The sequence below is a fragment of the Equus asinus genome, chromosome 24 (assembly GCF_041296235.1).
Source record: "Equus asinus isolate D_3611 breed Donkey chromosome 24, EquAss-T2T_v2, whole genome shotgun sequence".
Taxonomy (NCBI): domain Eukaryota; kingdom Metazoa; phylum Chordata; class Mammalia; order Perissodactyla; family Equidae; genus Equus; species Equus asinus.
Genome location: NC_091813.1, coordinates 24,512,576 through 24,584,664, shown reverse-complemented (window position 1 = coordinate 24,584,664; position 72,089 = coordinate 24,512,576).

Genomic DNA, 72,089 nt, shown 5'->3' with positions numbered 1-72,089 from the left:
AGAATGGTTTGGCTATATGAAGCCTCATAAATGGGAGCTGGAAATTTTGTCCAAGAGAGTGGTCAGTCAGTTAGGTTGGCTTAAACACACACTCTGAATCGTTGTCTTACTGATAGGGAGAACAGGTAGATGGAAGGCAGCAAGAAGCAGCCAATAGAGTTTTAAAGTTCACAATTTTGTAAAGATTTTGACACAAATTAATTCAGAGCTGCAGTGAGTTTCTGCATAGAGAGATATCAGCTTGATATTTGTAAATGAAAATATTGTTAAAAGTTTTGGATAGCTTTGGCTGTGGTGGCAGTGCCAGTGAGGAGATGGAGCAGAGTGTGGGGAGAGATTGAGAGGGGAAGAGAAAGAGATTGAAGATAAAGACCATCCAACAAAAACATCAAAATAACATTAAGTAAACCTCTCCATGGCAGACACTACTGGCTACCTACCTACGTTATTACTTCCTAATAGAACCTTGTGTTTATTCAGGTATCCTTACTTCTTTCATGAGAAGAAGGAGGAGGCCAGCCCCTTCAGTAAACCCAGAGAATGAACTAAAACTGGCCTAAGCCAATCATGGTGCTACTCTTTCCTCTCCGCTAACATTAGAATGTGTCACAATTCTGGCCAATGAGGAGAGGGTGCTTGGAGGAATTCTTGGAAAAGTTTTCTTTAATCTTAAAAAGATCTCAATGTTGTCACAAGGAAGTGACATCTGGAGCTGCAGTCACTCTGTGACTAGTCTGGAGCTAGCCTGAGGATAAGCTTTCTATGCTGAACATGTCAGAGTCGAAAGATAAAAATAATTAGCCCACTGAGGAATGTCTTAGTTTCTCCCTCATTTTCGAAAGATAGTTTTGCTGGATATCAAATTTTTTTTTATCTATATCTTTTTTTTTATTGAGTTATTGATAGGTTACAATTTTGTGAAATTTCAATTGTACATTAATGTTTGTCAGTCATGTTGTAGGTGCACCACTTCACCCTTTGTGCCGACCCCCCACCCCACCTTTCCCCTGGTATCCACTAAACTGTTCTTGGTCCATAATTTTAAATTCCTCATATGAGTGGAGTCATACACAGTTATCTTTCTCTCGCCGGCTTATTTCACTTAACATAATTCTTTCAAGGTCCATCCATGTTATTGCAAATGGAATGATTTTGTTCTGTTTTGCAGCTGAGTAGTATTCCATTGTATATATGTACCACATCTTCTTTATCCATTCGTCTGTTGCTGGACACTTAGGTTGCTTTCACATCTTGGCTATTGTAAACAGTGCTGCAATAAACATTGGGGTGCACAGGACTTTTGGGATTGCTGACTTCAAGCTCTTTGGATAAATACCCAGTAGTGGGATGGCTGGATCATATGGTAGTTCTATTTTTAGTTTTCTGAGGAATCTCCATACTGTTTTCCATAGTGGCTGCACCAGTTTGCATTCCCACCAGCAGTGTATGAGGGTTCCTTTTTCTCCGCAACCTCTCCAACATTTGTTGCTATTAGTTTTAGATATTTTTGTCATTCTAACAGGTGTAAGGTGATATCTTAGTGTAGTTTTGATTTGCATTTCCCTGATGATCAGCGATGATGAGCATCTTTTCATGTGCCTATTGGCCATCAGTATATCTTCTTTGGAGAAATGTCTGTTCATGTCTCCAGCCCATTTTTTGATTGGGTTGTTTGATGTTTTGTGGTTGAGTTGCGAGAGTTCTTTATATATTATGGATATTAAGCCTTTGTCAGATATATGACTTGCAAATATTTTTTGTCAGTTAGTGGGTTGTTTTTTTGTTTCAATCCTGTTTTCATTTGCCTTGAAGAAGCTCTTTAATCTGATGAAGTCCCATTTGTTTATTCTTTCTATTGTTTCCCTTCTCTGAGAAGGCATGGTGTCCGAAAAGGTCCTTTTAATACTGATGTCAAAGAGTGTACTGCCTACGTTTTCTTCCAGAAGCCTTATGGTTTCAGGTCTCACTTTTAGGTCTTTGATCCATTTTGAGTTTATTTTGGTGAATGGTGAAAAAGAATGGTCAATTTTCATTCTTTTACATGTGGCTTTCCAGTTTTCCCAGCACTGTTTGTTGAAAAGACTTTCTTTTCTCCATTGTATGCCCTCAGCTCCTTTGTCAAAGATAAGCTGTCCATAGATGTGTGGTTTTATTTCTGGGCTTTCAATTCTGTTCCATTGATCTGTGCACCTGTTTTTGTACCAGTACCATGCTGTTTTGATTACTGTAGCTTTGTAGTATGTTTTGAAGTCAGGGATTGTGATGCCTCCCGTTTTGTTCTTTTTTCTCAGGATTGCTTTAGAAATTCGGGGTCTTTTCTTGCCCCATATGAATTTTAGGATCCTTTGTTCTAATTCTGTAAAGAATGTCATTGGGATTCTGATTGGGATGGCATTGAATCTGTAGATTGCTTTAGGTAGAATGGACATTTTAACTATGTTTATTCTTCCAATCAGTGTACATGGAGTGTCTTTCCATCTCCTTATGTCGTCATCCAATTCTCTCAGAAAGGCCTTGTAATTTTCATTATATAGGTCCTTCACTTCCTTAGTTAAATTTACCCCAAGGTATTTTATTCTTTTTCTTGCGATTGTGAATGGTATTGTATTCTTGAGTTCTTTTTCTGTTGGTTCATTACTGGAGTATAGAAATGCTACTGATTTATGCAAATTGATTTTATACCCTGCAACTTTGCTGTAGTTGTTGATTACTTCTAACAGTTTTCCAATGGATTCTTTGGGGTTTTCTATATATAAGATCATGTCATCTGCAAACAGCGAGAGTTTCACTTCTTCCCTCCCTATTTGGATTCCTTTTTCTTGCCTGATTGCTCTGGCCAGGACCTCCAGTACTATGTTAAATAAGAGTGGTGATAGAGGGCATCCTTGTCTCGTTCCTGTTTTCAGGGGGATGGGGTTCAGTTTTTGCCCATTGAGTATGATGTTGGCTATGGGTTTGTCGTATATGGCGTTTATTATGTTGAGATAGTTTCCTTCTATGCCCATTTTGTTCAGAGTTTTTATAATAAATGGCTGTTGGATCTTGTCAAATGCCTTCTCTGCATCTATTGAGATGATCATGTGGTTTTTATTCCTCAGTTTGTTGATGTGGTGCATCACATTGATTGATTTGCAGATGTTGAACCATCCCTGTGTCCCTGGTATGAATCCCACCTGATCCTGGTGTATGATTCTTTTGATGAATTGCTGAATTCTGGTTGCCAAAATTTTGTTTAGAATTTTTGCATCTATGTTCATCAGTGATATTGGCCTGTAGTTCTCTTTTTTCGTGGTGTCCTTGTCAGGTTTTGGTATCAGCGTGATGTTGGCCTCATAGAATGTGTTAGGAAGTGTTCCATCTTCCCTAATTTTTTGGAATAGCTTGAAAAGGATAGGTATTAAATCCTCTCTGAAAGTTTGGTAGAATTCCCCAGGAAAGCCATCTGGTCCTGGGGTTTTATTCTTTGGGATGTTTTTGATTGCTGTTTCAATCTCTTTCCTTGTGATTGGTTTGTTCAAATTGTCTGCCTCTTCTTGAGTGAGCTTTGGGAGATTGTAGGAGTCCAAGAATTTATCCATTTCCTCTAGGTTATCCATTCTGTTGGCATATAGTTTTTTGTAGTATTCTCTTATAATCTGTTGTATTTCTGCAGAGTCTGTTGTTATTTCTCCTCACTCATTTCTGATTTTGTTTATTTGAGCTTTCTCCCTTTTTTTCTTTGTAAGTCTGGCTAGTGGTTTGTCAATTTTATTTATCTTCTCAAAGAACCAGCTCTTTGTCTCGTTGATCCTTTCTACTGCCTTTTTCATTTCAATAGACAAAAATAACCAGGTTTTTATTTACCACAATTGGTATTGCAGTCTTTGTCAGATGGAATGCTAAACAATTGAATCTGATTGTTTTTATCCGTGCCCAGGGGACAAGACTTTTCCTGTGGAGCTGAGCTCTGAGTCAGTCAAATAAACAACACTCTGTGAATGCAGCTATTCCAGGGAGCTCCAAGTCAGGTCAAATAGCGACCACAGGGATAGGGCTTTTTGAGGATCTCCAAAGCCTCTTTGACCCTCAAGGGGCTCCAAGGCTGATGACCCTCAAGGGGCTGATGGCTGATGGCTAAGGCCATGGAGTTGGGGAAGGAGGTAAATAGGAGTAACCAGAGTTAAATGTCACAGTCCCTGGTCTTCTTACCAAGATTCAGTAGTTCCCCTTGAATAAACTCTCTTCAGTTTGTTGTAAGCCTTTGGCTAATTTCCAGAGTTCCAAAAAAGTTAATTTTGATAATTTTGCCAGTATTTTCATGGCTTTTATGGAGGATTGGATTTATAGAGATCCTGCTTCTGCTATTCCAGAAGTCCTGTGTCCCCCACAGTAGTTTCATTTTATGTTCTGATTGTTTCACTCTTCCTGGGCAAAATGACCAAGAAGCATCATTTCTGATTCCAATAAATTTAGATAAGAATCCATATGTAACTCTGGCCAAATACTCTGTTTGTTTGCATTAAAATTATTATAATTCCATGGAAGAAAAAAAAATTATATCCGTAGCACATATCCTTGGATTTAGAGGTCTTTTGTTTTCTATGTCTGAGAATGTAGGAGTGGGGTAAACATTCCAAACATTCTGGATACTATTCAGCAATATCAGGTCAAACAGAAAGAATTTAAAACAAATACTGGATGAAGGGATCTAGCACTTATTGAGCACTTAGTATACATCATTTCATTAGAAAAATATTATCTTAGGTATCCAATGCATAGCATTTAAGCAGAGAATTCTTCTATTGGATTTTTACACCAGAGATAAGGGAGAATTAGTAGGTGAAAAGTGCTTAAAAGTCACTTTAAGACACTACCTCCCCTTCAGTATAATTCTTGCTTATTTCTATGTGTAACTGAGAATGTTGTGTGTTTACACAGGGCAAGTAATATATGTTGAATGAATATGTTAATTAATACATGCATCTAAGTTTTGCACATTTTTCTTTTGCAGATGTTGATGAATTTTCTTTTGATCCCTATTCTCTATTAGATTCTAAGTCATTTGCCTATTACTTTGTATTTCATAAATATTGCTAGTACAGGCTCATCTCAGTGCACAACACATGTTCAGAAAGTGGGTGACTTACTGACTGCTTTGAAACCCACTCTGAGACTGAGATTTGCCATGGGTGTTCCCTTGAAAAAATTCCATCCTACTTCACAAAAAGTGAAATTTCTATAATTATTATCTACAAAAATTGGCTTTACATTATAAGCTGAGACATCAGTGCCTGAAATATGTCAAAAATAAAGTAAAGATGAAGGAAAGATTTTTGTTCTTCTTTGCTATTTATAATAACCAAAATTATATGTAAAAACTTAAGGATACGTGGTTACGCAGAGGGAGGAAAAACTTCTACTGTAGATTGAACACTACCTTTTCTCTCTCTTTCTCATCCCCTTGAGTTATCTCTCATCCCACTTCACCCTAGCATGTTGAAACTAGACAACACAGAGAAGGAGGTGGGTGGGAAAATGAAGAGGGTTGGGGACACAGCACATTGAGACAGACTAGAGCCTGAATGAGGCAGAGAAAGCAAAAAGTTCCAGGGTTATTTACTTTCTCAAATATTCCCAAAGTCTCTGACAGTCTTTACTATCTATCTTATCAATGCAGTGAAACTTTGAACAAATTGCGGAGAGAAGTCACTTTTAGATCAAGTTCCTGGGCGTGCTCTTTCTGTCCTTCTTACTGTCATATCTCAGGGTAACTTCAGGGATGGCAGTGAGATTTCTCTCTCTGAACATGAATATTTGACTGGTAGATTGCTGCTGAGTAAGCTAAAGGTGAGTATCAGATTTCAAGTCCTGGGAGCTATGTCCAAGTTCAAAAGAGAGCCTCATGTTCTAGAAGGCTTTGGAATTTCTTTGGATGACCCTGGTCATAGCGACCTTCTCTGGGCTGGAGGGTGGAGGGCAAACTCTACTCTGGAACTATTGCAGATGTGCTCTGCATCTGTACACCCGTTGTGCAATCTACTTTAATTGTAGTCATCCTTAGTAATTGTCCGTCAACCTAGGTGATAGTATATAACTTATTAAGTCAAATTGAAACCCAAAGTGAATATTGCTTTTAAAATTTTAACTGGTAAAACTAGAAACAGGGGATTAAAATGTCCTCTCAGAATCTTTGGGTGACAGCTTATCTCTCATGTATATAAGGTATAAATATTAGGTTAAATGCAGAACTGTATTAGATGTTTCAAAACTGTTTATAGGAGTAATAAATGTTAGAATCCAGGTTGTTTCCAAATGTGTGCTTGTAACACCTCATCTCTCCTTCCTGCATTATGTGGAAAATGAGTGAGATATGAAGGCATAGACTAGGAACTCAAGGATAAACCAAAATCTTATAGATAGACTAAAAACCATAGATTTGACTTCATAATTTAGGGTCTTACTTCATTAGCTCCTGAACCCTCTCCCACCCCAAGCCCTTTGAATTCTGCAAACACTATATTCCCACCATACAAAATCTAACCTTGAGATCATGGGTCCTTTGACCAAGTCTGGAGTGGAAGAGGCTAAGACCTGTTGCTTCATGAACAGGTTTCTCTCTCCTAAGTTTATTCTTGTCTTCTTGTACTTACCAGAAGTTCTCTGTTTTCCTTTATCTTGGCTTAGACTTCTCTCTGTGAAGGTGTGCTATCGTGAGCTGGTCAAGATTTGCTGACTATGAATAGAGATTATTCTTTTAGCACCTTCAGTGCCAAAGTTCTACTTCAGAATTTCTTTTTTGATGCACTTTTTCTCAAGGTGAAGTGTCTAAATCTAGGAACTGGGGAAAATGGTGGAGACTCATTCATTGTTGTCCTAAGACCTCCCCTCTCCTGGTCCTACTGTGGTGGCGTTGGGAGCCTCTCATCCACGGCTTTCATGAAGCTGTTTAGTCTAGAGTGGTGGGGATGCAGAAGGACCCTCCTGCTGTTTCCATCATCTCTTGGAGAGCTGGTTGGTACCTTTTCTGGGTAATTATTCATCCTAGGAGGGAGCACTTCAGGGACATGTAGTGTTCTGGACTTAAGGGAACTCACCAAGCCATGCGGCGTCTTTGGGAGATCTAGAGGAAGCCTGGTCATCGGCTCCCCTGAACTCTTTCCAATCGAAGTTTGAAGGCAGTGACAGGAGACCTGTTCTCCATTTTAACAAACAAGATAAAGTAATGTCTGGTCACAAGGACGTATAACAAAGAAGACTTACTAAGCAGAAGAGGATAAATGATTGGGTTTGTCTGACTTCACACATGCACAAAGCAAAGTGGAGAACTGAGTCAAGAACTAGACTCTGTTTTTTTCTTTAATTGCCTGATGTTTCTCATTATATTTCCCAGATCATCTTGGTAGGCACAGCAAGAAAATAAACATACATCATTGTTCATTCTTTATTTACTAAGCTCTATGTTTGTGATATGTGAAAGAAATTTTAACATAACAGTTGGTGTTTTGGGAAATATAGCTTGTAAGTCTAATGGATTGAGACATCAAATAGTCTTGTGCTAAATAAAACTTTTCTTGTGTGTATGTTCAATATCTTCCAGTTCAATTTGTTTACAATTTCAGTTAGTGAGTGGTTTTTAACATAGGAGCTATAAACTGAAGAAAAAACAAGGTTTTACTTGATAGACAACTCAAGAGACCTCAGGAAGAGTGGACAAATTCATTTGCATCACTTGAAGCCCATGGAAATTGAAGCTCATACTTAGGGTCTAGGGCAGCTTTCTGTCATGTAGAAAATATGAAAATGAAAATGAGCTGGAAACTTAATGTGAATCTTCTGTCCTGAAAAAATCATAGTTTTGACTATTTGTGATTTAGTCTCATGACCTCTGCTAATCCCTGTCGATGGATACGTCTTTTCTCTTTGCTCCCTTAGCGTGTTTTACCATCTCTGTAATATTACTTACCACACTTTAGGGCAACTCATCTGCCTGCGTGTTGTTCTCCCATCACATTTTTGGCCTCCCCAAAGGAGAGCCTGGGACTCAGCCAGCCCTTAACACAGAACTGGGCCTCAGGAAGTGTGTGGAGTCAAGCAGTGGCCGCCTACATGTAAATAAATCCCATCCCTTCTCTCTCTTGGTTTTATAGTCTTCATTCCTCCTGCTGGCTTGCTACCTGCCTGCCCTACAATGCCTTTTTTTTTGCTGAGGAAGATTAGCCCTGGGCTAACATCCATGCCCATCCTTCTCTACTTTATATGTGGGATGCCTGCCACAGCATGGCTTGATAAGTGGTGTCATGTCCGCACCCGGGATCTGAATCACCGAACCCCAGGCGGCTGAAGCAGAGCATGTGAACTTAATCGCTGCACCACTGGGCTGGCCCCATACGATGCCTTTTGTTTTAATTATTCTATCAAAATAACTACAATCATCATTTTCCTTTCTGATCTTTACCTATTGTTTTCATTCCCACTGAAATGTCAGAATTAGATCTGAAGGGGAAGTCTAAGTGTCTAGATATTTATCCTTTTGCTAATCAATGATTAGAATCTTCTTTGGACTTTAGATGTTATTGGAACCATATTCTCATTGTACTTTCTGTCCAATCAGAGCCAAGCATAGTATACCACAAGACTGTATCTTCAGAATTCCCTTGGAAGGAGTATGTGGATTTTAAAGTCTTATTACAGATGCCAGGGTGCACAGATAGTAAGTAGCCACTCTAACCTCTAAAGCCTGTTCATAGCAAAGCCTGTGAAACCAGCAGACTTTCTAATTCCCAGGTTAGCGTATTATCTGGGGCCCTAAATATCCCCCTAACTATCCTTTAAAAACTACTAGAAAGAAAGAAAAAAGAAAGAAAGAAGAAAGGAAGAAGGCAAGAAGGGAAGAAAGAAAGGAAGAAAGGAAAAGGAAGAAAGGAAGGAAGCAAGGAAGGAAAGAAGGAAGGAAGGAATGAAGCAAGAAGAAAGAAAGGAAGGAAGAAAGAAAGAAAGAGAGAGAGGGAAAGAAAGAGAGAAAGAAAGAAAGAGAGGAAGAAAGAAAGAGAGGAAGAAAGAAAGAAGGAAAGAAAGAAAGGAAGGAAGGAAGGAGGGAGGGAGGGAGGGAGAGAGGGAGGAGGGAGGGAGAAAGGAAGGGAGGAAGGGAGGAAGGAAGGAAGGAAGAAAGAAAGAGAAAGAAAAAGAAAAAGAAAGAAAGAAAGAAAGGAAGGAAGGAAGGAAGGAAGGAAGAAAGAAAGAAAGGGAGAGAGAGAGAGAGAGAGAGAGAGAGAGAGAAAGAAAGAGAAAGAAAGGAGAAAAAGAAATCAAGCCCGACCTGTATTCAGTAACTTGGTTTTCTAAAGTAATATCAATTTCATCGTCTTGTAGGATGTCTCCCAAACCTGGGGTTTGTGCAGGGGGAAAGATGTTATCGCACTGCTTCTTGAGGATGACAATCTAGATGCTTCATTTTTGCAAAGACCTGGAACTTTTGCTTCTGGAATCATATCCTTCATCTCATCATGTTTTACAATTGTATTCTTTTTCTGTAAACATTAAGTCATTATTTGTGAAATCATTAAAATACAATGCTATATTTTATATTTTGTAGCTGACTTAGAAAAAAAGGCTGTTAGTTGATTCTCAGTTTCTTATTTTTTCATTCTTAAAAGAAGCCTTAGCTGTAATTCTTATTTTGATGCTGCTAGCTGGATGAAATATTTTAGTAGCCAACTTCACGTTTGAACAACATTTTTTCAAAAGCAAATTTATTCACTGGGCTCTCTACAGACAGTCAAATTACACATTACAATAAAATAATTTTCTCCACATTTAGGAAAAAAAGTGTCAGTGTTGACTGCCTAGATCTTTAACCATCAGATCGTTTGGGTATTTACAATGTCACATACATTTCAGCAAGGCGTGCAAATGGTCTCTCAGGATTTTAAACACTCCTGGTTATGAAAACAAATTTTCATCTTTATTTTTCCAAGCTGTCTCCTTACATATAGCACTTCAGAAAACTCACCATTACTGGTTTTACTGCCTGATTGCTCAAGAGTTAATTGGTTCAGCACCTGGTCAGGAAGCTATTTTGGCAGAAATTCTGTTTTCTTCAAGTTTTAGCCATAAAATTCTCGATAGTGAATTGTAATCAGGCACTCCTTCCCTACTACAGAGCACACAAGAATACTAATGTGTTAGCTGAAGGACTTGCAGAGCACTCATTTGGAGTACGGAAATAGTTTCTTGGTTATAACTTGGCATTAAAGGAGCACATTTCTACTGGATTTGGGGTTTAAATTTTTTATACTCGTTTGAAACATATCTGTTAACCTATACTTTCTTCTCACCACAAATTCTCCCTGAATGCATTATTTCATACTATTACATAAGAGAGGGGCTTAATGCTTCAACCTTTGTCTCTTTAATTCTCCTAACTTGTTAAATTGGAGAGAGAAGGGTGAGAAAGCTGACTAGCGCATTTTAAATAAAGTCACCCTTTACAAGTTCCGTACCTACATATCTCAGCACCATAAGTGTTGTTTTCACGTCTTTTATACAGTCTTAATTTATGGTGGCAAAAAATTTGTAAGATGGTTGTGTTCACACCACGTTTCTCCCTAACCCTCATCTGACCAAGACAAGTCTAATTGTTAGGCCACGAGTTGGTGTGGGAGGACCCGCCGAGTGCAGGAAGGGGGCAGGAGAGGCACAGACATTTAGTAAGTGTTATTGAGGACTATGAATTGGGATCCCCATTATGGTTTTATAGAAATACAGCAAAGAATGGAATTCCTTTTAAATTACTTTTGGCTATTGAACTGTGTTTCTTGAATGCATTACAGCTCCGAGACTGAACCCTGTGGGGCCAGGTTTCATTAGGGTTACATGTTTGTTCTAACGAAAAACAACTTCCTACATGTACCTAGCTTTCCCATAATTCTTTGTCCACCTGAGCCCTTCCACTCTTGTTCTATAAAAAGAACAGAGCATCAGCAGGTTGCACCACAAGAATTCAGCAGAGCTGTACGTTTTCAACTTAGCTTTAACAGGGCACTTGTTTTCCCAGTTTACATGAAAGAATATTACTCTGCATATTACTGTCTCATGTCATTGCGCCCCCTACCCTTTCATGGGTGAGTGTGATTCTAAATGTTTCTCAGTTTTTGTTTTCCTTTATACTTCCATGACATTTTGTGTTCCTAAAAAATATATTTAATTTGGCATATTTTGGGACTTTATAGAAATGAATCATGCTGTATATGTCCTTTGGTGACTCATTTTTTCTGCTCAACATTATAATCCTGTGACTCATGTATATTGTTGCTTATATCCGAAATTCATTTACCTTCACTAATGTATAATATATCTCCATATAATTATACCAAATGTACTTATTATCGTTTCTACTGTTAATGAGTTTTCTTGAGAAAGGGTACCTAGGAAGGAAATATTCTGACACTCTGTATGACTAAAAATATCTTTATTTATCCTTATGCCTGATTGGTATTTGACTGGGTATAGAATTTTAGATTGGAAATAATTTTTTGTCAGAATTTTGAAGGCATTGCCCTAATGTGATGCTACAGAGAATTCTGATACCATTCAGGTTCTTCATCCTTTGTAGAAAACCTATATTAACTGTGTGGAAGCTTTAGGATATTCCCTTTGATCATAGGTTCTGAAATTTCATGATGACGTGTTTTGGTGGGTTTATTTTCATCCATTTTGATGGCCACTTCACTGGCTCTTAGAATTTGGAAACACACGTCTTTCAGTTCTGGGAATCTTTCTTGAATTATTTCTTCAGTGATTCCTTTCCTCATGTTTTCTTCTTCTAAAACTCCTATTATTTGGAGGTAAGATTTCCTAAGACAGTCTTCAAATCGTTTTATCTTTTCTTTGCTACTTTCTACCTTTTATTAGTTTTGTTATAGTTTTTGTGAGATTTTTCTCAAATTTTCCTAAGTCTTTTATTGAGTTTGTCATTTATACTATTATGTTGTTAATCCAAGAGCTCTTTTCTTATTCTCTCAATGTTTCTTTTAAAAATTTTAAAAATAGTGCCCTGTTGTTGTTTCATAGTTATTTTTTCTCATCTTTTTGATGTTAATTATAGATACTTTTCCTTCTCTCTACATACTCTTCATTCCCTCCTAGTTGCGTTTGTCCTGTTTGTTTTGGGTCCTTACTTTAATGCCGGAGGCCTGCCCCAGAGGTTGGTTGATCCATGTCTTCCTTGTCCTACACCAGAGTAGGGCTCTGAAAGACCAGTTGGAAATCGAGCTCATGGGTGAGTCTCATTGACAGACTTCACTGCACAATAACTGTCTGTGTTGTTTCTTTGGGGAACCCTGATGTTTGTATCTTTAGATCTTCTTCTTCTTTTACGTTTTTTTCTGAGGAAGATTCGCCCTGAGCTAACATCTGTTGCCAATCTTCCTCTATTTTGTATGTGAGCTGCCATCACAGCATGGCCACTGATAGAAGAGTAGTGCGGGTCTGCACCCAGGAACTGAACCTGGGCCACCAAAGTGGAGGGCACTGAACTCAACTACTAGGCCACTGGGGCTGGCCCAGGTCTTCTTTCTTGAGATGGTCAGATTCCCAGGGAACACTATTCCAGTCTCAAGTCTAGAGCCCACATACCTGGTTGCCAGCATCCTGGGAGGCAAGTGGAGAAAGAGAGTGGGGTTTTGGCATTGAGTGTGTAAGATTTTGTTTAGTCCCTCTGTTTTCATTGAGAATTATCTGCTCTTAATTGTGCCTAGTGTTCCTCAGTCCAGAAATTTCTGTTTTACCTTCACCTGACAATAAAATTCACTCTACTGTTGACATGAGGGAGGAGATGGGAATGAATCACTTTTTAAATGGACATTCAGCCATTTCTCTAGTTTTTGCCCCCCACCCCTCATCTCACTTTCTAGAAGTACCTAGTGTCCCCAATTCTTGAGTCTTGGGCATTCTAGAGTGTAAACTTGATTGAGTCATGGATTCCCCATCTGGCTTAAACTTTCCCTAGGTCAATTACTTGTCATGCATCTGTTTTCTAACTTATAGATTTTTGTTGATCTTTTCTGTCATCTTACTTTTCCTTTTCTTCCTCGTCCTCTGCCTCCTTCTCTTCCTTCCCCCTTCCTCCTCCTCCTCCTCTTCCTTCTAGATTTAATGGCAAAAGAATCATTAAAGAGAAGGTTTTGTGAAAGAGGGATTGGTATTTTACACTAGACTTAAGAACACTTGATCCCATATTGCTTTGAAGTTCTGGATTTAGAGAGTCAGATGATGATAGTTAATATGGTAGTTGGCTATTTTGTTTCTTATATTTTGTTGATACTGATTAGAAAAGACAAAAGGGAGGAGGATAAATAAATAAACCTATAGTTAACATGAATCAAATAAGCAAAAACCAAAATCTATTGTTCTGTGCAAATTTTTTTTTAAAGATTTTATTTTTTCCTTTTTCTCCCCAAAGCCCCCCAGTACACGGTTGTATATTCTTCGTTGTGGGTCCTTCTAGTTGTGGCATGTGGGACGCCACCTCAGCGTGGTTTGATGAGCAGTGCCATGTCCGCGCCCAGGATTCGAACCAACAAAACACTGGGCCACCTGCAGCGGAGCGCGCGAACTTAGCCACTTGGCCACGGGGCCAGCCCCTGTGTAAGGTTTTTTAATGTGGATGGTAAAACAAATGAAACAGAGCTTCTATCTTAGACATTTAGCATACAGAATGGTATTCATTTTTCAGTTTTCAAATTTTAAAGGAGAATTTTTAAAGGAGGAAAGCATCCCAAGAGTCAAAGGAACAGAACCTGTAGAACTTCAATTGAGGGGCGCAGAGGGGGAGAGAGGAGAAAACTCTGCAGTTGGAAAGCAGTTCTGGATAAAAGAACAAGAAAATTCTCCAGGGATCAAATCAGCTGCGGGCCAAATTTTAAGCTCCGTTTTTGTCCGAGTTGAGAAGTTTTCGTGGCACACGTGCCCTGGATGTTAGAAGTGAAACCCTTTCTTTGCCTGCCAGATCACTGCCTGCCTGATCTTAACGATCAGGCTGTGGGGAAGCTCCGGTTACTGTGGTTTTAAAAGAAGAGATGGAAAACCAATAGGGAGATTGCTAAGCAAAGAGGGAGTCAGGAAGCGAAAGTTATTTTAGCCTAATAGTCTGTAGAAAATAAACCTTATCCCTTGGTTTTTGGCTAGTTTACAGCTGGTGAAAGGATCTGGAATATTGTTGAGACAATGGGAGGTGAAGCCTGAGGTGAGTGAAGTGCTAAAAGAGCTTGAGGTCTTTCTCACAAATATGTTTTTCTCTGGTTCCTGCCAGAGCTGGAGATGTGGCCTTCATTTCTAGTTCACTCAGGGGTCTGTGCCACCTTGGCAAACCAGGTGACAATACTGCCTCTTAGGTACCTCAGGCTCTCCAAACGTGAGCTAAGAATGGAAAATGCCAAGCAATTCAGAATTTATACCTCAAATGGGAAATGGGGTTCAGAATCTCTCGAACTGGTGCTTTGTGCTGTCCCCTAACTCTATAACTTTCCATGTGTTTTAGCCATGCTTAGCTATTGAGATTACCAGAAGCTTGAGGCACAAGCCACATTCATCACTCATTCACTCAACAATTGTTTGTTGGGAATCTATGGTACGGCAGTCATTTTGCTAGTGTGGAGGGTTTGAAGATGCCTAGCACAGTCGAGGAGGTTGGACTGTATTTTTTAGTGTTTTATGAATGAATTCTCTTTACATTAACTATTAACTGACTTAATCTTTAATAACAATTATGATATACAGTTGATCCTCATTGTTAGTAGATCCCATATTTGCTCATTTGTCTACATGCTGAAATTTATTTGTAATCCCCAGATCAATACTTGGGGTGCTTTCTCAGACAGTCATGGACGTGTGCGCGTTCAGAGCAGTGAAAATTTGAGTTGCCCACCATACCCATTTCCAGCTTAGTTGGAACAAGGAGACTTTTTGCCTTCTTATTTACCTCTCATGCTGTTGAGCGTCCTTTTTGAGGTCTATTTAGTGTCATGTGTTTTGCATTTTTGTGCTTTTTGCTGGTGATTTTACTTTTTAAAGGGCTCCTAGTGTAGTGCTAAAGAGCTGTCTAATGCTCCTAAGTGCAAGAAGTCTGTGATGTGCCTTGTGGAGAAAACGTGTATGTTAGATAAGCTTCATTCAAGCGTGAATTATAGCTCTGTCAGCCATGAGTTCACTGTTCATGAACCAACAATATACGTTAAATAAGATGTTAAGCAGAAACACACGTAAACCAAAGTATGCATTGATGGGTTGACAAAAATGTGACCTGAGATTTGCTGTAACATGACCCTGTGTTTCTCCTAGGAACAGTAATTTAGTATTTGCTAATTCAGTGTTCATGGCGATTTTACAGAACATAATTACCATGGATAACAAGAATTGACTGTACATGTTACAACTATTCTCATTTTACGGATGGGGCAATTGAGGCTCAAAAGAGGAAACAGCTTCTTTAAAAATGTCACTTTGATAGTGAAGCTGAAGCCTTCATATCGTCTGATCTAAATACCACAATTTGCTCCCCATAGCATGTTGCTTAATATCTTTATAGTCACCAAATGCATTGCCCATAGCAAATCTTCCAATACTGGTGGAACAAATCATGTGAAAACTTCTTGGGCTGGGAAAGGCTCAACTTCAGTTTCATACTTACAAAGCTAAATAGAAATATGAACTAATTGAAACTAGACCCAGACTCAATATTATTAAAGAGCATTTAATGAAATATATATGTTTATGTGTATATATATGTATGCATATATATGACTCTGTATATATGTATATGTGCATATATATATATATAAACTAAGTTTTCATTTGAGTCTATGAAAAACAGAAAAGAAAGAAAATAATCTCAGAAGATTTTTTTTGATACCACAGGTATTTTAATTGTGAAGCTTTTTACTGCCTCTGAAAGTCACAGTGCAATCCTAAGATGATATTTTGCCTTCAGGCTTTTGTGTTCCGTTTGACACTTGACTAATTTCTTTAATAACACGCTGATTGGAGCCCTGATGGAAGAAGGTCTGTTGTTTACCAGGACACTGATGATTTCTGAAAGGCCAGATTCCATGATACTTGCCATGTAGTTCAAAACAGCTGCATTGAGATCTTCAGGCTGGAGTCTGAAATGCCCAGGAAAGTAACTGTATCTGGGCATGTGAAAGCAGATTCATGAACCCAAATGAACTGTTTCCATAATTCTTCCTTCTAAATGACCACGCACCAAAGTTGGTCATTATGGTGTAAAATTCTAGAAAAAGTTTTGCCTGGTTTCCCTTACATCCTGAGAATGATACAAGAGAGTTCCTAGAATAAGAGATTTTTCCTTCAGAAAGATGATTATCGAAGTTGACGTGAAATGACATCAGGCTTTTGTAACCTGTGTTCTGTCGGAGGTGCAGTGCTGTCTGGGAGCATCTGAGTCACAAGCCCTGTGCTGACTCTTCTGTGGGTTACTGTGCGTGCACCGCAGAGGCCATCATTTACACAAGACAGTCACCACAATGTTCTCTTAATGCGCTGAAGGCACACTCAGTGGGTCTGCTATTTAAGTTTTTTCTATCTATTGCAACATTCAGGCATATTTGAAAAAAATCCTTGAATGTAAAGGACCTATATTGAGAGATAATAAAGAAGTATGCATCATTGCTTCATCTTTCCTGAGTTAGAGAGATCTTTGGTTAGAACCTGTAATGAGGAAAGAGGGCTTAAGTTAAATATAAACTTGCTTTAAACTAGTTGTAGTGGGTTATTAAGGCAAGTAATATCTTTTGACTTTGGTTCAACGCTCTAGGAATGTAGTGTATTTGCAAAAGCTTTATTTTTGGAGACGTGTCTGTATATATGGAGAGGTAAGCGGGAGTGAAGTGCCTAATTGTCCTCTTGAGCTATTTTGATCCTGACATGTTACCCTGTGCAGAGTCCAGGCAGCTCGTCTCCACTAGCAGCATGAGGCAGCAGGTCCTGCGCTAATGCATGGGGAGCCGAGAGACCTGGGAGCAGCTTGGGGTTTCAGACGATCGTGGTCGTGGGCTATGCGGGGTGGCAGGGACCCTCCAGGAGCCTGCAGTCTGGTCTCTCTTCCTGATTCTGGGCAGCATAGATTACTGGTTAAGAACACGAAGGCTGGGATCAGACTGTTTGAGACTGGAATTCTAACTCAGTTTACTAATTGTGTGACTATTTTGCTTAGTCTCTTACTGTTACTAGCTTGCTCTCTCCGAAGCTCAGAGGATCATGGCATTAACCTAAATGGATGACTATAGATAGCACTTTATGTATGTGGATAAAATACTTCAGCACAGTGCCTGGAGCACGGTAAGCATTCAATAATTGTTAGCTATTATTTCTTCCAGTGAAAATTAATGAACTTGAAAATGCATATCTTGATAGTTGCAAGAGTTGTTGAAGAAGGTGGTGGAATCGTATCTGACAAGCTTTAGAAATGAGACCGCCTTTCTGTCATTCTGGCACATTTATGGTGCTGTTGGACTTGACATTGCCCAGGAGGTGGGGAAGCTTTATAAGACCCTTTCAGGTCACTAAGTCAGTGACTTCTACTTCTGTCCTGGTACACCTGTCTCTCTTTTATAGATCCCTCTTTCACTGGTTACTGTTCACGGAGTAAAACTACTGGAACCTGAAGGAAGTGGATGGCTCCTTGATTTAACTCATTTTTTTTTTCAGAATCCAGCCAGCTCAGACATTTGTTAGCTGTTTATAGGCTTTCAAATCAGAATTTATCTTATGAATAAATTGTATCCCAAAAGTTCACATATAAATTAGTTGTCTGGAACTTTTACTAATTTCTCCATATAACGCTATAACCGGCATTTCAGTTTTTAGACAAGCCCAGTCAAACATATTTAACGCTAGCCATTACTAATCTCAAAATGCTCATTCTACCTCTAGGTATTCTAGGTTGTGGAGACTGGGGGCACGTGGCAGAGGAGGAGGGGAGGATAGAAGTTTTCTTTATCCTTTACAGGTACAAGATGGACTCCAAGGATAAGCTTTGCAGGGGGGCGGTCACTTTCCTATCACCTTTTTTGCACCCTGGCTTCTTCCCAGCTCTTTTATCTTTGGGGCTCTTGTGCTGCAGGAATTATATACTTTTCCTTTCCCTGAAATCACAAGTTTACCATTGAATATCCTAAGAGCGGCTGATACGAACTACATGCTAACAGGAAAGCAATCTGATCGAATTTCTTCACACTAATGTATCAATGACTGCTAGTTACTTAATTCTTCTAGTCGTATAATATTTTTAAAGGAAGGTCAAACAAATGTTTAATTAGCATAATTCCGGAGAGTTTAAGAAGTGAAATGAGAGCCAGCCCTGATGGCCTAGTGGTTAAAGTTCAGTGTGCTCCACTTTGGCGGCCCAGGTTCGGTTCCTGGGCACAGAACCACACCACTCATCTGTCAGTAGCCAGGCTGTTGCAGTGGCTCACATAGAAGAACTAGAAGGACTTATAACTAGAGTATACAACTATGTACTGAGGCTTTGAGGAGAGGAAAAATAAGAGGAAGTTTGGCAACAGATGTTAGCTCAGGGCCAATCTTTCTCAGCAAAAAAAAAAAAAAGTGAAATAAAAAAAGTGAAATGACACATTTAAGCAGAATTGGGGAGGGAGTGGGTATATTTTAGACAGGAGAAACACTGTAAGAAATACCTGTCTGTCCTTCAGAGCAGACATTGAAGCCTTGCTTCTAAAACTGGGCACCCACACATCAGCCTGGGTAGGGGACATGGTGTGTGTTCCTGGAGTTTCAATTTTCTTTTCTGATATTTTAACTTATAAAGCACAAATATTAAGACAAATACAGAAATATCAGTTATAGAATGCAGACTCGTTTGAATGAAATCCTGGACTTCAATCACATTTTCTGCTTACAGTGGCCGCTTCAGGCTACACTGGCAGACCTTCCTTGGGGGCCAGTGTGCACCCTCTGATTTCCTGGATCCTCAGAGGAAACGTTTAAGAAACACTATGCGGAACTTCCTCTGTGTCTCACAGTTTCTTTGTGGTGTGATCCCACAGTTTCTCTCGAGGTTCCAGGTTTTCCTAAAAGCAGGGCAGCAGGCAGATCACGCTCCTCCAATGTGTGCAGGTTGGGGACTAATTGTACTTCCAAATCTTCAAAGTTTCAGAGGCCAGCCTTGTGGCATAGTGGTTAAGTTTGCTGTTCCGCTTGGGCGGCCCTGGTTCACGGGTTCGGATCCTGGCACGAACCTGGCAGCACTGATCAGACCACGCTGTGGTGGTGTCCCACATAAAATGGAGGAAGTCTAGCACAGAGGTTAGCTCAGCGGCAATCTTCCTCACGGAAAAAAAAAGTCTTCAAAGTTTCAGCCTATTATAGTTGAAAATTTCTGAAACAAAAGTGACAAGGTCTTCTTGCCCCTTCAGCGTTTTCCCCATTTCAATCAAGTCATCTTAGAGCTTTTCTTGGAGGAAACGTCATTAAAATAAGTAAAAGATGGGGGAGCATATCATGTTATTGTTGATAATACATTGGAAGGTTTTATTGGTAGATTAAAAATGTAAAAGAGACAAATATTCTGTCTTCACCCTCATTTCTTTAATCCAAAACATTGGGTAAAATCAATAATCTTTCATAAATGAGAATAAATTCAGTTGAGAATAAATAAGAAAATTCCAAGGACAAAAGTTTTGTGGACAGTAGGGTGAGTTGTTAGGTTAGGCATTTGACCTTTGCTCACGTTTGTGGAATACAGGGCTGGTTTTTGTAAATGCCTTAAATATACTATGATCTTAAATCTAGGTAGGAAGAGAAGTAGGATTCTGTTCTTTTCCCTTCTTCTAAAGACAAAAATGATTAAATCTCTTAATCTAGGCTTAGTGTAGAACCCAAACCACAGGGTGTAATCAAGAACGGGAAATCCGTCCATACGGATCTTGTATTTTCAAGACTCTACGGGTCTTGTATTTTCAGTATTAAAAACAGACCTGCTTTCAATGAGCCTATAGTGGACCTTTATTAGGGCGGGTTTTTCCAGTTTGGCTAAAGCCTATCCCTGTGGTATTGAGAGACTCAAAGAAATGAGTGCATAGGTCAAGGTTAATAAGGGATAGGAAAGGTGAGAATTAATTACCTGTTTTCGTACATTAGAGAACTCAGTTGTTTCCCCCACTTCCTTCCTTCAGCCATTTGTCTCTCATTGCTTCCTCTGTATCAGGACGTTTGGCGGGGTCAGGCTCAAGAAAGGAATGCGTGAAATTCACAGCCCCTACGGGGAAATCCGGATTAAAAAACTGAGGGTTTGTGCATTAATCCTTTGATCTTAGAGTCCCCCAAGGGCAGATTTTTCTGTTGAAACAAAGCTTTGCCCATCATCCAATTCCTTACTGCGGCCCTCGGTTGACAACTTACACCCAAACTAGAACTTCAGGATATCTTGTGAAGGTTTGAGTGCTTATTTTAGACAGTTAAAATTTGAAGACCTTCCTCCCTGTTCTGGAAAGATAGTGTATGAATGAGTCGGGAGAGGGGAAGGGAGGGAGAGAGGTCAGACGAGAGAATAGTTTTGACTGATATAAAGCCCTTGCATAAGAGCAATCATAAAGGAGCTCGAAAGACTATTTGTTCCACTGTTAACATGCATCTTAATTTTCCAAATTTCATTTTCTCATTGTGTTCTTTGAGAGGGAACTCGGGCTAGTGAGTTCTCCAGGTAATTTCTGCAACTTGTCTTGTACATCCTTGTTTGGCCAGAAGATGGAATATATGGACCTTTAAGTAAGAGGGCAGCTTTGCAGAGAGAGCGTGAATGGTGGCAATCACAGCGGGTTCATTCTCAGTTTGCACAGTCTGAGTCCTAACAAACAGCGACAACAACAGCCACAATGTTTTCTAACGATAACTCAGTCACTTTCAGCTTTTATGCCAACAAGACTGGTGCTGTTACACCAACAAGCCACTGATGTTTTCATAAAATGCTTCCTGCTGTCATTTCGAAAGATCTCAAACGAATATTGAGGGCTGCTATTATGATATTTGGATACAGAAGACGTTCCTACAAAAGGTTCATAATGAACGCTTTAAAAAAAATGACATGGAGAATTCCCCAAAGTCACCTAGGATACTCTGTGCCCTTGGAATCTGGCCAATTTTCTTTCCTGAGTTTTGCTACCAAAATTAGAGACCACAGCAAGTTCCAGAAGAGATTCCAGGTGTGACACTGCTGATTGCTCCGTTCACTGTCTTCTGATGGAGTCGCTTGATACTGAACGGCACAACTGTGAACGGCAAGGGGCCAGTTAGCATCGCAAACACGCTCACCCCTCTGTCAAGGGAGAGGAGAGTAACCAACTGAAAATGAACTCTGCTTTGAGACTGGGAAGCTGCTGTACTCTCTCCACAACAGCATAAGGCGCATGATGCTCTCCTAGTTAGCCTCCCACTCCATCTCACAGAGAAAAGAAGAATAGTTAAACCAAGATCATGTTTCTTAAAGAGAACAGCGGGGTTTGATTCTCCCCAGCCCACGAAAAGACTCCCTGGGCCTTGTACTCTGGCTCTTCATGCACGTCTCTCTGTAGCACCCTGTCTTGCAACAAAAGGATGTTGAAAATGTCTCAGAGGAAAATCTGAATGCTGGTCACGAATTCCTAATGGGTCTGGTTCTATTTCTCATAAATTTATGTTATAGTAATGTAATTTTGTATTTTCCGTCCAGGGCTAGACAAGTTGAAATCCAAAAATACATCCTAAAAGAACATTTCTCCAGGGTTGCAAATGAGTTTTCATTGTGTCTTATAGACGGCCAGTCTTGAAGTCATAGCAGAACAAATTTAATACATTTTCCCAGGCCCCAGCCTCACCTCTCTGTCTGTGCAGCTAAGGGCTATGTGTATTAACTACGTCTCAGAAGATTTCCTTCACCCAGTGCAAGGGTAGGTTGTTTCCGTCTGCCTTCGTGCATTTGTGGTTCTTGGATGCTCTTACCCATCTCCACACGGATAACATTCACCACCGCCAGAAGCACACTGCCCACTCTTTCTTTGCTTTCAATGCAGTTCCTTTGCATTGTGCTGTTTGCAAAATGCATTTAGAATTGACCTTCAAATGTGAACTGACAGTAAAGGAGGATTTACATGGTGTGTGTATTCAAGTTGGGTCTCTTTCTCCACCTCCATATCCTGCCTGAAGTGTGAGTCATGGTCTCCAATTCCATACAAAGCGCCCTTTTCCTGAGATTTGAATCGGACTCTCGGGTTCATTTTCTCTGTTAAATTTATGTTCTGCTTGTTTCCTTGCTTCCACCCAAAGCCTAGAGATATATGACTGCTCAAGAAATGCCTTTCCAGGAGAGGTGCTGGCTTTAAGCGACTTGTGTGTGCCAAAGGAGGGCTGCCTTTCCCAGTTACTCCGCCTGCCTGTTGGTCAAAACCACATTCTTTTTTACACTTCAAGAAAGTTGTGTGGTGGTGGCAAGACGATGTACAGAGAGAGTTTACTCTTTTGTGAACACAAAATCTTCAGAAATATTGTGCCAAGTTGCTGACGCCTGACCCTATCGGGGGAGATGAGAAGAACAGAGATGAGAGGATGAAGTGAAGTGTCCTGCCCCCAAATGTCTCACGGCCCCTCTGCTGGTGCATTGCATGTGCTCTTCTGCTTCTCCTCCCCACCCTTCCCCAGCCTGCTTTCTGCCCCGAGGCCTGCCTACATGGACTGCACTGGTGCACTCTGGAAGCTGCTGGCTCCCTTTGGGCTCAGCCAGTGGGGAGGCCCAGCAGGAGACTGGAGGGGAAGGAGAGAGGGAGATCGAGGTTTTAATTCCTCCATCCTGATTCAGTTAGGTTGTCTTGGACTGGGTGTTCCCCTTGACATAAGTTGATTTCTCCTGGTGCTTGATGACTTTACTGCTAGGTTCTGGTACCCTCTTCTGCCTTTGTCCCTTTGGGCCCAGGGGTGGTGGCAGCTCTGCTCTTGTCAGTCCCAGGTTCCTGCCTTGTCCCTGTGGTCCCATTCATCCACTTATGACTTTGTGATCCGTTTCTTTATAAATGATCTCTCTTTGAATTATCTCAATTTGAGATATCTGGTCTGTTAGGACCCTGGCTAATATAATCTCTCTTTGAATTTACTGGTTAAATGACTTGTTTGGTTAATAAACTCCTCATTTACAAAGCAAATACATCCTGGTAAGGTTAACCTGTATTCATACTAGATTATGAATGACAGATCAGGTTTTAAGGAATCTGGGATTTTTAACTTGGAGATTTGAAGAGAGGAAAAGGAAAGGGGGATTTTTAAAGGATGACGGGATTAGCAGAAGTGAGAAGGTACAAAAGCCAAACGTGGGCTTCCTCACAATGTTTTAACCCCTGCTCATCCCTGACGACTTTCTATGGCGTAATGAAGGGGTTGGAGAGTGCCTATTGTTTTTCCACCTGAAGGCTTTTCTTGATAAACACTGCCGTCCCCCTGGACACCTCCTGTCAGGAGTGTGTGTGCCCTGTGCCTTCAGCAAGTGGCTTAAGCAGCTTGTCCTAGGGCACACAGCTAGGAAGCAGCAAAGTCAGGGTTTCAACCCAAGGAGTGACTTCAGAGTTCAGGCTCTTAACCACTAAACGTACGTCTTCAACTGTGCATGGCCTTTAGTGGCCCTTATGTGTCCAGGCCTCAAAATAAATGAAGAAACCATTCCTTTGGTAGGAATCCTGGGATTTCAAGCATTTCAGCCTGGCTGGGCCGGAGAGTTCAGAAACATATGAAAACTACAGAGACTTACAAGAAAGCAGAAGAAAATCCATTTGGAATTTGTGACCAACACTCAAATGTTCCTCAGAGACCTTTTTATCATCTCTCAGTGCGGGACTTCTTGTAAAGGGACCTAGAGAAGGAGTCACAAACCACAGGCCAGATCAGGCCAGAGAAGACCTGTAAGGAAGTAATAATGACTTTCACACTCACCATCGACCAGGATTTCCACTCACTATCAACCAAGTTCGTCACTGAATCAGACACCTAGAGCTGAAAAAACTCTTTATCCCACTAATAATCCTCTAAGCCACTTAAGCACTAGATTTAAATGTTTTTCAGCTGTTTTCCAGCCAGGTTGTGCCAGAAAGCTGTTTTGAGGTGGAGGTGGTGGGTGTTAATATTCGAGTGAAGCAGCGCTTCTGAGCAGATTGCCTGCGTAAACTTGAGGTCATGTTTTAGGTTGGGGATTGGATTTAAGCAGTCAGGTGGGGGGATCCTGCACACTGCGGGATGCCTGGGAAATCTTTGCTCTGAAAACAAAGTGCTCGTTGCAATGGTCTAGCTCATCGGTGGCCTTGGCCATGGGCGTTATGTGCGGAATGCTCAGATCTTGTTGAGGTGAGTGGGGCACAGGTCTCTTATGCTTCCCACATACCTACCAGAATATTAATGCTGCAAAGAAGAAGAACTAGAGATCAAGAAGCAGCTAGGTTAGACTTACCCGGCGATCGGCCCAAAGGTGATACACACAGTGTGTTCAGTCCGACAATTGTGAATGTGAGATTTAATTTTAACTGAAACCTGATGATATGTTAACTTGGAAATTTATTAGCTGTAACAGAAAACAACTCTTCCACTCCACTGAAATCTCTGACATGCTTTAAAGACAACAGCTGGTTTATTAATTTAGTCAACTTATGTGATGTTTAATAGTGTCTCAGTCCTCCAAAGGATCTTAAAACTAAGATGCACAAAAACAATGAACAAGCACAGTGACTGTTGGTGCTTCCTTAGTGGATTTTTGTGTTGAATGGAAATCAGAGCTAATGAACGCTTTGATTTCCAAAAAAACAAAACAATGATGCAAAGAAATCGAAACCTCACTATTTTCGGATTGTGTTCATCTGCAGAAATTAGACACAAAAAGCACTTAATTGAAGACCAACACAGTGAGGAGTCTGCTAATTTAGTATGTTTCTTTTTAATGTGTGAATTTAAAGGCAAAAATTTATCCTTTAACAAACTCTCCAAGTCTAGGCTGAAATATAGCAGAATCCAAAAGTGACTGAAGATGATGTGGGAGGAAAAAGTCTTTGGGCCACATCTGTTACCTTTTAATTGTTTCTTTTCTTTTCTTATTTATTTTTTTAACCATTAAAACTATATTTCAGTCCACTGTCTTTCTTCATATAATAATGTTACTAATGTAGACTTTTCTAGATTAGACACTGTGGCCTTTTAGACACAGTGATTCTGACACATTCTTTGCAGTATTTATGAAGAAAAAGACTTGTTAAAAGAATAAAGAATGCAAACATGATTTCCAAGGGGAGTTCTAAAGTTAATTAAGCTAAAATTCTTTGCTGACTTTCTCCATTAACCATCTGATAATATGGACAACTGCATCTTCGGTGGCAACGGGCAATATTCTGCTTGCAGAACTGTGGCACATCAATTATTCACGTGTTTTCTTCATTAAAGCAATCTCATTTGACTTCTTGGACACCACTTGTTAGCGTCAGTATATTTTATTACAAGTTTCACACATTTTAAACTTGAGTCCTGTGACTAAAATGTTCTGCTTAAACTCTTAATGACTGATGGAGGGTGAGTGGCTTGTTAACATACCTAGCTAATTCTGAAGTCCATCCACAAACAATTATGAAGTCCCTGCTAAGCCCCACACAGAGTGTAGGTCCTGGCTCTGCAGTGGTGGTGAGAGGACCGTGTTTCCTGGGGGAGACCCACAGCCAAAGGACAACGACCCCACAGGGTGGTAAGTGCTCCAGCACAGAGGAAAACAGGGCACCCGACCAGCCTGGTATGAGGACCAGGAGTGTCTGAGATGGTTTCATGGAGGATGTGATGTTGGACTGGCTCTTGAAGAATTGATCAGGAGGGCTCTAGAATGAGTTCCTTTCAGATGCTTATGAGGCTTTGGATTTGAGAGTGAAGTAAAAGGTTGACGAGGAGATCGCGGGAGCTTCACGTCTTCACAGCCTCCCCACGTCTCCAACACTACAAGCACACACCAGCTTCCCTGAGAGCTAGGTGATGCAGAGGTGTGATTTCTCAAACTTAAGGTGGGAAAAAATGCTCTCTGCGACACCTTCTCCTCCTCGCTGGCCAGGTTTCACAAAGCTCTAAATCCTCCAGGATTATCACTCAGGGTTCCTAAGCTGACACGGGAATGTGGTGATTTACGTACATGGACCAGACGCCCACTTTTGGGCCGTATTTCTGATGAGCAAGCAGTTCAGAGGCCGCGTGGGCAGGGCTGCCACTGTGAGTGCTTAACTGCTCCTGAGAAGGACCCTCCGACTTCATGGTATTACTCAATCCGAAGTCTGAAGGATTTACAAACAGGGAGACCAAAAAGTTCACCTCCAGCTGAGAACACTAATTCTTCCTAGCAGCAGTTGGATAAAGAGGGTCTATGAATAACGATAAAATATTCAGTTAAAATATATTTTATAGCAGCAATTCTCATGGGGATAAGGATACAGGAAAACAGGGTGAGATGCTGTCTTTACATGAACTCATTTGTGTTTGGCTTTAAATTCTTGGCTTTTCTTTTAGCCAGCTCTCCAGAAATGCCTTCTTTAGCTTATTCCTGGCATTCCAGAGCTTGTCATTTACACCCGCTATTCTGTAAAGTTTCTTATTTGACAGAAGATCATGATGAGGTCAAATAATATCTGGTTTTTTAATCCTAACATTGATCTCTGGTCAACCACCCACCATTCCCTGTTGCTTTGGGAACTTGGCTCACTTTAATCATTGTTGTTTTCTGCCTAACTCTTCTAGGGTTGGAATCTTAGTTCCACTTCCCTGTGCCTCAATTTCCTCATCTGTAACATGGGATTATATTAGTATCTACCTCATAGGGTTTTATATGGATTAAAAATGGGGGGGCCGGTCTGGTGGCACAGTGGTTAAGTTCACATGCTCCGCTTCGGCAGCCCAGGATTCACCGGCTCAGATCCCATGTGTGGACCTATGCACTGCTTATCAAACCATGCTGTGGCAGGCGTCCCACACATAAAATAGAGGACGATGGGCACAGATGTTAGCTCAGGGCCAGTCTCCCACAGCAAAAAGAGGAGGATTGGTGGCAGATGTTGGTTCAGAGCTAGTCTTCCTCAAAAAATAAATGTTAATATAGGTTAAGGACTTAGAACATATCATAAGTTCTCCATTGATAACAGTTATTATTGTTACCATTATTATTATTTTTTCATGCACAATTTGTCTGTTTCTACAAAGCAAGGAAGCAGAACAGCTTTTGCCAATCATTATGGGTAAGAGAGGACAGTTCCTGCCTTGTGGCAATTGCGGTTCAGCAAGGAAAAGCTGTCTGCAGGCTCCACCTGGACAGCCAAGGATCCAGAGGGAGGGAGAGGACCAGTGGTCCTCGACTCAGGGCTCACAAGGTTTCCCCTAGAGACAAGGGTGGCTTAGGAAGAAAGAGAGCTTTGCTATCTGGGCTCTTGGTCTATGCAAAATCATCCCCAGTGAACATGACTGGCCTGGAAGGACTCAGGGCTGGGGTCCATGTCACGAAAGCTACAGCCATCAGTGCATCGCACAGCGAGACTGACGGCCAGTCTGCAACTCCTCTGAGAGTCTGCGCAGGTGCAACAATGCAGATGGTTCTCAGGGTTTCACGGCTTCAGCGAGAGTCGCTCTGAATTCAGTTACCAGCTCCTGAAAGACAACAGCAATTTTTAAGCATGAGAAGTTTTTCCTCTCAAGATTATATTGTTACTCCTAATTGGAATAAAATAACATTTTGAGAGAAATCACAGAATGCTTTCACAAACAACAGAGAGTATGTATTTATGTCGCATGTAACTGTACTTATGCTGAATTTAGATTTTTACTGGCATTTATACAACATTTTACGTGAGGCATCATTTTAGTTAATATCCTAAATGATAGCTTGATATGATAAAGGACTCTGTGTGTGTATCATACATTTTCATCTGTTGCTTCAACTATTAAGTTTCTAATATCTGTCGAAATAATACTGCTTCACCTGGAGAAAATGCCACAGCTCTTAATGCTGCCTCCTGAGATCCTTTAGGCCTGTGTTTCAAAGAATTAAAGTCATAGTCAGTTGTTTTAACAAAATAGACATAGACATTTATACTGACCAACAATTTTGATATTGTTGTATTCACCTGCAAGGAAATTTTCAGTCTTCAAGTCCCTAAATAGACGAAGAAAAGTAAACTTTATATCGTGTTTAATATTAGTTTAAATATTAGTGTTTGCGTTGGAATATTGCAGCTGCATGCTAGAGAGGATACTTTCTTGACTCGAGCCTTAAAAGTGATAGCGTATTAAATTCTTTGAGTTCCCAGAAAAAACGCCAGCAAACGGGGCAATATTCTTTCAGCTTTCTGTTCCTAGCTTTCCCTTGGCACAGACAGGCTGCTAATTTGGGAACTGTCTCATTTTAAAAAGGGAGACTTGCTAAGAAATGAGTGATGAGCAGTCTTTATATGAGTCAGACGAATGGAGTTTCTCCTTTTCTCATCGTGCTAGAGTTGGAAAGAACGCAATTAAAATCAGTAAATGGCTCCTAGGTGACCAGCCAGCATCTTGTGTAAATACAGCATTATCTTCAGGGTCACCTCGTAGAGGTGTAGGACTCAGGATAAATGACACAGAGCCTCTCCTCCTGCCCGCTGTGTTAAGCTGGTGAAGTTTGGCTGAAACGGACCAACGCCCTGAGTATCTGAGAAAGCTCTTCTCAGGAGTCTGTGTGGAAGATAGAACTGTCATCAACTACGGTGGGAGCCACATTTTTTTTTTTTTTTGGATCTTTTTAAGAATAAGCTAATTGAAAAAATAAAACAAAACTCTTCTAATTTTTTCTCAGTCACCCAATTGTGCAAATCTTACAGCAGAGCAGAGTCCCCTGGGAAGAGACGTAATTCGTGGTGCCCTTGGGAGGCCTCGATGACGGCATGGCCACCTCCAGATATCCTTGGTATCACTTCCCAGGAGTGTCAAGGGCATTAGAGAACATGATGGCTTTGTATACTCACCACTGGATACTAAGACAATGCGTGTAGCAGGTGATCTCTGTACGTCTTAACCAGAAACATAACCAAGGAGAGGAGGTCAGGGCAGGGCCTAAAACAAGTAATTAAAATATGGTCATTAGAAACAAGACCACATTTTCAGAAATAATTTGTCTCCTTTCTCCCACCAAACATTTCACTAGAGCTGTTTCTCCTCCTGTTCGTCTCTCCTTTCTTTCGGAGCACAGGCTTTTTCAAGGAAGGGGTGATGGTGCCAGGGGATGGTGGCCCAGCCTGGCGGAGCAAGGCTTTGAGGCCTTCTGGGTGGATTCCGCTGCCTCCTTAATGCCCTGGCCGTGCTGGGACAACCGCTAGAGGCTTTCACTTCCTCTAGTCTTGGGTGTGTTTACATATCCAGATGGTTTTGAGTGATTACAAATTCGATAGCCATTAAGCAATTAAACAAGCCAACATGTTGTTTGCTTAAAAAATAACCAGTAATGCAGGAGTTTGTCAGCAACCTTGCCCCCCTAAGACTTGTTTGGGTGTGTGTCTTCAGCCTCTCTCCTATTTTAAGTCCGTTATTCTCCTTTCCCGGAGTTTCTCCCATTCGAGGAGCCTGTATATCAGTGTTTCGTGTGCTATGGGAAAGGGTGCTGTGTTACAGAATTTCTTTCTAGCCTTTGGAATTCTCTGAAAGGGGGAGTTGGAGGACAATGATGTGGAATGAGCTATGTATAGTTCAGTATATTAGGGATCTTGGGAATACGCAGCTATGATCTTTCCCAAATCATAAGACATTTTATAAGGCATTTAAAAAATCCGGGTGGATAGGAAGGATAGACACATTGCAAACCATGAGTTTCTTGCAAATCATTAAACCCACAAAAATTTGCAGGAGTCCCTCCCACATTCATCAGTGCCACATTCTGTTACTCTGATGTATTTTGCTCATAAGAAGATACAAAAGTCTCCATCTACACTATGGTCGCCGTATTCACATAAACACAGGGCTCAAACTAAACGCTGGCGAGGAGAGCAGGAGATGGCCATTGTTAACATCAACTCTGTTTACACATGGCTGTGTGGACTGGTGCTCGTTTTCTCACCATGGCACACCTAGTGACGAGCTTCTCAAGGACACTGATCTTCCCTTTAGCTAAACAATGGCTGGCTTTTCTCCCTTGGAGGAAGGGATGGCCTCACACCTGTGTGCAATTCCGTGCCTGTGCAGATGCTCCACAGTGGATGTGATCTGCTTAAGAACGACTTCACTTCCCTTTCTCTTAGTTTCTTTAGATCCCTGATCCTGTCCAGAAGGTTGACACCAAGGCCCAGCTCCATCAACATGTAATAAGTTTTCTGTCTCCAGGGTTTCACACAGCTGGGCAATGTTAGGGTGTTTAACCATTTGCTGATCCAAGATTTGTGCTTTATCTTCTTTAGAACATGAGAATCTTGCTTAGCTTTCTTGTTGATAACTTTGATGGCTACCTAATCACGGGGGATGTGAATGATGCCCGGTGAAGTTTCACTAGCTAAAGCAGCCAAAGCAGGCTTAATCAGGAAAAAAAAAGCACAGAACAAGAACACATAATCACAGAAATTTTTTAATGTAATTTTTGTAAATTGGGATGTGAATAAAATACCATATTCTTATATATATTTCAAGCTGAACTTTTAGTGTCAGGATTGAGAGTAACTACACTGACATGAAATTATATTTCAGCAAATCCATTAGCTATGCTTTTGCGGACTTCTCTGACACAACTGTCAGCAAGATGATTCAGTATTCGTTTTAATTGTAAAGACACATTTATTAATAAAAAATTAATAAATCGATTACATCTTGGAATACATATCAACCCAAATTAAAAGAAGTAATTGATTCAGAAATAAAAATAATTAAATATGGAAAGAAATCCTCTATACCAATAAAGTTAGCTATGATGCATTTTATAATGCATTCATTAAAATTCTCCCTTATTTCTTCTTTTTATACTTGTTTGTTTGACAGCAAGAATTTCTCCGTTTATTTTTAGTAGGAACAGATAAAAAGGCATTTTATTTGAACAGGAAAACCAAATAGAAGTTATGCTGTGATACTTTTTATCTTGTTTTTTGGGTTTATTTTTATCTGTTGTAAAAATAAATTGATTTTAACATACGTTAACGTGCTTAATGGGAACACTCACATGTTTCTGGACTAACAGATAATCCAAACTTCAAGATTGTCATTGAATTCCAATGATTTGAACCTTCTCAGGGAATCTAGATTGTATGATAAGTAAGCTGTGCAAAAGCAAGATTGTCCTTTTCCTGCTCTGTGTCACATAACGGGCGGGCATGAAGGTTGAGTAGACTTGTCAACGTGCATTTGCCTCCTCACCTGTGGGGGAGGCAGCCTTTCATCACTTTGGCAAAAGACCCCTAGTTGGTCATTTTCCCCACCAAATGTGTCCCAACTTGCTTGGTGTGAGGGAAGGTCTTCTCCAGATCATGGGAGATCTTCATGAAACACGCGGGACCCTGGAACTCCCTTTGCCTCCTCTCCAGGGCTGGTGGTGCCCTGCACAGGTGACTGGTGCTGGTGACTGAAGGTTCACCATGCATCACCACTGCGGGCATCCTCCCTGACCCCCACCTTTGTAAAGCAGATCAGTCCTGTGGTCCTGCAGAGGTGACTTGTGACCCTTCACAGTGCTGCTATTGACTCTGTGCAGACATTTCTGAAGTCCCTGGATAATGCAGGTACCAACTCTTCCTGTCTCTTCCCCTGCCTTTTGCTCCCGATCCCTGTGCTCAGGCATGCAGGTTACTCAAGCAGAACCAATGTGTGGATTATTAACCTAACCTGGTACATGAGGTCCATGAGTGGCTTGCAGTTCTCTTGACACCCAATGCCAGGCCTTGTACAGAATTAGCATTTCTTTTCACAGAGCAGAGGATCAGACCAAGTGTTAAGCACCTCATCAGGGAAAAATCAGCTAAATTAAAATCCAGGCCACTTGATATGCTTTTTAAAAAAATTAACAATTTTTATATTTTAGAAGAGAAAAATTGAAGAGATAGTACAGAGTTCCCGTATGTCTCCCCCACCATGCACGGTTTCTCCTCTTACACCTAGCATTAGTGTGGTATATTTTTTACAATTAATAAACAATGAATATTGATACATCGTTATTAACTAAAGTCCATAGTTATGTTAAAATTCACTTTTTTTTTAAAGATTTTATTTTTTCCTTTTTCTCCCCAAAGCTCCCCGGTACATAGTTGTGTATTCTTCGTTGTGGGTTCTTCTAGTTGTGGCATGTGGGACGCTGCCTCAGCGTGGTCTGATGAGCAGTGCCATGTCCGCGCCCAGGATTCGAATTAACGAAACACTGGGCTGCCTGCAGCGGAGCGCGCGAACTTAACCACTCGGCCACGGGGCCAGCCCCTAAAATTCACTTTTTGTGTCGTACAGTTTTACGGCTTTTCATAAATGCATAATGTCATGAAGTCACCATCTAGTAGCTCACAGAATAGTTTCACTGCAGTAACAATCCCGTGTGCTTCGCCTGTTTATCCGTCTCCGCTCCCTCCAAACTCTTGGTAACTACTGACCTTTTTACTGTCTCTATAGAGCAATGCCTTTTCTCTAATGTCAGATAGTTAGAAACATATGGTATGTAGTTTTTTCAGACTATCTTCTTTTACTTAATACTGTGCATTTAAGTTTCCTCCATGTCTTTGTGTGGCTTCATAGCTCATTTATTTTTAGTGCAGAATAATATCCCATTGTTTGGGTGTGCCAGAGTTTATTTATCCATTAACCTACTGAAGGATATCTTGGTTGCTTTCAAGTTTTGGCAATTATGAATAAAGCTATTATAAACATTAATGTGCGGATTTTTGTTTGGACATGAGTTTTCAGCTCAATTGGGTAAATGCATAGGAGCGCGATTGCTGGATCATATGATGAGACTATGCTTAGCTTTGTAAGAAACTGTCTAGCTGTCTTCCAAAGTGGCTGTACCGTTTTGCATTCCCATCAGCAGTGAATGAGAGTTCTGGTTGCTTTGCATCCTCACCAGCATTTGGATTTTAGCCTCTCCAATGCATATGTCATGGTGTCCCATTGTTATTTTAATTTGTAGTTCCTTAATGGCATATGATGTTGGGTATCTCTTTGCGTTTATGTGCACCTTCTGTATATCTTATTTGAGGAGGTTTCCAGGTCTTTTTTCATTGTTAATTGGATTGTTATTTTATTGTTGTGTTTTATGAGTGCTTTGTATATTCTGAATACAAATCCTTTATCGGATATGTATTTTACAAGTATTTTCTCCCAGAATGCTTTTGTGGAGCTGGAAACAGTGCTCTTTCAACCTAAAAGACGTTATGCTACATACATAGATCAAGGAAATGCAATTAACTACAGACTTGTTGTAATGGCCTTAAAAGTGCCGACTAATGCCTGAGGATAAGTAACCCACCTTGCTGCTTTTTATGATAGTAAAGCACTTAATTTTTGGAATCTTTCTGGAAATATCCATTTTTATGGTTAAATTGGCTGGAGCTCCAGCTAAAAGTTGGTTAGATCTTGCATCTTAAAAATCCTTAATGTTGGGGCTGCCCAGTGGCATAGTGGTTAAGATTGTGCACTCTGCTTTGGCAGCCCAAGGTTCACCAGTTTGAATCCTTGGCGCGGACCTACAGATTGCTCATCAAGCAATTCTGTGGAGGCATCCCACATACAAAATAGAGGAAGACTGGCAAGAGATATTAGCTCAGGGCCAATCTTCCTCATCAAAAAAAAAAATCTTTAATAAAGTTGCCTATACACTTAAGTTCCAAAGGAAAACTTGATATTCACTGTTTAAAGGCCAAAGACTATGTCTCCTACTGATATTCTAAAATAAGGAGCTGTACAGTGCAAATCCTTGTTGCCACCGTAAAGTGTTGCCTGCCACACAGCCAGTGGCTTGTCATAATGGAAATGATTTCTTATCTTGTTTAGGAAGATGTGGGCTCCATTGTGGCTCAGAGCTCAGGTTGGATCAGATACTGCAGCATCCAGGCTTTGGAGTTTTCAAGACCCATGCTCAGTTCTCCTTCCTTTGATGCATTAGTAAGGATTCCTCCTCTTCTCACTCACAGAAAACTTTATACATATAGTCACGTGCCGCATAACAATGTTTCCATCAATGACAGACCACATATATGATGGTGCTCCCATCAGACTGGTACCATATAGCCTAGGTGTGTGGTAGGCTCTACCAGCTAGGTTTGTGTAAGCACACTCTATGATGTTCGCAAAGTGACAAAATTGCCTAACAACAGGTTTCTCAAAACGTAGCCTTGTTGTTAAGCGACGCATGACTGTATATAGAACGTTCTTGTTGAGAAACTGGATGACACGAGCTTTTTCTTTTAGTTAGAAAAGCTCGTATTTTCTTGACCAAAGGAAACGAGGTCTTAGCTAGAATAGTCAACATTTCCCGTTTCCCTTAGTTGTCCTACCATAAACCTACTCAAGAGATGATTAATTTTGATGAAATTTGGCTAATAGTTATCCAAATAAAATTTAATGTTTCCTTTGTGCAGTGGTAGAAAAATATGACATCTCATGACAGTAAGCATCTTCAAAAAGTGAGTCACATTTCAGAAGGAAATAAATTTGAAGAAAGAATATCATAAAGGCCAGGAAATGTTTTCCTGGAAGGCTAAGGAAAGGTACTTGTTATATGCGTTGAAATCAGGAATTTAATGAAGTGAAGTAGTCAATCGCAATGACCATTACTTGATGTTTACACAAGTCTTTAAATCACAGAACTCAGTGTTCTATTCTGTTGAAGTCAGAGCAGCCCTGTCCTATTACATGTTAGTGATTTTTATTATAGGAAATAGCATAATTCAGTAATTTTCTAGCCATTAAGTATTAGTCAGGACAAGCTAAATGCTGTGATAAACTATTCTAGTCTTAATGTCTTAACACAGGAAAAATTTACTTCTTGCTTATGTTGTGGTACAGTGTGCGTGGAGGGACAGTATGGTGGCATCTACTACACGTGGTCTTGAAGGCCATGCTCGTTCATCTAAAGAGTCCCCCATCCTCAGACCTCTGGAATCCTCTTCTGGATCCTCTGCATCTGGACTGCAATGAGGGATGAGAAGGTGAGAGGTTTTTTATGGATGAGGCTTGGAAGTAGCAAATATCATTTCTGACTCATGCTCCACTGGCCAGTCATCTAGCCCTGCCCAACCGTGAAGGGGGCTGGGAAATGTAGTCTCACTGTACGCCCAGGAGGAAAGTAAAACAGGATGTAACGAATCAAAGTAGTCTCTGCCACTTATAACTACACTAAAAAAAAAAAATCTTTGTGAAGAAGAGTATTAGCAGCTATGAGAACCTTCAAAATAGAATGAAATTTATAATTACATTGATTATTTAGCCTCTTTCTGTACTTTTAGGAAGAACTTACTTTCTGAACTTATTCTTGTGTTTTTGGAAGTCAAATACCCAAACCTAAATGCTTCCCTGAATATATAGTCATCCGTGAATGTTTGAATGGGAAGAATGACATTGCTTCCATTTGACAATGTTGGTGAATGGTGAAAGAAATTTTTTTCATCTTTAAGGAACAAAGGTACTGACAATGTTTTATTATTTGTTTTATATTAATATTATATCAACTTTCTATTGCTCTGCAACAAATCACCCCAAAACTCAGTGACTTAAAAGAACAATAATTTTATCATTCTCTTACAATTCAGAAATTTGGGAATGGCTCAGCTGGGTAGTTCTGGTTTCTTTCATGTGGTAGCAATCAGATGGTAGCTGGATCTGTAATATCACTGTGCTGAAGCAACTAAGGGTAGAAAGACACCATATGGAGAGACACTATTCATGGAATCTTAGCACCTCTCCGTATGGTCTCTCTGCGTAGTCTAGTTTGGGCTTCCTGTTAAAATGGTGGCCTCAGGGCAGTCAGATTGCTTACATACATGCTGAAGCCTTCAAGAGATATTTTCCTGCCTTGAAGTCTCCTTAGCTGGATTATTAGGTTCATTAGGTACATTTTCTATTTTCTATGTTGCTTCCAGTGACAGTGTTGATGAACTTTCCACCTCACGTAACAAGGCTCCCCTTTCCTCCAGCTTCCAGCAACATTTTCCTTACTTTCCTATAGGCTTTCACGGGCAGTCTCTTCAAGAACCTTAGGATTCTGCTAACGCTCTCCTAGAGGCCCTTAGGGTTCTACTCATAGCATCTTTCAGGCTCTTCCACCTCCCACTCACTTTCCAGCCCCAAAGCCAATGCCACATGGTGTAGCTTTTTGTAACAGTGGGTCCCTACTCCCGGCACTAATATCTGTTTCATTTATGTACTTCTGCATAATAAATTACCACAAAAGTTGTTGGCTTAAAAGAACAAGGATCCTTTTATTAGCTCTCACAGTTTCTGTAGATCAGGAATTTGGGAAGGGCTCAGACGGCCAGTCCTGGTTCTGAATCTCATGCAGTTGCAGTCAAGTCATGCTGCAGCCGGAAGCATAGTCGACAGCCTCAGTGGGTCATCGTGAGGATTAAACAAGATCCTCAAACAGTGCTTAGCGCTGTGCTTGTCATGCCACTAGCGTTCAAAATAGATTAGCTCTTGTTCATTTTTGCATCCTTCATGAAACCTAGCTTAATGTTTTACATATAAGGGATTCTCTTGAATGCTGATTTAACAATTAAAATACGAAGATAATAGAGTTTTAGGAGCCATGCAGTCCTCATTTCATTGTGAATTTCTAAGAATATTTTGGATCAAATTTATTGATCAAGAGTAAGAAAAACATAGCTCTTTAAAGATGGCACTGAGTGTCACAGGCAGAGACGAACATCTTACCTTTCTGTTACCAAGGCCTGTTTTTCACTCTATATATAAGCCTAACCTCTATTTCTAACAAATAGTAACTTGCACTTGCGTTTTCTCATGAAATTCATGCTGTATCAAAATTGACTCATCCCACAGAGTGGAACCTCCAATTCTCATTATTGTCAGTTCTGCCTGCATTCAACCAACCACTGGGTCATCATCTGGTCAAGAGAAGAGAACAGAACTTTCTGTGGATTTCTAAGATTGAACCTTCCTATGTTTGGAGGGATTGTTTTCATTATCTCAGAAGAGTGGCATTCTATTGGTTCTACCCAGAGAGCACTGCCAGATCAAATTGCAAATTTTAAGGACAATTGGGAGGAGCTGAGAGCTTTGGGGAGTTGAGGCTGGGTGTCCCCTGAGCGGGGGTCCCATGCAGCTGGCTGGTTCCTATTCACCGCTGCCTTCTGCTGATTAGATCTGGAGGTGGTGGTGGAGGGATGAGGGGGACAAAGATACAAGATGTGTAATTGAAAAGTGTAACAAGGGACTTGAACTAGTGTTTACTTTTGGCACATATTTGAGGGAAGAGAAGGAACAAAAACCATCTTAAAAACGTCATACTCTTTAAAACCTGACATCTGACTAACCTATGGATTGCTATTATTGGGGATCAGCCCAAATTGACACCTTGAAAACATTCTGGGGTCAAGAAACTTCCAAAAACATTTCTTCAAGTCATTCTCTTGGCACCTCGTAGAATCTTTTCAGAAAATAAAATTTGCTCAAGGCAGCTTTTTTTGGTTTGGGAATATATTACTTATGTGGACACCCCACCCCCAGTCAACTGAAGTCAATCCTCGACTATGAAAGCAGCCGCATGTCCAGGGAGGCAGTTGTTGGCTGGATTTGCAGCTTGTGTTTTAACGTCCTGCTACGTTGAAAAGGTGTAGGAGACAGTTACAGACGCGGCGCTCGTGAATGGTTACAGCCAGTGCTGTAGATTTCCGGAGAGAGAGGAGTGGAAAAGTCCCAGTGTTCATCATATTCGTTTCTGTTCAGAAAACCACCATGCCCTAGTCATCCTTCTGGAATTCTTCTGCCCTCTTAGTTTTCCTCACGTTGAGGGAGCATTTCCATAAGGAATGAGATGAGTTGAAAAAGTATGTGCCATTTCAGAAATAAAGTCAGATTTGGATCTGGATGTCAAAGGAGTGAATGAGGACTTGCATTTCACAAAAATTTTCGCTTTTTTTTTTTAAGTCCACTTTAGAAAATGCTACCTGAATAGTAATTGACAATGTCAGAATAACTAGAATAGCTCGTGAAAAGTGTTAGTCCCTAAAATTTACAAAATGGAGAAAAAGAGAAGTTAATTTTCTGCTCTTAGCAAATGTAAGAATTTATTTATTACTGCTGTGAGCATTTGGAATTTGCATCTATTAGCAAAGTTTAGAAACTTTCGTAAGATATATGGAGATATTACTCTAGCTGATAAATTTGGAATCCTAGAATCTTACGAAATTGAGAATTTGCAATTAGTTTCAAAGTGACTTCTTTTTTTTTTGAAGATTAGCCCTGAGCTAACATCTGCCAATCCTCCTTTTGCTGAGGAAGACTGGCCCTCAGCTAACATCCGTGCCCATCTTCCTCTACTTTATATGTGGGACGCCTGCCACAGCATGGCTTGCCAAGCGGTGCCATGTCCACACTCAGGATCTGAACAGGTTTACCCCAGGCTGTCGAAGCAGAACGTGCAAATTTAACCGCTGCACCACCGGGCCGGACCCCAAAATGTTTTCTTAAAAATAATATTTCATGTGTAATTTAATGTGAAATTAAGTGGATTTTGCGGCTATCTCCTTTTTTTGTGCTGGATGGACTTTTCTCATTATGGCTCACCCCCCGATTCTAATGTTAAGTAGATTCGTGCTTTCAACAAACAGAGTGCTGTATTTTAGGGGCCAGACTTCTATTTTGTACTCTCAGGTTACCCATTGAAGGCATCAAGTGCAGGCAATTTCCAAGAATATATGGAGTACTTTCAAAATGGTCCCAAGAATCATGGAAAGTTCTAGAACTTTGAATTCTCAACTATGAGTCTGGAGGCTAAGTGCCTATAAATGTACATATGTCTGAGTGTGGGGCTGCCATTCCTTGTGTCAGCACTCCCATGGTGGAACACAAAGCGAAACACGAGGAGGGGGTTTCTATTTAGGGGGATCTTTTGAAAACTTATGAAAAAATAAAGTCAGTAATGCTGCTTATGGTGATCTGGGCCTGCACGGATTGTGAGAAGTCTCAGACTTTGGTCTTAGGCTTCCCTCTTAATTGTGCCAAGGTGTTCCATTTTTTATGGCTTAAATCGTGTCCTATCGTGTATAATTTCTTACTTTTTATACACCTCTTGGCATGAACATAGTTTATTTTAAGAGTTACTGGTTTGTAGGAGAAAGCTTAGTAGTTTCACAGGCTTTCTTTCTTTGGGGGGGGTATAATCTATGAAGAAGGTGTAAATATTTTGACTTTCTGATCTGCTAAGCCCCTTCTCCACGAATCTATTTCAAACTGTAATGAGAAAGCTAACCACAAATGAAGGAGAATTTTCTCTGCCATAGGAGTGTCAGGACATTTAGCCAAGTGATGCTGACTTGCAGTGCAGAGCAGTGAGCAAACTTCTAGGCAGTTTGTGGGTAATTCTGGCTTATGCAGAGCTACCACAGAATCAAAATCTAGGTGAGACCTGTGCTAATGCTCATTTTTTTAGGTTTCTGTTAGAAAACCACAAAGTTGTGTTAGAACCATTTGGTGATGTTCAATGTTGCTCTTCAAAGATGATGGAGAAGGTTGAAATTAGAAATAGTCAAATAGTCGACAGTTTCCACCCAGGGCCCTTGAGTTGTGCCACCAGAAATCCCGGCGCAGAGAATTCCACATTCCCGGGAGATGTCTCTCCGCTTCTGTTGGCATCATTTGGAGCCAGCCCAACAGACAATAACCCTGCCTATCAGTGACAATGCTAATTTTTCTTATTACTCTGAAGGTTATAGGGACATAAGAAGCAGTTGCTGAGATGGAACAAGGCAGTTTGTGCGTGCATGTTTGTGTGGGAAGCTATGGGTCTGAACAGTATCTAGCGAATATTTGATGTAAAGCCAGCAGTCCTGCTGTTGTATTGCACAACTGATCCTTGATAATGCTAAAGAGATGGGCTTCTAACACTTCTTCCTCGTGTTCGGGGGAAAACAACTGGTTTCTCCTAGCACTACTATAGGGGTGTTGAGTAAAGAATGAGTGTCCTCTCCTTCTGAGGCTGGAGAGGAGTTAGGGCTGCTCTGGGTGAATTCAGGGGCAGTTTGGCTTTAAATCCAGGTCACTCTTGGTTTTCCAAACTCCTCTCTCCTCCACTTTCTCATCTCTAAGTCACCTGCCTCAGGTAGATCTTTATGAAAGGATCCCGTCTTTTCCCCAGAAATGCAGAACTTTTACTGTGCATATTTTCTTATGTTTGCTCAGAAATACAGTGCTTTCTTATGAGAGTATCTAGTGCCAGAAAGTACGAAACACTATGTTTTCCACAGCAGTGCATGGATTCTGTCAATCAAACCTGAATAACCACCTCAATAACCCGTAATTATCACTGACTGTATAGTTCACACCTAACATGTAATCATCACAGACACTGGTTTCATAATTAACCCCCTGACTAACCTGGGTGAGAAGTATAACAATGAAAAGGGATGTGTTGTGCAGACCAGTCGCCAACGCCATAAGCAAGTTGATCCACCCTTCCCTGGTCCAGAGGAGGATGTGGCTCCTCTCATCCCCCTCTAATAAAACATGCATCTGCAAGCGTTGACATCGATCAGGACTATTCCAGTGCCTAAAGAAGAGTCATCTCTGGCTGTTCTCTAGGGAGAGCATTCCCACAGTGAGAAGTTAATGCAGCAAATCATAGGATGTGTGGCCAATTTGGAAGCAAGAATAAAAGAATCCCAGTTGTAAATTCTTGTTCCTTTAGAGTGACAAGTTAATTTTAAATGTGCAGACATCATCTTGCACAAGGGAAGCCAAAAGCTTTCCCCAGAGCTTCCCATGGTTCCGAGTCACGTCTAATGGTAGATATACTCAGGTTGGGGTCATTTTGCCCTGGTGACCATCAGCATAGGAAACAGTGGGCTGACATGGAGGCTGGGGATAAAGGCTGTGGAGGTGAGTGGCCAGTTATGCCTCATGCAGGTGTTCCAACCTCTGACACTGTTGCTCAGGGCTTCCTGTGACTAGGAACACATGCCTGCAGAGTGGGAGTCCAGGTTGCCCAGGAACTTCCCATCTCCATCCCTACCCTCTTGGGCTGTTCTTTTCCCCTAAATACAGCCATGCAATGCTTAACAATGGGGATACATTCTGAGAAATGTGTCTTTAGACAATTTTGTCGTTGTGCAAATGACATAGAGTGTACTTATACAAACCTAGATAGTATAGCCTACTACACGCCTAGGCTGTATGGTACTAATCTTATGGGATCACTGTCTTATATGTGGTCCTTCGCTAACTGGCACATTGTTATATGGAGCATGATTGCACCATTCTTCGCCTTTTTCTCTCCTCCTCTCATTAATCTAACCTTCCATCAATGTATATTTACTTAGCTACCAGCTAGGCCTGTGCGAGGCAGTAGGGACACAAAGATGATAGGGCACAGCTTCTGCCCTTCAGGAGTTCATGCGGGAGACACAGATATGCAAACAAATAATGTCAACACATAGTAGCAAACTCCGTGAAAGAGACACACTGAGTACTGTGGAGGCACAGTGGGGACATGATAACTCTTCCTGGGAGACTCATGGGGGCAGCTTGGTGGAAGAGTTGATGTTTCAGTCGAGTCATGAAGGAAGAATAGAAGAGTGCTAAGCAGAGAAGGAGGAAAATTAAGGTGCTCATTTGGCAAAGTTTAGATTTTATTGTGTGGGCAGCACAAATCTATTTTAAGCAGGGAGGGTACGTAATTAGACTATTAGAGAGAACTCCAGCAGTAGTTTAAAGGGCTCCTTGGAGGTCTCCAACACAGGTAACTAATGAGGAGGAGGATGTAACAGTCTGGCAGGCAAAAGGGAGGCCTGAAATCAGGTAATAGTTGTATGTGTATATGAGAGGGCGGATGTAAGCGATTTCTCAGAGGTGGAATTGACAGGTATTGGTAACGGATGGGATTTGGGACTCCATGACTTTTAATTCATGTGTCTGGGTAAATGTTGTAATTATTCATTCGTTCGTTCAACAAATACTTATTAAGCACCAGACATGTATAATACATGAAGGTAATCAAGATAAAATTACTCTCCTCAAGGTCAGAAGTTCTTAATTTTAGCTGGGCACAAGAATCATCTGGGGAGATTTAAAAAAATCCCATGGCCCAGGCTACACCCCAGATGAAATTGGTTAGATTCCCAGGGGATGTGTGGGGGGAGTGGGAGCCAGCATTAATAAAGTTCCGCAGGTGATTCCAAAGTGTAGCCAAGGCTGAGAAGGGCTCCTCCAAGGGATCACAAGCTAGTCAGTCAACATATTGTGGCAAGACAGAAATTGGGAGAGGTCCCCCTGCAGTAGAGAGAAGGGCCATCCAGCTCTGCTCTCTGGCTCAGGACATCCATCCTAGAGAAAGCACTGCCTCAGCTGAGACTGGGAGGATAGGAGGGTGTTTCCAGGAGTGAAGTGGGGTGGGCATTCTACTCCAGGGAGCAGCCCTTACAAAGGACTTCGCCACTACAGAGACTAGTTGAGGAGGAGCAGGGTGAAGGAAGAGGGGAAACAAAACATTCCAGTTTTGGAGGATGATGGGCTCATGGGACATCCAGGTAGAAATGTCAGCACTAGTTGAATGCATGAATCTGGAGCTCAGAAGTGAGGTCTGAAGATACAGTTGTAGGAGTCTCAGGTTGATAGTGGAGGCCATGCGAATGGATAAGAGAACTCAAGAACACTGTGTGCAGTGTGTGCAGCCCTGAGGAGCACTGCCACTCGGGGGCCAGGCTCAGAAGAAGAGCAGAGCTAAAGAGAGGGAGCAGGGAGGAAACGCCTTCATCTTTGAAGACGTCTTTCATTCTACAGGCTTGTTCACATTCCTGTGATTAATTTCCATCTCAGATGTCAGCAGTGCATAGTTTTCAACTTCTCAGTATCCTTGTTAGTGAGGAAATAGCCAGCAAAGGCCACTCACTGATTATTACTATTATTTCCACTATAAAGAAAGCATTATTTGTTCAGACAAGGTCTTACCATTTACAAGACATTGGGGATGTATATGCCTTCCTTGCCTTTAGGGGCTCATAAATGTCAAATCATGAGATATAAACATGCTCCTAACCACCAATTGAGAAAGTTGAAACCACTCAAAGTATAGAGTACCTCTTTTCTTAAATTGTTGTCTTTATTTTCAGTCTTCCTTTCCATAGGTCTGTTTCCATAGTTACTGTTTATGAAAGTGAATTTTAAAAGAGTAAATGTAGGAAGAGAAGAAGGAGAGAGAGATTTTTGAGTAGAGGGGGTGCTCTTTTAATTAATTTAACAGATATTTACTGAACATCAACTATTTGGTCAGTAGAGTATAAGTTCCTCGGTGGCAGGGAAACAATGTATGTCCACTACTGAATCCTTAGTCCAGTGACTGGCACATAGTTTATGCTTAATAAACGTTAGTTAAATAAACGAATAAAAACATGCAAGCTGGGCTGGTCTCTACTTTGACCAGAGAGGGAAGACAAATCCAACATGGAGCTTACTCTCCAGCATTTACAGTCTATTGAGGATGGGGCAATAAGAACCCCCTGAATTGTTATAATACAAATTGGAGCATAATGAAATCCTTAGAGTCAATACAAATTCAGTTATGGGGATTGAGAGAAGGGCAAGTGTATATCAGAGTGGTGGGTTGAGGGGCAAAAATCAAGAAATATGTGATGGAGGAGAAAGCATTCACGATTGTCCTTAAAAGATGAATAAGACTTAGACCAGTAGGAATGGATCAGGAGGAAATATCTTGAATGAAGTCAAACTGCAGGTTATCCAGAGAAGAGTAGATGCATGAGAAACTTAGTGGGGCTTAAGGCTGGAGACATGAGTCAGGGGCCGTGGGCTATGGAAGATTCTACCAGTTTTCTCTTAACACATGGTGATCTTCCACGGCTTGAGCAGCCAGCAGTCCTGAGCTCCTCTCGGTCCTTCACAATTAATGGCATGCCCCATAGAAATGATCTACCCAACCCCAAAAGGATGAAGAAGAAGAGGGAACTTGCACAGTAACCGCTTCATCCTTTCCACCGAAGTACCCTTCCCCTCCCCTGCCTGTCCCAAGGAGCCCTGGGGAAGACTGAGCAGGACATGGATCTGGGTAAGGAGGGAGGGTGCAGAGGGAAGGTGGTGGGCTAATGCGTGTGTATCGCTGCCCTTTAACATTGTGAGCTGCTGGTGTGTTGAGATTGTCTCAATTAGCTTTATGTAGCCCCCAGAGTCCAACATATGGAAGAGCTTTGACAAATATTTATTGAATGAATGTGTGAATAAAGTTCAATATACTTTTATGTTTTACTTTTGGAGACCACTTAAAATGTAATGAGGTTAAAAAGGGCTTCTATTAGACAGACACTGGATTCATTTCTGAGAAGCAAAGATGGCGGAAGTCGGCCAGGGTCTTTGCAATGCTGGGGTGGCACAGAGCACTGCCAGGTATGGTTTCTGGGTGTGAGCCAGACAGGATGTTGTGTTCAGTGTTCATTTTAGTTATCTTGAAAGTCATTTCAGGTGATGATACATTTATCTCAGTCCTCCCCCTAAAAACTTTAATTACATTTTCAAAATTGTTATCATTTGCTCAACATCTCTTCAAAGCTGATTTTATCCTTTTTTAAATTAACTTAAAGTTCTTATTAGTAAACGAAAACTTTAAAATTTTTTAATGTTTTATCAATGAATAGCTATAACTCCTCTACATATTATCAGTAAGTATGATTTTTATAATAGTACTTTAATTCTTTTTCACTTCTTGAAAGTCAGGCATTCGGATAACATGAACACTTGCATTAAGTATGTTAAATCTCACTCATCCAGAGCCTACTCATTTGTAAGGCAGAAGGTGTAAAACATAAGCATTTAAAATACATCTGTTAAGCATATTGCTGCCCTAAGTATGGCTGGGCATGTTCTGCTTAACAGGATGACAGACTGATTTTGGGGTGTGCTTTGGTGCTCTGAATCCTACTACTAAAGGCAGTAACATATGAGTCTTTTCTTTCATCAGAGCAGCTCCAGGCCCTTTGAGCTAGAGGGTTTCCACCCTTGGCAGGGTGCCCTCCAGGGCTGTGAGGACGGTGGGGACAGAGTGCTTGAAAGCCTGCTTCATGGTCCTCAGCCTTGGCCTCCCCGGGGCTTCCATCCCAGGCCCCTGGAGGGACCGCAGAGGCTGGAGCTGGAGGTGTGGGGGCATTTCTCCAAAGGCAGCACTGGAGTCACACCTGGCCACAATGGCAGACTCTCCATGATGATGAAGGCAGCTGAGGCCCGTCCTCTCCCTCCCACTGACACCCTCCCGCCCTAAGGGACCTGGTGAATAGATAGCACTTGGCCCCCAACATTGGCAAGATTGCTTATCCCTACTGTGACACAGAATTTGCTTTCCTTTCATCCTTATTCTATGAAATAACATTGTATTTCTCTAAAGGCATGTAATGATTTTAAAGTCAAGTTGACCTCCCCAACCATGGCAAATAATAGCCCTTGTTAAATTTAATAAATCAAATGAATTGTTTATTCCCTTCACTGAAGAGAAGACACGTTCACAACTTGAGTTGCATTCTTCTTCTGTTCTTTTGGTACTGTCTCTGGAGGTCTTTGAACTTTTCTTCCATAATTACCCTAGAGCTGAGGTGGAAACCCACCTAAGGGTAGAGGAAGCCCCACATCTCATGACGAGCAACGTGGACAGCCTGGAATCCTCTGCCTCCAGGATGAGGCCCCTGGGGATCTGCTGATATGATTTGCTTTATGGCACAAGGCGATTTTCAGATCTTGTGTTTCTGTTAAGGCTATTCTAGGATACAGATTTATTTGCAAATGTTTTTATTGGATTCTCCCGAGAGCTATCTGATCAACTTGAAAGCACCAAGATTTCTGTGGTTATAAAACAAGTGTCAGAATGTTTACTGGCTTATTTTCTTGGTGTTATTTCTATTCCCCCTCCTAGCCCCATTCCCCCTTAATTCAGAAATAGAATTCAAAATCTCATAATCAAGTATTTATTATGAAAAATAAAAGGATTACTTAAAAACAAGGGCTTGAAAATGTCTCTCAAATTTGACCAAAATCATTTAAGTAATTTGGATGACCAATTGACTCTTAACTCAGATTTCTTAAATATAAAGCATTCAGTATGTCTTTCTCAGAAGAAAGGTTTTGAATCCAATTTTTTGTGGATGAGGCAATTGAGATTTGGGGAGATGGACTGGTTTACCCAAGGCCATCAGAGCGATGGCTGTTGAACTTTCTTTGGTGTTCTTTCTGCTGGGCTCCAGCTGAGCCTAGGTTTTGTCATCTGTCACCCATGCATATTCTCCTGTTTTGTAATCCACAGCTACTTCTAGTTCCCTTCCTTCCTACCACATGCCCATAGGGATGTCCTGCCCTGCCCTTTAAATCTGAGCCCCTTGGGAACTCCTCTTATCCCATTTAGGGGTCACTGCACCCAAACCTGCTGTTTGGCTGCTTTCTTTAGTTAGTGACTAATAGTCCCTGTGGGTGTCACAGGAATCTCTGTTTCTCAAGATTATAACCTCCCTCTTATTTCGAGAAGATTGAGAGGCATTTTATAAAACCTTTCAAAACTGGTTAAATTGGTGATGGTTAAGATCGCCAACACTATTCATTGCTATCTTGGACTGTTTCCTCATTAATAAGAAAAATCTTCCACTCACTTCTGTTTGTCATTTATGACAATAACAGACTCTTGCTGAACAGAAATGTGTCTTTCTGCTTTTAGGCTTAAGACTAATGAGCCCTTCCTTAAACTTTTGCCTCCTGAGTTTCCTGATGCATTTTCTTGCCTCCTGGAGAATATTTCAAGAGTGTTTTGTTTTGTGTTTTTTTGTGCGAGGACAGCATGAGCGTTCATGTGACTGGCCTGCTAAGGCCACAACGCATATTTCAGTGACAACTCCCAGTGTCTAGTTTCCTCCCCCTGGCCTCAAACAACATAGCTCTTCATTCTGGGGTGAGAACTTCTCTCTGGGACTGTGGCACATTTCTGAGCCATATAATTCATGTTCACTAAAGAAGAAAGTCTCCTCCCCCCGGTGAGAGGCTCTGGATTTCTCTCAGTTAGGCAACATTTGCTGGATTTAATCATGATGCTCCTGCCGTGAGGTTTCTGTGGGTGTCCTGGAGAGACATTGAGAGTCGTCCCAGGTACCCACTGTGACTTGCTTCTGAGAGCTGCCATGAAGAGATTCTGGGGAATCCTCTGTGGTGGATCCTACTTTTGGTATCTATAAATTTTCCTGGTACCTATACTGCCTCAAATTCCCTCTGGAGGGTTGTCCTTTGCCCTTACTTAATCCATGTGACATAGGTGGTGATGACCTCAGGGTGGACACTGGTCTTAGGCCTAAGCCAGCCAGCCCTTTACAGCCCCTCAGCCACAAGAACTGCTTCAGGGACAAGCTGTGATGCAAAGAGATTCAATGAGAACTTTCCTGGGGCTTCTGGGAGGCACACAGGTGCCATCATCTTGAAGTTGTGAGGAGAGGAGGCAGAACTGCTATGGGCATCCTGCTTCCACCTGAGGCTGAGTCTGGAACGAGTGCCAAGGAAGCAGACTGAGGAATGAAGAGTGAGAAACTGCTCCCTGATGACACTGAGCCTTGAATCAAGCTCTGCGAAGCTGGTCTTCTCTGTTACACCAACCAATAAATGATCTTTTCTTGTGTAAAGTGGCTTGGATGGGATGTGGAGTCACTTGCAGCCAGGACCTTGTCTGATAGGCTCACTATGGTAGCCAAGAAATAGCGCCGCTGGCCTCAGCCTCCTTCCTCTGTCATCGGTCTCTCCTGATCATGTGAATTTTAGCTGCCTTTCATATTGATTATAACTCCTGGAAATTCTGTATTTCTCCTCACCAGCTATCTCTGGACTTCTGATTTTTCTTATAAACAAGGAAGCCATAAAACACCGTACTTAAGGCGGAACTCGGTGATGAAACAACAACAGAAAGTGATGAAGTGAACTCCTCTCTGTGCGAACGGGCAGGTCTGTAATCTTCAGACACAATCTTCCTGGTGACCAGGGCTGAAAAATCTGAAGTCACACAGTGGTTCCCTAATATTTGGTTATAAACCGTCCCAAGGACGCAAATATGACTTGTGTGGGGCTGTGTCCCAGTCTCCTGTCAATCTCAGCCTTGCTTCTCACTGAGCTTTGGCCTGGCCTCAGAGTCCTTCTCAACCCAAAGTACCCAGCAAGCACCAATAACAGGATGTTAGAGCTTAAATTTAGGCCTTTTCTCTCCCTTCATCCCTAGGTTTGTGCATTTTGAGAGTTTATAATTGAAATTGCTGACACGTTTTGAAGTGTTTTTAACTTTTAATTCTCTCCATACTTGGGATTTCAAGAGGAGGAGGGCCATGAAACTGGCAGCATCTGGCCCCATGACTCAGTTTCCTTTACTGGAAAGAGACTGTCTTTCTGGGATTGCTTTCTATCTTAGCTCAACAGATGAGAACAAAGGAAACAACAACAAGAAGAAAACATACAAAATAGGGAAAAGAGAATAAAAACATAAAGAAGCAGTAGGAGCAGATAAGAGTCGGACAGAGGACAATCAGGGAAGAGATGCCATCATGCAAAATCCGTGACTCCGGTTGGATTCATCAACACATACGCATTGGGGCCCCCGTTCAGCGAAGCAGTGGGATGCAGAAATAAATGAGAAGAGTTCCTGCCTTTGAGGAGCTCACAGTCCGGTTGGGAAGACAGACGTAGAACACAGCCCACACTTACCAGGCCCCGGGCAGGGGCTGTAGTGTGTCTGAGGAGAGCGAGAGGGCAGGATTGAGGGTCTGAGTTGGCCTGATGACATTGTCAAGGGGCTCCTGCTAGTGCTGCCTCACATCCTTTGTTTCCTAGTCCAAAGACTGGGTATTAATAACTGAGTTGTTACTTGACTTGTTCTTGTCCAGTGTGAAGCCCTAGTGTTCCTGATGAGTCTGAGGAACCAAGTGTGGCGATGAATAATTAAAAAACGTAGGCTCTGGAATCAGACAGTCCTGGCTTTGAATCCCAACCTGTTGCTTACTTGCTGTGTGACCTTTGGAAGGTTAATAACCACTCTGAGCCCCAATTTCTTGATTTAGTGAGTTGTTGTGACAGTTAAAATAGAGAATGTCTCTGCAGTACCTGGGGCACATTAGATTATAAGTAAATAAAAATGGACTGTTATTGATTAATTTTATTGCCATTATTATGAGGTTATGAACTCTGCTTCAGCATTTGTGTTTTGTTTGTTCACTTCCAATTGGAAGTTTATTGTTTCCATTCATAAAGAAAAAAATGAACTCTCCGGACAAAAAGAGACAAGGATTGAGGACTCTGGTGGTGGTCGGGAGAGACTTCTGGACTTCGTGTTTGGAGTGAGGAGACAAGGGTTGAGAGATAAAGATTCTGATTGAATGAGAAGAATGACCAGAGGGAGTCCAGTAGCAATCTGGAGAATGATGACCTGAGCATGGGGCTAGGGAGCGAAGGAAATTGACGTGGAGCAAAGTCCAGCTCCTAAGTGTTCTCCAGGGAGCCAGAGAAAACTCTCTCAGAGTTTGGGAACAGTTTTGTTGATGTGTTGACAGCTAAGGTTAGAGTGGCATTTCCTTTTGAAAATCCCAAGTGTATAGAAAATGAGCTCTTGCCGAATATTTCCGTTCAGTTTAGCTTCTTCCTGCATAACCAAAGTTTGTGTGTGTGTGTGTGCGTGTGTGCGCGTATGTGAGATGTCTGTTTGTTTTTTGGCTATGTGGAGTCAACTGTGTCCTAAATAAGGGAAATCTGACGGGACAGAAGAAATGATGTACCAGGGAGCGGATCACCACAACGCTAGTCTTATATTTGTTTTCCAAACAAGCCGTAGACAGAGTCCAGCACATTTGGGTGATGGGGAGAGCAATGTGGCAGAGACGGCTGTAACGCCATCACCGTTCTCAGTCTTTGGCACTATCTCCCACCTGGGGACAGCAGTTTGAGGATGGGTAAAAATTCTAGCAAATAAGGATAGATGATCACTAAAAGCCATCTAGAAACTCAAAAATTCTAAATAAATGATGTGAGGAAGCATCAAGCAAGAATATTTTCACTTAAACAAACCTAAGTTATAAAAATACCAATTTACCAAGCAAGTAGATTAGGCAAGAACATAAAAATACTAGTTAACATTTCATCACCTGTTTTAATAAATAAATCTCTGACTTTGGTATTATTATCTCCATTTTGTGGGCTCAGAGGGTTGGGGTAGCTTCCCCAAAGTCACCATCTAGTCAGTGACTAAGCTGTGATTAGAAGCCAGTTTGATGGATACCGGGGAAGCGCTCTCAACCGTTCAGCTATACTGCCTTAAACGACGGCTCACCGTAGTCGTTAAACACACACACACACAAACAACAAGTTAGGAGTTGATAGCTGAAATAAGATCAAAACATACCTTTTTAAAGATCATATGTATTGTGGAGAATAAGTGCCACACTTTCTGAAGTGTACTTTTTCATTGGAACATTCGGATAAAGGGCTAACTTTAAGTGGTCACTTGTATAATCATGTTAGTAGAACAATAACAACTCTCCGAGTTTCTCTGTTGCTAAAATTCTTTAGGGCAACTCAGCTCATAGAGGTCATAGTGCCTTTATGTGGCAGGGGATAAGCTAAAACTCTGTCTTCTGGATGACGTCATTGATGGGAATGCCAATCTCAGGCCAACTCACTGGGTGTAAGGTTAGATGTCCTGGGAGCAGATATGCTTGCAAAATGTCAAGAGTATGCTCTCGTGAGACAGGAAATTATGGTAACCCTCGGAGTGTCTGTCATTGGCACAGTGTTAGAGGAAGCGGTACATACGATAGGTGAGTCAGAAGAATTTTTGAAAAGGAGATTTGTATCATCTATTAACAATCTCTTTAAAAAGTCTGTCTTAGTAAAGCAGAGTTGTCTTTAAAAAATGAGAAAATGGGAGGATGGGAGCACGTGTGTCTCCCAGATCCGTCCTAAATGTACTGAACGTGCAGACTGTCTGTCTCTTCAGCATGTATAGGCGGCATTGGTCAGTGCGGGCAGCGGTGAGGACAGCTGACAGCACAGGACACTCCCTGGTTCTGACAGTCACAGAAGACACGGGACCCAGACAGGAGGCAGGCCTGCAGCAAGGGGGTGTGAGGCTGGAGTGGAGGCAGCCACTGCTCTCTTCGCTCCTCCTAGGCCCCTGGACAGCGCCTGGCTTTTGTGACCTGGTGCTCCGGAATCAGGGAGAACAGCAGCAAGGAGCCTGTTCTCAGTCTTAGATTTGAGCCCGGGGCTGAAGGCGTGAAGCGCTCTCCAAGAAGGACCACGCCTGTGTTTTCAGAGCACTCTGGCTGACGGCTGGGGGTCTGCGGGCAGTGACTGTGGATCCGCGATCACTGTCTTACAGCTGCCTTCCTGCCACATCTTCTCCCCAAAATACACCCCCCACATGAAAGGCAAGCCACAGGATTCCTAAGGATTCCTCAAGAAGCGTAATTTTTGCCCCTCCTCTGTGGCAATTCATAGAACATGTCATCAGTTTAGATATAAAAAGTCTTTTTTTTTTTTAGGAAGATTAGTCCTGAGCTAACTGCTGCCAATCCTCCTCCTTTTGCTAAGGAAGACTGGCCCTGAGCTAACATCCATGTCCATCTTCCTCTACTTTATACATGGGATGCCTACCACAGCATGGCGTTCCAAGCGGTGCCATGTCCGCATCAGGGATCCAAACTTGCAAACCTTGAGCCGCCAAGAAGTGGAATGTGTGAACTTAACCGCTGTGCCATGGGGACAGCCCATAGATATAAAAAAAATCTTAAAGCATCACTTTCCATTGTTTGCTCTGATTATATATTATTATCTAACTTTTATATATCACATAGTTGGCTAGTGTGTGTGTGTATGTTTGTGTGTATGTATGTATATGTGGACACAGATAAATATAAATATGTAATCTCTTTTAATCCCTGTAAATTTATAAAATAATAATATACATATATAATATGTATACAATGTGCACATTTACATATATAATAACTTTATAAAATAGCACATCTATTTTATTAAAGAGGAAACTAGGACTCAGAGAAGTTGACTGACAAGCCTAAACTATTGGAGCTAATGAGATGCACAGGCTGGACAAGAACACAGGACTTCTGACTGTGAGTCCAGGGTCCTTTTGCCTCCCCCACAGTTTCGGCTCTGTGTGAAGCCACCGACTGCCCCAGGCATGCATGAGTTAGGCCTTTTCTGGGATATGCAGCCACCTGGAACAAGTCATCAAAATGAGAAAGTGAGAGTGCCACCACAACACATGCAGAAAGCATGCCCCACACCGCAGTGTCCAGTTTCACTGGGCTGGACTTCATTTTTACAGGAGTTGGGTTGGGCTTTCTTTGGCTGACCTTCCACAGTGGGGGAGTTTAGTCAAGCGTTCAACAACACATGAGGTGGTGTGGTGCGCTGGAAAGAACGGTGGGTTTGCAGCTAAACTGGGTTTGAATCCCAGCTCTAGCACTTATGTGATACTCACGTGTCCTTTGCAAATTCCTTTACTTTGTGAACTTGATTTCCCAATCTGTGAAGTGAGGAAGACATACCTCTCAGAGTTGTGGAGGTGCTTGGTAAGGTGGCAGGTGATGAAATGGCACCATTATTACTGTTACCAGGGGCACAAGTTGTCCAAGAAGTGGAGAGTGGGGTCCTGCAGAGCCATTGCCTACGGGTCTCAATGTTCAATTTTGGGGGGACCAGAATGCCAAGGATCTGAGTGTTTCTTTGGTTCCTATGGAGCCTCTGGCTCTCTGTCTACCTTTCTTTCTTACTGATTGGATTATTGGGGAGGTGAAATAACTGTGAGGCTCTGAAGAGGTTTTCAGAGCTCCCCTGCTGCTCCAGGGCTCCCAGGGGTTGCCCCTAAAACTATGTGATCTAAAATGTGCCCTTCAACCATGTGGGCATTCAAGGAACCCCGGCTATCCTGGGAGGATGTGGCAGCGGCTTCTGTACACCACAAAGCAGTGTCACTGCAGTGGAAACAAGACTTCCAGTCACTCCACCACCTCTTGGGACTCACCCTGGGGAACCAGCTTTGGCACTGTCCTGGTGTACTGTGGCTGGTAGACAGCAGAGGGCACCTCTCGCATGTGCTGGGAACGCAAACAGACCAGGAGAGCACAGAGATGTGAAATAACCCATCCCCCCCATAGTGGCCACGCTGACTGTGGCTCCCTCCACTTCTCCAGCCTTAAAATACTGCATTTGTTTCACTGGCATTTGTTCCTGCCTCCACCACCTCCCGTGTCTGCTGGGGACAGCCTGTTGGCCTTTCACGACTTCAGAGTGAAGAGGAAGCTTTGGACTCAGAGGGAGTTGTTTCCCCAGAAAGCCTGGGACGGCCTGCAGTAACTCCTCCAGGTCTTTGTTGAGAGAGGCCTTCCAGTCGTGTGTGGAACTTTGGTTTATTAAATCTGATGAGTTCTATATTTCTGCCACATGTCACAGATCACCCACGTTGACTGAGCCCTGCCAGAGCTGGGCTGCTGTTACCCTGAAATGAAGCCAGATTTTTTCAAGTGGGTGGGGGTAATTCCAGTTTGGTGCAATAAATTATATGGTTCTGCCTGATTTGCTTTGCGCTGGGCTGGGAGTACTCGTGATGAAACATATCTTACAACGTGTGTGCATGGGGGTGGCGGAGCAGGCGCGAGGGGTGAGGGGAAGGAACGGGGAATTATAATTTTCTACAGCACAAACACTGCCCCTGGCTTTCCTTCTCCATCCTCTTCCCCAGCTCAGCCTCTCCTTGCATTTTTCTGCTTTCAGAATTCAGGGCTGGCTTTCTGAAGTTCCAGGAAGAAATGTGCAAACTCAAGTCACCCATGAAAAGTAGCGGAATTCCTTGTACTCTTGTACACTTCTCTGTCACAGAAGGAAACGCTGGGGACTTAGAATGCCAAGAAATACGCCCTATAGAAGTTCGTTTTTCTGTTATGAGGCTGTTGCACTTTTAAGGAAAATGCTGGAGGTAGGAGACTACCATGGGTTTACCCCCAACATTGAAGTGTGGTAAGTGTTCTGGGAAGATGAGCATGGAACCTCGTGGATAAGGAAATAAAGATTAAATCTTACCTTTCTTTTAATTAAATGAGGGCTTAGAATCATCTGGACTTTAGGGCCAGGAAACTAGTATATAAAACGTATTATGGGAGGGTCTAGAGAGGACTAAAGTCAAAAATCTGCTTTCAAATCCTGACTCTGTGCCAATTCCTAGTCTCTCTAAGACTCTCTTTGTTAATCTGTAAAAATGGGAATAAACCCCCTCACAGGACCATCATGAGGTTAGGTGAGAAAATGTGGGGGAGTTCTACTGTGACCTCAATAAACATTCACTTTTTACTTTCAACACAGTTGTGAGGGTGAATTCAGGCTGTTGTCAGGGAACAAATCCATTTGTCTTCTGTGACTTTTCTTTGAAGGGACAGGGCCGAGCAGTCAGACCCAACAGTGCGACTTTCCTGGCTTATAGTTCAGTAGAAAAGCCTACAGATCTAAGACAGGTTTTTGTAGAGAAACTTGGAATCACACTTTGAAGACGCTCTGTATTTATAAATATGCCCTTCACTTATTTTCAAAACAAATAGATCTAAATAGGCCTGAGATCGTATTCCATATTCAGGATCACTGTGTATATAATTCCAGGTTTGGAATCTTACAAATAAAGTTTTAAAAAATTTCAGTGTTGGGGGCTAGCCCCGTGGCTGAATGGTTAAGTTTGTGTACTCAGCTGAGGCAGCCCAGGGTTTCACCAGTTCGAATCCTGGGTGTAGACATGGCACCGCGTGTCAGGCCACGTTGAGGCGGCGTCCCACATGCCACAACTAGAAGGACCTGCAACTAAGATATTCAAGTATGTATGGGGGGGGGGGCGTTGGGGAGATAAAGCAGAAAAAAAAAAAAGATTGGCAACAGTCATTAACTCAGGTGCCAATCTTAAAAAAAAAAAATTTCAGTGAGATCCAAAAAGCACCAGAAAAATTCCTAAGGGAATGAAGCACTTTTTTCCAAGTTCAGAGAATTCTAAGATATATGTTTTGCAAAAATTTGCTTCAAAAATACTATTGGAAAATCTTAGCTGACGAGAGTGGTGAAAACTTCCTCCTCATTGTAGCATTTATTTGCACCTGTACCCACGTGGGATTGAGTTGAGTTGAAGGCGGCTGCGTCCAAATGACGGAAGGCAATCTTGGGTTTTCTTCTCCTCTATTATATGAGTTGTTGAGAGCTTAGACTCTAGTGAGAATCATTTCTATCCAAATAAAAATGAATTGGCTTTCTTTACTGATCTCTTTGTTTTGTTCTGGGGGTAAGATCTCTGCTCTCTGGGTAGTATCTAAATGCCTATCTTAGATTTAAGAAAAAAGTCCTAATATTTCTGCCTCTTATAACCTTGTCAATAAAAAGCTTAAGCAAATTTTTTTAAAAACTGCTAGATTAAAAAAAAAAGACATAATACTCTGGCAATCAAAGGATTAAGCTGGGAGGACGTGCCCATGACTGCATGAAGCTGTCCTGTTGGAGAACCCTCCCTTCTGCTTAGACCCCTTGTCCTGTCTTTCTCACTGTAGGCTTCCCAGCTCTCGCCCTCCCTCTAGTCCTTTCCTCTTCCTAACCCAGCTACCAGCAAGCACTCTCTTTTTTCCTGTTCTCTGCCTGTGCATGGCATTCCTTCATGGAACACTCAACTTTCTCAAGATATAATACTATAGGAAATTAGCTCACCACGGTGTTGATATCTATTTCTCTCAGTTTTGTCTCCTGATTTCCTGGCTTTGCAAATATTCACTTTTTCTATTGAAAATTTTCGCAGTGAGATTTTCTCCTCTGTTCGATCTGCCAAAATGCAAGCCTTATTAAAGGAGCTTATTCATTTAAAATTTCTTGAGTAATGGATTTTGCTTTATGGAATCACATGGAATTTGCTAAATCTTCCCTGAAACCCCTTATTATAAAAAGCCACATATATTTCTACTCAAATTTCCCCAAACTGCACTATCAGTAGAACAAACATTTATGATTTTCTAAGTATTGCAGAGAATGGGTGCTGAAACTAAAGAATTCTTTTTAAAATTAGAAAGAAAATTAGGTAGGCTTTGAAGACAATTGGAAGACCCTACAGCCATCGAAATGAACTAGAATATTTTAACAGCTCACTGCTTGTTCTCATAGCCACAGGATTTATTTTATTTAATTCCTTGGACTCTAAATACATTTCTTTCACACTTTTCTAATTTTTCCATCATTATGACTCAATAATTGTTGAGTCCCCTTCTTGTGCTGGAAGACGTTGTATATTCCACTGGGCAGCATTTGAAATGGGCAAGAAGGAACATGGGACTTCATCAGCTCTGACCATATCACTGCTCTATTTCTCGAGAATTATTAGCTTTATTTTTGAAGTGGATCATCATCGAAGGCAAAAGAGAGGTGGGGGTGTTGTGTCTCAGAGAGGTTGGCATCTTCTGTCAAAGAATTTAAACTGTAAATATAACTATATTTTAACTACATTTTGTCTTCCATGCATAATTTTGGACATTAAGTAATTACCATCCATCATCCATCAACGAACTTCTCTCTCGACTCTTACTTACGCCCCCTACCCCTTCAGTACACAGTTGTCGAGCATCTCAATGTTTGCAGCACTGCTTTAGCCATAGGGGGAAGCGAAGCCATAGAAAATAGTATTTTCTCTCCTACTTTGTTCACAGTTGCAACTAGGGAGACAAGATGTAGAAGAGAATATATTAAGTAACGAGTCAATAAAAGAACAAATTAAGATATTAAATACAATACTAGTCACACTGGTGCATTTTTAAGGAGCTCAGAGGGAGGAAAGAGCATGAATGTGGCAGTGGCAATTTGGTTGAGAGAAGAAACATTTCTTTTTTTTTTCTTTTGAGGAAGATCAGCCTGAGCTAACATCTGCTGTCAATCCTCCTCTTTTTGCTGGGGAAGCCTGGCCTTGAGCTAACATCCGTGCCCATCTTTCTCTACTTTATATGTGGGATGCCTGCCACGGCATGGCTTGCCAAGCACTGCCATGTCTGCACCCGGGATCTGAACTGGCTAACCCGGGGCCGCTGAAGCAGAACATGCGAACCTAACTGCTACACCACCGGGCCGGCCCCAGAGAGGAGAAACTTTTATGTGTTGGTCGTGTGCGCGCGTGTGTGCACACACATACACACGTGCACACACACACTCATTTTCTGGTCTGCTCTGAGTCTTGGAAGGCTCACTTCCACGGACTGTATCACCGGGCTCCCTTGCACTCTATCTCCCTTTTGCTTTAACCAATGCTAGGCAACAGCAGGCAAGTGGAGAGCCTGGAGCAGTTCTTCCTCGGATCCCTCTCTGCTTGGCTGTGACTTTGGCAGCAACTTCACAGTGCTCTCCACCTTTGGCCATAGCTCTTGTCAGGCAGCCCCTCTTCCAGGTAACTGTTGTCTCCTCTTGTGTGCAGGTGGAGGGGGTGAAGATCCCCCTTGCTGTGACTCCCTAAACATGACCACACCTCTGGAAAGAGTCCCTTCATTTGCTAAGGTTTGTGAGTGCCATGGTTCTGCGTCCTGCTGGGACTCTGATTGACTCCAAAGGCTTTCTGGGTGCAGAAAACAGTATGCACGGAGGCCAAGAGCAGGAATAAGCTTGGGCAAACCCAGTCAGACGGGAGGGAAGGGTCAAGTGAGATAGTGTACCACACAAGATGAGTTTGGAGAAGATGGTAGAGGCCAGATAGAAGTCAAGGATGAAATAGTGTAGAAAAATCAGTCTGGTGGTTGAATAAAGATTAGAATAGAGAGAGGAGAGACTGGTGGTAAGAGACTAGTTTGGGAAGCTATGACAGGAATCCTGGAATTCTTGTTGAGGAAGTGTCTTGACCTGTCCTGTAGAAATCACCTTCGAGAACTTGGGGTTCCAGCCCCGCAGAAATCCCTGAGTCTGAAGAGGCCACAGCTTGGGTGCCAGCTGAGCCTCCTAGTACATTATACACACAGAAATAATTACTGGCTTCTTTTAGGTGATGTGGGAGTTACAGAACCCCTTAGCAGCTGCTAACACACCTTTGCATAGTGAAAATGCCTGGACAAATGACCCAGGGACTTTGCAGCAGGGAACATTTTAAAGGGGACATGTTTTCAGCTTAGTGATATGTTTCGAATTAGGGATCCAAACATTACATTTCTTACAGATGTTGGAAGAGCATCTGCATTTCCCTGCTTGGTTTCTGGTGGCTGCAGCTGTGTCCCACTGTTAAGTTGACGTCCAGGAGTCCTGAAATCTGGACGATGAAAACAATGAAGCTACAAGGACCCTGCTGGCCCTCTGCAAGCATAGCTGGTTGGAGATTATGGGGTCGTTCAGAGGCAGGTCTCAACTTCCCTGGAAGAGCCTAATTTGAAGTCCCATAGGCAGAGATGATATGGGCAAGATCTCTGAGTGATGGTTGTGGCTCTTCCTCCATTTTTTGTGTGCCTAGTTAGATTTTAATATTGTGTAGACAAAGATTAATATTGTATAGACAAAGAAACAAGGTGCATAAAGATGCTAAGAGCAGGTTTCTCAACAGTGCCACTATTGGCATTTTAGGCCAGATGATTCTTTGTAGTGGGGAGAGGGGACTGTCCAGTGCACTGCAGGATGTTTAGTGGTATCCTTGCCTCTGCCCACTAGATGCCAGTAGCACTTCAGCCCTCCCTCCCAGTTGTGATAACTAAAAAACATCTCTAGACATTGCCAAATGTTCCCTGGGGGCAAAATCATACTTGGTTGAGGACCACCACCAAGAGAAAGCAACAATAAAAGTACTCTGTTGGGTAAGCTAAAACAATTCTTTGCAAGTGACTAGTGATGCACATTTGCAAGAAACTGATAGAGGGAAGAGGTTTGGTGTGATACAAACAAAACAGAGGAAAACTGATTGACCCATAACCTCAGCCACACCAGCATGATGCTGTCACTGCCTAATTAATCAGATAAGACAATGGCAAACAATATATTTTCTAGCTAGGTGGTATCACTTAGATTCTATTATCAGTTGGACCATCTATGGCTATTTCACTTCAGCTTGGGATGTCCTTATTCATATCACCGTGGAGCCTACTGAATTGCCTTGCTGTTGGTTTATGGTATAGTCTCAGAGTTTGATTATTCATGTAGGCCAGGCAAAGAATCCAGACTTCTCTATCCTTATAGGAATTGGGAGACTCTCCAGTAGCTAGAAATGTCTAGGAGCCTCTAGGTTAATGCTTTTCAACACTGGCTCAAAAGTTGATTGTGTCCCATTTGTAGGTCATAAAATCATTAGTGTACCCTGATCAGTATTTTTTAAAAAATGAAATGAAATAAAAAATTTTAGATTGCATCAAAGTATGTATAAATATTGAATTAAGAGGTTGTGGTTCTTACAATGAGTCATGTTTAAATTTTGAAAAACACTCCTCTACATGGATGATGGAAGAGAAGTACTGATTTTTCATTACTAGCAAATCGTTTGGTTTGGAATCATTGGGTAGAATAAACTTTGGCTTGACTTAACATATAATTCAACCACTTTTCTTTAGTGTATTTCAAAGTAAAGTGATAAAATATTTGACGATTATGAGCAAGGCATGATATGATGCTAGGGACTGTGTGGAGTTTAAAGATGAAGAGAACAGGGACAGCCCGGTGGCGCAGCAGTTAAGTGTGCACGTTCCACTTTGGTGGCCTGGGGTTCACTGGTTTGGATCCTGGGTGCGGACATGGCACCACTTGTCAAGCCATGCTGTGGTAGACATCCCACATATAAAGCAGAGGAAGATGGGCACAGATGTTAGCTCAGGGCCAGTCTTCCTCAGCAAAAAGAGGAGGATTGGTAGCAGATGTTAGCTCAGGGCTAGTCTCCCTCAAAAAAAAAAAAAAAAAGAAAGATGAAGAGAATATAACTCATGCTTTCAAAATTTAAAAATCGCAAATTTCACATACCGGCTCGTGATGGCCATGAAGCTTTGCAAGGACTAGTTGACAAATGTCTAGAACAGATATGGGCTGTTGTATGACTTCAGAGAATGCTGAAGGCTGGAATTGCTGGTGAAAGCTGCATGGGGAAGAAAGGGTTAGGGTGTGCCTGAGCCCATAACCAGAAGGAGATGTGTGGGTTCATGTGGGAAGGGGAGCAGGGAGGGCAGTCCAGGCTGGAGGTAGAATGGGAGACAATAAGCGGATTAGTGGGCCAGGGAATTTTTCCAGGCAGTTTAGTATAAATTCTAAAGATGTGTGGGGGCCAAATCTGTAGAGAATTCCAAGGGGTATGAATTTTATTCTTAGTCCACGCAAAATCATGGAAGGCTTTGGGGCAGAGGATTCCAAAACCAGCAGGGCCTTTAATTCATTCATTCACTGAATAGCAGTTATTACTCATTTGTTATACAAAGAGAAGAGATGCACAAAATCTGGTTCTCTACTCAAATTTCTTAAAGACCAGAGAGAACCATTCACACAAGTAGCCTCTGAGGCAATACAGATAAAAGGTTAGAAGTAATCAGAGGAAGGAGAGATTGAATTTGCCTGATTCTTCAAGAATTTTTATTTGTAGAGATGCGTAAGGACTTCACGAGCAAAGTCAGAGGCAGGAAAGAGGAACAAGTAATTAATCCCGTTAGGCTGGGGCATAAGCCTGTGAAAGAGAATGGTTGAGGATAAGACTGGTGAGGTGGGTTGGGACTCCAAGGAGGAGGGCCTTGAACATCTCTGGGCATGGGCCCTCCTTTTGGCAGGCAGGGCCACCTGCCAAAACTCTGTGAACCTGGAGACATGCGGTCAAAGTTCTGCTTTACCGTGAGCTGTCTGGAGGTCATGTGGATTAGAGCTAGAAAGACTGGGTGACGTAGCACTGCATCAGGAATTTGCATGGTACCCCATTCCTCATCATCCTGTGAAGTCTAGAGTGGGCCAGGCTTTTGTGTACAAGGGATCGAGGACACCAGGTGAGTGTCAGCAAGTTAATAAGGAATAACAAACCATGTTCGTCACTGCTAAGTCTATTATTCATTGAATAAAAGACAAATAAAAGCAATAAAAGGGGTTTTTTGTCCAACTCCTTCGTCTTTGACTTTTTTTTTTTTTGTTAAACATGGAAAAAAACAATAAAAGGGCAATATTCAAACAGCTCCTAAAACACGACATCAAGTCTTAGTTTATTTCTAAGGCTCACGGTCCTGGAAAGCAGCTTGTATGATACTAGATTTCTAGAGTCTTTGCATTTCCTTCCCTCTGTGGATCAATAAATTAAGCAACACGTCAATACCGAGATGGCAGATGAACATCTGTCAGGGAGAACTGGTCCTGGGGGCTTTTCGCTCCGGTATGGAAAGTGTTTGATCTTGGTGTGCCGTCATAAAAGATGGGAGAGAGTTTATTATCTTTTACGGTCCTGACTTACTAACAATACCTGACAGAGTGATTGTGTCTCAGCCTCTAGCTGGAAGTTGGGATGTTCTCGTTGGCTTGTGCCTGGATGAGGCACAGAACTTGCTGGTGAAACATCAAAACCAGCTATACTATGCCTCTGGCAAGGGGATTCAGAACAGCTGCAGGGCTTTCTCCTATAGGGGGGCAGGCGGGAAGAAGAAAATGAAACTAGAGCAAGCAATCTCTACAGCATTTGATGTATTAATAATGGTTGCCAGCTTCAGGAACTGTCTAATCAATACCGGATGCAGGGGTGTGCAGTCTTTTGTAATACTTGGTATCCCTGTCGAAACAGCCCGAGCCCACGGCCTGGGGAAGGAACCTTCCATAAAAGCTCGCATTGTGTGTCCTCTGGTGTCTGGGCAGTAAAGGGTGCCACGACCTGGAACTTGGTTAAAAAGAGATTAGATCTTTCACACTCTGCAAGCTAATTCTTGACGTTTCATAACAAGGACCACTTCCCAAAGAGGTTGGACAGCCCACTGGTTTTCTTCCTCTTGTCCATCTTACCTTCCTTGTTTCTGATGTCTTCAGAGACATTCTCCCAGGAGACCAGGTAAGGAGAGGCATGGTGCAGCCACCAGGGGGAGCCCATCCCGCAGAGCCCACAGGACACTGGGAGCCTCTGAGGCCCAGAAGAAAGACGTGATTTCATGGAGTTCTGGGATTAGAGATGACTATAAACACTTGGGAGACTCAGTGAGGGCAGACATTTGTAAAACAATAAAAGTATGAACAAAAGTCATCTAACGCCATTGAAGAATGTTGTTTAGCTTAAGTTTGAATGGCGCAGGCCTAGAGAAGGACTTTCCTCTTTGGAAGGTGTGATTGCTGGAAGGCGATGGCGAGCCTCCCAGCTTCTTGCTAGCAGGGAAAGTAGGAGGTAGCACAGACAGGGTGCTGCGGGAGAGGCATTTCAGCTTTCACAAAAAAACTTCAGTATAAGTGGAATTTATTTTGATGCAGTCAGCTGTCATCAGTAAACCTTTTCAGGCCCCTGGATCTATGAGTGTGTCCTAATGTGCACAAATTTAAAAAAATCATCAAATTAAGTCTTCGCTGCAAACAAAAACAAAAAAGCAAAACTCCAACCCAAAAGTTCAGCCCTTTTATTTACGACAACTCTCCCCTCTCCCGCCCCCGTGGAACATATTTTGGCAACATCATTTAAAGGCTGAATCTGCTGAGAGGTTGCCAAGCGAGAAGCGTGTGTGCACACAGGCATCTAACAAGCTGGAAACCAAAGCTGAGGTGGCAATTTGCTCATAAACCAGATAATTAAGGATGTGCCAAACTACCGGTGGGGGACCCAGGATTTATCAGTGGTTTTTATTTACTGTTTAATAGTAGAGCATGTTACATAAACCTTTAAGTAAAGCAATTTGATTATAAAAAATAGTCTTTTCAAAGTCACAGCACCTCCCCTACGGAGTTCTAAAATCAGTGGAAAATGGGCAGCATCAATAAACACAGTGACTAGGGTCAACAAATGTTCTGCCCACCCGGGTACCCTGTTGTGCAAGAAGTGTAGACGGGTCCAAGCTTAAATATGAAGATGTTTGCATTTTCCTTCTTCCAGCACTAGGATTTAGAAATGTAGATGTCATTAAGCATACAACTGAAAGCTGTGTTTTTCAATAGATCTACTTCAAGGGTAGTCCTTTCTACCCTATATTTCTTGTTTAAACATTTTCCTATGTTTTTAAAGTTTATTTTCACTAATGGGACTTGAGCAGTGGTTCTGAAACTTGGCTGCACATTAGAATCATCTGGAGAAGTTTAAAAAGTACTGATGCCTGGGTTTCAACCCCAGAGAATCTGATATAATTGACCTAGGATTTGGTCCCGGTATTAGATATTTAAAAAAAATCCCCAACTTTAATGTGCACAGTGATGACCCGGGAATTCTTGCAGAATTGGACTCCACAGGTGGGTAGGGAGGGGTCTCTGCATTTTTAACAAGCTCCTGGGTGAGGCTCCTGCTGCTGTCTGAGAACACACGTCAAGTAGTGAGGGTCTCGAGGAAGTGTTTTTGGTACGGATTTTTTGCTGAAACAAGTAATCTTTGAACTATGAAGGTCAATATGGAAGGGAGGTAGAGGTGGGGCGGACGGCTCTTTCCACTGTTCTCATGAGCCTTCCGTGTGTGGAATTTCTGAGTCCGTTGGCCTAGATCCTTTCACTGCTTCTAGTGTAGGTAAATCCTGTTAAAAGGTAAGATTTTCCTAAGTCAACAACAATCTGATCTGGAAAGCACCACACTGAGTGGTGGTTTACTTAGGCTAAGGTGTTCTTAGAGGTGGCCGGAGGCAGGGAAGGGAAGAAAAAGCCCACCTTCTAACCTCACTTGAGTGCTTGCTATGTGCTAGGCGCTGTGCCAAGTTCTTTGAAGATGTGTTACTCAATCTAGGAAGGTGGGATTATTGTCACCTTCTCACAAAGGCAGAAACCCAGGCTGAAGGGGAGAAGTTACTTGAACAAGAGTAGAATTAATGACTGGGGGAGATGATGTCTCCGTGGTGTTGCCCTTCTATGTCTTTGGGGTCCCTTTCCTCTACCATAGTACCCATCCCTCTTTGGGAGCCTGGCTTTTCCCATTTGGATGACCTAGTCTTCTCATTCTTTACCAAGACTGCAAAGTCTTCTCTTTTGCTGCATCACAGATGCTCTGATAAATTAATTTATGCTCATATATTGATGGGTTTTGTGGGTTAACATCATTGTCCCGTGACATAGTTATTAAGGGTTTTCTCTTTCACCTTCATTTAAAGATGACAAAAGTTCTGATTGAGTTTTACTGTTTGCCTCTCAGCTCTTAAATGATGCCAAAGTAACCAGTCAGTCCATTAAGAAAACAAATCTGTCAAGTGGTGTGTTTGAGGTCTTGTGGAACAAGCAACTGCTTGACTGACAATGTTGTTTTCTTTCCTCTGGTGTGGTTGGCATCGGATGGACCCAACCGCAGAATCTTAAGTACTTATTTTTAAAAACCTACTCGCTGACTCGTGTCCAATCCGGGTGGCTTTCTCAGTGCACACAGTAACGCCATTCATCACTGCTGGCTCGGAGGAGGACACAGAGCTCTGGGAGTTTCAGAGCCTGAAGTCTCATGCGGGCCCTCGCACCCTCAGCCTGACCCTGCACCTCCCACGGCTTCATCCCTCCCATCCCCAGAGCTCCCTTTGGGAGCAAGATGGGGATTTTTCTCTTCTTTTTCCCTGCTGAGACTTTCCAAAGCATGGGGCACCTTCTGTGCAGAGTGTTTGCGTCGGGGAGAGAACAGCGGTTCTGGCGGATGCATGAAACAGGTAGCAAGGACTTCGGCCGCCACTCCCGCCCGAACCTGCCTCTCCCCACAGCTGCAGCTGCTCCAACAATCTTGTTCTTTTGTTTTCCACACTTAAAGAAAGGCCTTCAGCCAAACTGTCGTCCCTGACCTTGTTTTATATTTCCAATGTGCATTTTATTAACTCCTTTTTCATATGGTACATATGGAGCCTGCCATCAGATGAGAAGGAGCAAATTTTGCAACTCTGATGGAAAGAGCAGCGGTGAGCAAGGAGAGATGCTAAGAACAACTTCTGTAGCAAACATCTCTCTCGTGTGGATCCGAGTTCTACTTGGGTAAACGAGCTCCACGCAGAGGTGATAAAAACGTATTTAAGATGCGCGTCACTCAATTAAAAAACAAATACAAATAAACCTACCATTAGTCACACATTGAAAGCCTTCTTAGAGGGGGAAGAAATCATTCTGATGAGAAGAAAATTGAAGAGACCTAAAGGAATATGCCCTGCTGTGGTGGTAAAACTTTTACTTCTATTTTTCAGCTTGGGAATTCACCGATGCTGAATTAGGAAGAAGCTGGAGTGCTGTATAGCCTTAAATAACTAATCCAAATAAAAATCCATCTTGCATACACTTTCATTGATTTATAACAGGCCTATTCTTTACAGAACAACAGCAGGGAAAATAATTTTTGTCTATGGAGGAACCATATACTACCTTTTTTTTTTCCAAAACCAAAGTTAAACTTTTTCTCCCCGCGTGTGAGCCTGTGTGTGCAGGGGTGTCTATCTAATTGGCCACAAGAGGGAATTAAACTAAATAAAATCACTATCCACGGGGGGCCTCTAAATATGCCTTTTTAATTTGAAAATTTTTGTGGGTTATAGTGTAATTCAAGCTTTTCAAGGTTTATTAGTGCATAGCTGTTCTCCGGGCTCACAGAGCTCAAGCCTGCGGGTCTGATGGGCCTGCGGCTGCTCACGGAGAAAGCAAAAGTGTTTTCATCCGCCCAACGCAGAGAGCGACAGAACCCTCCAAGAGGCCTCCCGCAAATAAAACCCATATTAATAAAAGTGACTGAAGGGAGTTGAAGTTGGTAATTTGTGCCGCTGACTTGACACTGTGTTCGTCATTCCCCGTCCGAGGTATTCTGGCAATTCCCTCCTTAGGCAGGGAACGCCGTGCCGACGATAAAGACGTCGCTCGCAGTTACGCGCGAGTAAATGCCCGTGACTTTACGCGTTCGCTGCAGCCGGAGTCAAAACACGCCGCTCCGTGTAATTAATTGCTGCAGGAGGAAACGGACCAATGGCGCCTTCTGCTGTGAAACTGTTAATGGAGAACTTATGGAGAGAAAGTCAAGTCCTCCCATTCAAATTGGAATGTGAAAGAAATCTGTTGGAAGGTGATGACAGAAATGAAGTCAAACAGTTGTTTCCTGATCCGCGCGCCAGGTGTGTCTCATACTGTGATAAATAAGATCTGCGTCTTACACTCCAGAAATTGGGGAATATTACAAGCGTTTATTATGGCGAGGCCTAAAAAAACGCACTTGAAATGCTTTGTTTCTCCTGGCACCAAACAGTGAGCAGTTATTGCACAATGCCTGGAGCTGCTAATTCCTTTGTTTAGGTTCAAGCCAGCCTGGCCTATTAAAAGCTCAAATTCAATTTTATTGTGAAGGTATTTATTAACTGATTATGAAAAGACATTAAAAGACTCATAATTAAGCTACTAAGTTGCTCCTTACCTTGATTAATTCTCCCCTTTTCTTACACAATAGAAACTATCCTTGCGTTTGGACGTCACCGTTCGCGATCTTGGAGGTATTCGTTCCAGCTCTCGCCCCCGCTCCAGCCGGAGCCTTCAGCTAAAGGAACTGTGAAAGCCAACGCTTACGGCTTTGAGAATTTCCCGTAGTGACAGTTGCGTGCAGTGCTTGTGTTCACCTTCAAACCATTGCAGTGTTTCACCAGAGGAGGGTGTGTGAATGATTCCTGACACGTTTTTAAAGTGCTTAACTGATTTGTTAAGACGCTATTGCCAAAATGTTCATGTGCCCAAGTGTGAACGTGCCCGTGCAAGTGAAAAGGGCAGCAGTGAACCAGGGCTCTCCTGTAGGTCTTATTCGTGGTTTGATCTTGGAGGGCCACGTTAAAATGATCATTCTACTGAAATGACTTTCCTTTCTTGTTTTTTGAAATTCTAAAATATTTTGGTGTATTTCATTGATCAATTGCTTTCTCTAGAACTTCAAGAAGAACACATATACAATATTTTCTTTCTGAGGACAAAAGAAAAATTATTGGAAATCTTGGCCATAAATTATAGTATTCTTGACTATATAAAATATAAATTTATAAAAAATATATATAAATATATATATTTTTTAAAGATTGGCACCCGAGCTAACATCTGTTGCCAATCTTCTTTCTCCTTTTTATTTCTTCTCCTCAAAGCCCCCACAGTACATAGTTGTATATTCTAGTTGTGAGTGCCTCTGGTTGTGCCATGTGGGACGCCACCTCAGCATGGCTTCACCAATGGTGCCACGTCTGCACCCAGGATCTGAACCAGCGAAACCCTGGGCTTCCGAAGCGGAGCGCGAGAACTTAACCTCTAGGCCACGGGCTGGCCCCTATATATATATCTTTTTGACAATGGAACTTATTTAGGCTATTTAAAAAGTTTTTCAGTAGCAATAATTAATCCTTGGATAAACCTCATTGGCTGCAATACTACCATTAGTCAAAGCAGAATTTGAAACTAAAAAATAAAAGAGTTGTAATAAGTTTGTAAACAAAATATCTAGTTACTATTGAATCATGTATTTTACTAAAATCTTGTATTTCAGTACCACACCCACCTGCTACTTCAGTCATTTAAAATGGGTTGAAAATATGAGGAAGCCTAATTCTTAAAGAGGCCCCTTAGGCATATAAGGAAATAAAACACACTTAAGTAGGATTTCGTGTATAATGAGTATGACTTAAAGAATTATAAAATATCAACTAGAGCTGTGTTTCCTCTCAAGGATCAAGTATAATTTTTGTACTTATGAGTATCATCAGGAATTTATAGAATTAGAATTAAAATTTTGAAAGAAATCTCACCTTTTTTAAAAATAATATAAGTAGGGGCCAATTTGAGGAAATTGAAACTTGGTATCCTTGGAATTTTGAAAAAAAATGTTGTTACTGCTAATTTCAAAAATTTAAAATAAATGCTCACTAAAACTAATGTCCTTACTCTGCACAGCAGTCTCACTGTAAAGTCGTCAAACTAAGGAGTGACGGCCATTTAAAGTTGTCTTGTTTATTTCATAAAAATGTTACTTGAAAGGTGAATCACTATTTTTGAAGTAAAAATAGCTTTTCTTATTTGTTTCTCATAATCAATGATATTTAAATGATATTCTTTATGCAATATTTGTTTAGGAAAAATAAAAATTATTTTATTTGAATTATTCTCATTGGAATTAATTTACCAATAATTTTTCCTTCATTAGTAAAAACATAAAAATGGGATTTTGTAGTTACCATGCATCTTGAAAATGTAAGATTAACCTGTTTCTTTCTCAGTCTTTCGATAAGGTATTTCTTTCATTCACTCACTCACTCACTCATTCCACAAGGACTGGGTATCTATAATGGGCACTTCTGGATCCTAATGACTAAAGTAGTAAAAGCACAGTCATTGTCCTTGAAAATCTCTGATGAACTGAGGACTGGATGAAAAAAACAGGACTTGGGAAAAAATGTGACCCAACTATCTATTTTATTTCTTCATTCTTTGAGTGAGAAACCAGACGAAAGTAATCTATAAATAATTCAGATTGACTGTGGATAAAACCATCTACCCGATCGTCTCCTCTCATCCCATTATGGGTCTCTAGGCCTCTTTTCTGTCTCTGTCTATGGTCTTTTCCCCAACTCTCACACCACATGCATCATATCCAGTACAACCACAGCCCACAGCGCTTCTCTGATTCTTCCTGATGTCAACCAGTGTCACATCACAGCTTCTCTGTCTCTAGGTGGTCTGCTTCAGGAAGAAGAGAGCACGGTTCCCACAGGCATCGGGATCTACTTCTGTGATTGCCCCTACTGGGTCTGTGTTGTGTTCCATGCTTAAAGAAGACTTTTGAGTAAAGTTGCAATCGAATAACAGCTCCCACATCCCATCAGAAAACCCTCCAGTCCTGGGGGTCAGCATGGGAAGAAGGATGCAGCCATGGTGGAGCTCTCTCTTTATAAGAGCACCTCCCCCTGCTGCTCCAAACCAACAGTATTTGCCAGGCAAATATTATCTGGTGCCGAGCTGCAGTCAGCACACCTCCCACTGCCTGAGTCAAGACCTGTTGGCAGCTATAGGAGTGAGGTGTTGCTGACTGACGCGTAATTATGGCGGACAGAAAAGTGTAGACGTGTTAGCAAAGTCAATATTATGGAGACCTCTGTCTTCCCAAATGTTGTGAGTAAAAGATATTTCTAGGGTATAGCCAATTACATTCTCTATTTTTACGACCAGTCACAAATGTATTTTTTATTAGCTGGTGTGTTCAATGTTTTGAATGCATAGCCCTTATTTCAATCTCATTTTAGTTTGTGGTAAGTGCAAAAGGATTTTTGCTGACTTGAAATAGTGAAGCTGCTCTCTTTTAACTGAACTGTAGAGCCTGTGGCACTGAGAGTTTATTCCACAGCCTTCTGTGACTCTTGCCTGTAAATTAGTCTGTGAAGTGGTGTTTATTGCTGAACTGGGAGGTTAAGACAGCCTAATTATATGTTTGTGCAGGAGAAAACACCATGCCCCACCGTGAGCAATTATCCTGTCCCCCTCTCAGAGTTTAAACTAGCTGCAGCTAAGAAGAATGAGGAGATGGCCTGTCTTCACTACAAACTTAGCTACCACGCATTTTCAGTGTTAATTAGAAATTTCGTTCACTGGAGGAGTGACTTCTTAGCAGACCTCAGCCTTCAGCCAAGCGGAGGGCATCTGGTAAGGCAACTTGAAGTGTCTTTGTGGATTAGATCTCTAATTCTGCCCACGGGACAACACGCGGGTGGGACTCTTGCCATACTCTCAGCTTCTTTGCACAAGGCCATTTCCCCTTCTTTATACATTTAAAGCTCTATATGGCAGGGGAGAGACTGTTAGGATGCTGGGACTCTGTGCAGTTTATTTTTTTTTAGAAATGAAAATCCTGCTTATCCTAAGGGACTTTTTCTTTTGTTAAGAAGGATGTAGCGAATGAAAACCAGGACAAGATCAACAGGTCAATGTCTTTAAATTGATCGTAAAATGTATCACAACAAAGAATCCACAGGGTAGGAATGGCATGCTGAAATACCTCTGTCTTTGTTCTTGGACACTTCTCTGTCACAAGGGCAGCATACTTCTGTTTCTCTTCAAAAGCATTTGGCTCATATTTTTCATACACAGGCACATGCTGAAGTCTTACAATGCGTAGGTTCAATTTCCTCTTAGGAAAATAAAAGATGCCCTTCACGTCTTCTCGCACTCAACTAGAAATGCTCATTGTCATTGAAACGAGCTGAGGGAAGAACCAGTTCTTTAAGAAACAGCCTCTCAAGCATGGTCCAGTCTGCTCCGAAACGAGGGGTCGCCTCTGGGGAAATAGCCTTCTCATTATTAGCAAATTTCCAAGCTATCACTCAGTTTTCTCCTCTTTATCCCCTTTCTATGAGTTTTGTTTCCAGGATGAAATAACATCTTTCTTCTTTCTCTTTCTTTTTTTCCCTTTCAGCTCTTGACTGTCTTTGCTTCATAAACAAGACTTCAGGAAGACACCCTTTCCTTATTGGTTAGCCCTTCTGGGTTCTCCGTTAGCTTAACTTAGGTTCTCTTTCTTTCACGGCAAGTTATTCACACACTGTGCTGGAGGTACAGGCAAGAAGAGCTGGGGAGCAGGATGGAGAGGAGATCGAATGTTTTCCACTCCACTTATTTTAAGAACCTAAAACCTTCCCACCATGTTGCAGGACAGCCAAGTGCTCTGGCGTGATCCTTTGATGAGCCGACGTCCTCTCTCCTTCCCACTCTTTTCCCTGCCTGTCAAGGGAAAATGGTTGGGGTTCATGGAAGCTGGCAGAGCTGTTTCTAATTTCTTCATTATTTTTAACTTCTTTTCAAAAACTGCCTAAAGACCGTGTACTTATTCCAGTGAAATCAAATCAGGGCACCCTAACCACTCTCCTCCTATTCAGTGACATGCTAGTGACTTTTTCCAGCTGGAAACCACTGACCTTTTGGCTGGCCTATCATATCGTAGGGCATCCATGTAACAACAATTAGTTGAGCACCTACTGTGTGCCAGGCCTTATTCACATAGATGATACAGGCCACACTGCTAGCTTCTCAGGCTTCTTCATACTCTCCTAGAGCACATATTTGTTTTTTGACACGTAATTTTTTCCCATTTGAATCCAAATTTCTTTGAAACAGTTTTCATCTCATGAAGCAGCACTCTGCTTTAACCATTCAAATGCCAGAGTGAGACAGATAGACTCCCCTAGGGGTGTGTTGATGTGATTAAGGAAAGTGACGAATGGGGATCTGGTGGGTGCTGGGGGCAGGGGCAGTGCTGTGGCAGTAGTCTCCAGAGAGCTCTCCATTACACGTTAAACCATGACTATCTTTGACATACATTCTGATTTAGCTTTCTGTTTATATCAGGGAGCCACGTGAAAATGACAGGAGAAATTTTTTTCCATGGGAGTCTGTTCATTTTCTAATTAATACCTTTGAAAGTGGCCCTTTGGAGTTTGGGAACTCAAATTTAACCTGGATGCAGAAAGCACAGGTTTAACCTCTGCACTGTATCTCCTCTCTGAAGGCCAGGGAGTCTAAATCTCTAAGGCTAAGGTCACACAGCTGGTTCGTGGCAGATTGCTCTAGAGCACAGGATTCCTGAGTTCCACTTCCGCACCCAAGGCACACACCGCATGGAGCCCTGACATGTAGCCCAAGGCACTGTCTGCCATGTCACGCACCATCTCCTGGCCTTGACTTCGTTCAACAGTCAATAATCATTAGAAAGTTTCAAAGGAATTGCAGGAGCATTCTTCTCCAGGTCCATTTGAAAACCTAGAAATAAAACTCGAGATAAAATT